The sequence below is a fragment of the Erpetoichthys calabaricus genome, chromosome 6 (assembly GCF_900747795.2).
Source record: "Erpetoichthys calabaricus chromosome 6, fErpCal1.3, whole genome shotgun sequence".
Taxonomy (NCBI): domain Eukaryota; kingdom Metazoa; phylum Chordata; class Cladistia; order Polypteriformes; family Polypteridae; genus Erpetoichthys; species Erpetoichthys calabaricus.
This window is the reverse complement of record NC_041399.2, coordinates 31,794,661-31,865,259: the sequence shown is the minus strand read 5'-3', so window position 1 is coordinate 31,865,259 and position 70,599 is coordinate 31,794,661. Positions and strand designations below refer to the sequence as shown.

Below are 70,599 nucleotides of genomic sequence, written 5' to 3'. Positions count from 1 at the left end.
AACTGTGGCTGACAAAAGCATTCACACGAATGAGAGGTAAGAGGACTGTGGGCGGGTTTTAAAATGGTTGAGAGAAAAAATCTCTTGGCAAAAGTCTCGTCTCAAGATTTTCTTTTATAATAGAGAGACTATATGAGGGGCAAAATTTAAAGTCAGGAAATCAAGATGAATCAAAACCAAGACATCAAATTACCGTAATATAATAAGTCACGTGTCAAACTCTTAGAAGTCATCTGAATATACAGACAATTTGGGAATGTGTGATGCTAACCTTTATCATGTTATGGCAATGACATCACATGACGCACAACTCCATTCTGGTTATTTTTGACCAGTCCCTGACACTTGATGAATATGTAAGGTCAGTCAGCCGTTCGTGTTTCTTTCATTTAAGAAATCTCTCAAAACTAAGAAATGTTGTTTCACAATCAGAATTGGAGATGCTTGTTCATTCTGTTATTTCTTCACGGCTTGATTACTGTAATGCTCTCTTTACAGGTTTGAGCAAGTCCTCTCTCTCATGCCTTCAGTTACTTCAAAATGTAGCTGCCAGATTCATAACTCGCGCCAGCCGGAGTGATCATATCTCCCCCATTTTGCACACACTGCACTGGCTCCCAGTGTTTTATAGAATTCATTTTAAAGTTTTGGTACATACTTTCAGAGCTTTGCATGGACAAGCTCCTGAGTACCTAACCAGCCTGCTCCAACGCCATACAGCTTGCCGGACTTTAAGATCTGGGCAACAGGGCCTTCTCGTTGTCTCACGCACTCGGCTAAAAAAGCGTGGGGAGCGTGACTTTCAGTCTATGGCACCAAGACTGTGGAATAGCCTGCCTTGTGGTCTGCGTGGAGTCAAGCCTCTTAATTCTTTTAAAAAACAACTAAAAACATTTCTTTTTAAACAAGCTTTTAATCAGTGCTGAATAGTCCCACTTTGTTTATTCATTGTTTTTAATGGTTTTGTTTATGTTTTGTTTTTAACTGTTGTATTTGTACTGTATTTGCTGTTCAGCGCTCTGTGACCTTTTGTCTGTGAAGGGCGCTATATAAATAAATAAACTAACTAACTAACATTCACTAAGACTAGAAACTTCACAACAAAAATGGCAGCTTTTATATAAAAAGAATATGGTGTCATAGGAGAAAGAATGAAAAAGGAAACCCTCATTAAAATACATCAAAAGGAAAACAGAAATGAAAGCCTCAAATTGCTTAAATGAAAAGTTTGGTATTTTTCAAGTCAAAGTTATTTATTCACAGACCTGCACATGCATTTGCCTCGGGAAATTGTGTTTTAAAGTTAAAAAATATGTAGCCAGCCCTGGCATTTTACTATGGGGCACAGGCTCCAATGGAAAAATAAAAACGTAACTAAATATGTCCTCGTTGAGTTTTAATAAAAGACAACATGCCTTCCGTGTTTCTAACACATTTGTGAAAACAAAAGGGATCGGGAAATAATCACTAGATCGCATATTCCTGGTAGTATTTTTCTTGTGGTAAGGATACATTTTCTATTTGCTTGCGTGAATTATTACATAACAGTGGAAGTAAATCAAAACAAAACTACACTAGATAGATAGATAGATAGATAGATAGATAGATAGATAGATACTTTATTAATCCCAAGGGGAAATTCACATACTCCAGCAGCAGCATACTGATACAAAAAACAATATTATAGATTGATAATAATGCAGGTAAAAACAGACAATAACTTTATATAATGTTAACGTTTACCCCCCCTGGTGGAATTGAAGAGTCGCATAGTTTGGGGCAGGAACGATCTCCTCAGTCTGTCAGTGGAGCAGGACAGTGACAGCAGTCTGTCGCTGAAGCTGCTCTTCTGTCTGGAGATGATCCTGTTCAGTGGATGCAGTGGATTCTCCATGATTGACAGGAGTCTGCTCAGCGCCCATCGCTCTGCCACAGATATCCAACTGTCCAGCTCCATGCTTACAATAGAGCCTGCCTTCCTCACCAGTTTGTCCAGGCGTGAGGCGTCCTTCTTCTTTATGCTGCCTCCCCAGCACACCACCACATAGAAGAGGGCGCTCGCCACAACTGTCTGATAGAACATCTGCAGCATCTTAATGCAGATGATGAATGACGCCAGCCTTCTAAGGATGTATAACCGGCTCTGTCCTCTCTTGCACAGAGCATCAGTATTGGCAGTCCAGTCTACTCTACGCTATCTTACTCACTGTACCTAAACACAGCTTAGTAACTATGGGTGGCAGAGCTTTCAGTGTGAATGGTCAGCCTTCGCAAGGACAAATCTATTATTCATTTCAAACTCCTGTTAAAAAGACATCTCTTCAATGAATATTCTTCATTTTCTTATATGTCATTTCTATTGTCTTGCTAATGTGTTTATTGAATTGCACAGTGTCCTTGAGTGTATGAAAGGCGCTACATAAATAAAACTTATTATTATTAAAACTAATCAAATGGTGGGGAAAGTTTAGTGTGATTGTGTCTTTCGACAGAAAACCAGTCCCCAGGGGGTGAAAGGTTATTGAGGAAGAGGACAACACTGATGATGTAGCGTGCGCTTTTAAAATGGCTGAATCTCATAATACCGGGGTTATGTTTTCTCAAAAATGACATGTACAAGCTATTTTATAATGTGCGTGCAATCACAAGACACAAATCAATACTTGACAACTGTCTTGGCTTGAAAAATGGACATGTTCGGTAAGTTATGCTTTATGCCCTGTGCCCCATAGGGTTCAATGTAAAATGCCAAGACTGGCTATGTATTTCTTAAAATGTATAGAAAATGCTTAACTTTAGAACACAATTTCATGAGGCAAATGCATGTATGCCCTGTTTGTGAAGAAATAACTTTTGAAAATACTGAATTTATCCTTTAACCCGGCTTAACAATTTTTTGAGGCCAAGAAATGACTGCAAAAAATTAAACTAGATTTAAATGATGACAATCAAAACTAAAGAAATAAACCATAGCACTTGGGCATACTTGATGTAGAACCTAACTGATGCCAAAGCAAAACGACAGCATTTTTATCCATTGAAGCATACTTGAGAATGAAATCATCGCCATGTTTAAAGGAAAACGTCGTGTTACGTCACTGACGTGATGACCACAGTCACATGATCAGCACTAAGCCTTTACATAAGTAAAGAAAATAAAGATGGCGATAAACAACAACATTAGGGTTTAAAATTGAAACACAAAACAAACTTCCAAATCTGATTCATGACATAAAAAATTTGCGTGAGCCGCCCTAATTTGTTGTGTTCATAAGAAACGTAATGATTTACTTCAGGAAGTACAAGTACATAATAAACAGGAATAGTTGCATCAGATATTTGAAATATTAAAATGTGTGCTTCAACGTAAATGTTTAAAGTCTAAATATTCTCAATTGTAACAGAAATTTGTCACTTTCACCCTCTGATAGACATCCATAAAGAGTGAGATCCCAAGGAAAGGATCAAAAATAACCTCACATTGTAATCACTGACCTCGAAATGCGTGAAACGTGTCATTCAGACCCTTGTTAGAGCTCCAGGACCACCGATACTGAATCAGATATCAAAAATGTTATCACAATCGTGATCAGCAACCGCAAAACAGCATAAAAGGACATTCCCCATGCTTATATTACCAATCCCCATTATTTCAAAGTTTGGTAAAAATAACAAACTTTGACCCTTCGTATTTCATTAGGGGGTTAACTTTGGGGTTCAGTGGATGTTACATACATAACTTCAAGTTCTTCTGATCATTTTTGATGAAGATAGATTTTGGTTTACTCTTTATTATAAGGATGTCATTTCCTGTACAAAATAATGGTCCAAAAATGGCCTTAAAATTAGGGTGTTACAGGTCTAGAGGGCCACAATTGGGGTGGGGCACCCAAAAACGCTTAACGTCTTGCATAACCAGGCATCAAAATGAGTCTAAACAGAATATCCTATGTGGGGGGTTCTCATACTGGTGAGTCAGGAGACGCCAGATCCAAAAAGCTGAAGTGATTTCAGAGCATTCGCAAGTCATTTTTATGAACAGAAATAAGCCGTACATGCTGTGGCGGCCGCCCCTGCTGCATATGTTCCGGGGGAGCAACCATGGGCAACTCAATACCTCCCCCGGGACACTTGGTGGCAGCCTCCCTGGCCGAAGGTGATGCCTCAACCTCCCACAGGGCGGAGATGGAGTCCTCCACAGCCTGGTTGGGAGCTGGGGTGGCTGCATGGATTCCACAGCCCAGCTGGACAACTCTTCACCCGGAAGTGCAATTGGGACCAGGTGGTCAAGCACCTGGAACACTTCCAGGTGGGCTATAAAAAGGGGCCAGCCACTACCACTCAGGGTCAGAATCAGGAGGAGAGGACGAAGCTTCAAGGGAGGAGTGGTGGTGCCGCCAGAGGGGTGTATTTGTGGTGATTTGATTGGTGCTTACTTGGACCGTGTTGTGGCCGGGTGGTTCATGGGGAAGACGTGCCCTCCAGCTGTTTTTTACACGTGCCTCAGTGTGAGTCTGTGTTAGGTCGGGCGCTATATATCGTCTTTATCACAACGCTTAAAAGATTGTTAACATTCAAAGATAAAAACTGATCACAACTGTTTGAGAGTTAACCTTCTCCCACATTCCACACCGGCCTATTTTTTGTTTGCAGTTCTTGTGGCTAAGTTATCCTCCATGGCTCCAGAATGCCCACCTCGCTTGCCTCCTTTATTTACAGCAGTGTACGTCTACTGCACTAGCAATACTAGTGGAGCCTGGCATCTCAAACTCCATTATGGCAGGGAGACTGGCATTTTCTAATCTGTTTCATAATGACCTTAAAAGGTCAATCCATGCTGCCATTACTGAGCACGGCTGGCTACGCGCCAGTTCTGCATCAGGGATCACAGTCTGAGCCGATTTTCTGTTTAAATGTGCGTTTCGGAGAAAAGTGTGCCATATAAAGGGATTCTGTGTGAGTGCCTTAATTTATAGCATTAACATTTGAACGTTGCTAGTTATTATTATAACTGTGATGGGTGGGCTGGGGGACAAAGTGATTGTTGGCAGGTTTGAGTGCCAAAAGAAAGAAAGAAAGAAAGAAAGAAGCACTGTCAGGCGCACTGCGGTCACCATGCCACTTAAAGTACCATAAAGGGGCAGTGTGCACTGTAACAGCACTTGGTACCCTGAAAGGCTTTACACAGGAAGCAGAGAGATAATGGGCACGTGGGAGGACATACAGTAGATGATGCCACCCTGGGTAATACAGTACGGGTTGCCCAACAGGTGCCTGATCGTATTTAAAATGAAAGACTGAGACCATGGAGGGCTGGGGAAATGTTAAAGTTCCTTCTGGCTGGTAGGTGGCAGGACATCATTCTCAGCTGGTGGTATTAGGACCTGGGGTTGGACAATCTGAGATCACATGTGCTCTGGAGGAGGTTTTCTTCAGGGACCCTCTGTATCTGGCTGTGTTCACCCTTTCATCAATTCAGACCAGTCTCCATGCCCCTGCTGCTAAGAACTCCTACATCATTATGAGGCCACCACTGTGCTTCGCCATAAGGATGGTCTTCACCAGACATAATGCTTGGAGTTGTGTCGAGAGAATTCCATTTTTGTCTCATCATCTCATACTAGACGCAGAGTCTAAGCGGGCTATCATACGCCTTTTAATCAACAGTGAGCCTCTCTGCCATAAACATCTGGCTGATGCTCCTGAGATAGTCATCCTTTTGACAGGTTTTCTCATCTTAGCCGATATCTTCTGAAGCTCTGTTAGAGTGACCGATTGGGTTCTTGATCACCTCCCTTGGCCAATAAATTAGTTTGGCCAGACAGACGAATCTAGGAAATGTCCTGGTGTTTCCAAATTTCTTCCACTTCACAATTATTGAAGGCACTTTGATCCTGGGAACATTCAATAGAAATAGTTTTATACCATTGGCCTGATCTATGCCCCAACCCCAACTTAATCATGGAGGTCTACAGAGAACCTTGGACTTCGTGGTTTAGTTTTTGTCCTGCCATGCTGTATGAATTGTGGGATCTCATACACACAGGTATACGTGTGGCTCTCTAAATGAAGTACAATTCATTCATTCAGTTTGCCACAGGTGGACTCCACTCAATCTGTTCCTGTGTAGTTCCTAGGTGGTGGAACGAGCCAACTACTGTACCTCCATCTGAAGTGCCGACTCCGTCAATGTATTTAAGAAGCAACTGAAATCAATCTGTTCTGTGAATATCTAATCTATTGAAAAAAATATTGTTGGTTAATTTGTTAGATTAAGTTTAATTGCTTTATCGATTATAATTTGATTGTAAATTATTATTTATGACATCTTTTCACTTGTGGTAATCGACTGTTACCTGTCCTATTACACTTGCTGAACAAACAGGCCCAGGCCTAATGTTACTTGGTTATGTTTACCTCTTTGGAAAAAAGAATCTGCCAAGCAAATAAATGTAAATATAAGTTATGGACATGTCATCTCAAGGAGAACTAAAGCAAACAAAATGCACCTGAACACAATTTAGAGTGCCACGGTGGAGTGTCTCAACACTTCTATGAATGAGAGATTTAAGTTTTTGATTTTTAATAAATAGGCAAACGTTTCTGAAAACGTTTTTTCCTTCGTCATTCTATAGATTGTTGGGCAAAAAGGTAAACTTATCCATTTAAAATGAAAACAGATTAGACAAACTTTATTAATCCCAAAGGATTAATCTTGCCTGAAGAAGGGGCCTGAGTTTCCTCGAAAGCTTGCATATTGTAATCTTTCTAGTTAGCCAATAAAAGGTGTCATTTTGCTTGGCTTTTCTCTTAATCCCAAAGGGAAATTCAGACACATACTGCAGCAGAAACAAAAATAAGTATAAAGACTTAGAGGACAAATAATAGACAACCAAATAATCAACATGTAAATAAAAATAAATTAAAAACTATATACAGTGCATCCGGAAAGTATTCCCAGCGCATCACTTTTTCCACATTTTGTTATATTACAGCCTTATTCCAAAATGGATTAAATTCATTTTTTTCCTCAGAATTCTACACACAACACCCCATAATGACAACGTGAAAAAAGTTTACTTGAGGTTTTTGCAAATTTATTAAAAAATAAAAAAACTGAGAAATCCCATGTACATAAGTATTCACAGCCTTTGCTCAATACTTTGTCGATGCACCTTTGGCAGCAATTACAGCCTCAAGTCTTTTTGAATATGATGCCACAAGCTTGGCACACCTATCCTTGGCCAGTTTCGCCCATTCCTCTTTGCAGCACCTCTCAAGCTCCATCAGGTTGGATGGGAAGCGTCGGTGCACAGCCATTTTAAGATCTCTCCAGAGATGTTCAATCGGATTCAAGTCTGGGCTCTGGCTGGGCCACTCAAGGACATTCACAGAGTTTTCCTGAAGCCACTCCTTTGATATCTCGGCTGTGTGCTTAGGGTCGTTGTCCTGCTGAAAGATGAACCGTCACCCCAGTCTGAGGTCAAGAGCGCTCTGGAGCAGGATTTCATCCAGGATGTCGCTGTACATTGCTGCAGTCATCTTTCCCTTTATCCTGACTAGTCTCCCAGTTCCTGCCGCTGAAAAACATCCCCACAGCATGTTGCTGCCACCACCACGCTTCACTGTAGGGATGGTATTGGCCTGGTGATGAGCGGTGCCTGGTTTCCCCCAAATGTGACGCCTGGCATTCACACCAAAGAGTTCAAACTTTGTCTCATCAAACCAGAGAATTTTCTTTCTCATGGTCTGAGAGTCCTTCAGGTGCCTTTTGGCAAACTCCAGGCAGGCTGCCATGTGCCTTTTACTAAGGAGTGGCTTCCGTCTGACCACTCTACTATACAGGCCTGATTGGTGGATTGCTGCAGAGATGGTTGTCCTTCTGGAAGGTTCTCCTCTCTCCACAGAGGACCTCTGGAGCTCTGACAGAGTGACCATCGGGTTCTTGGTCACCACCCTGACTAAGGCCCTTCTCCCCCAATCGCTCAGTTTAGATGGCCGGCCAGCTCTAGGAAGAGTCCTGGTGGTTTCAAACTTCTTCCACTTACGGATGATGGAGACCACTGTGCTCATTGGGACCTTCAAAGCAGCAGAAATTTTTCTGTAACCTTCCCCAGATTTGTGCCTTGAGACAATCCTGTCTCGGAGGTCTACAGACAATTCCTTTGACTTCATGCTTGCTTTGTGCTCTGACATGAACTGTCAACTGTGGGACCTTATATAGACAGGTGTGTGCCTTTCCAAATCATGTCCAATCAACTGAATTTACCAAAGGTGGACTCCAATTAAGCTGCAGAAACATCTCAAGGATGATCAGGGGAAACAGGATGCACCTGAGCTCAATTTTGAGCTTCATGGCAAAGGCTGTGAATACTTATGTACATGTGCTTTCTCAAGGTTTTTATTTTTAATAAATTTGCAAAAACCTCAAGTAAACTTTTTTCAAGTTGTCATTATGGGGTGTTGTGTGTAGAATTCTGAGGAAAAAAATGAATTTAATCCATTTTGGAATAAGGCTGTAACATAACAAAATGTGGAAAAAGTGATGCGCTGTGAATACTTTCCAGATGCACTGTACATTCATTCAGCTATGAGATGTGTGTCAGGCTGTAGACTGGATGTGTCAAAACCTTACCACTCAGTCTGTAAGAAACTAATATTGTAAAATTCTAAAAGCCTTTTTGAAATTCTGAGTAATATCACTGCAGCAGACTTCACATTTCCTGCACACCACACTCCAACCACAGCACAACAAAGTAAGGAGAATACACTTTTATAGTTCTCTCATTCCATTCCACACAATAAAAGACTGGCCTAAAATATCTTACTGCTAAAATCACTGTTTTACGTAGGAAAGCCACCTGCCAGACCCTTCATATTGTTTTCAAGACTTGCTTTAGCCTCCGCATTTTCAACTTGTTTACTGCATGGACGGCTCACTTGCACTGAGGTTTGAGTTAACAGTTAAGACCGAGTATCTGTAGTAAACTCAAATTACAAAATATCACAGAAGGAGACGTGACAAAGCCTTTGTTGCTTCTTCCCAGATCAGTAAATGAATTGGTGAGGTGCTGGCATAAAATCAGGCATTCACCTAGCAGACAAAATATGCTTGGATCACCGGCTATCTTTTCATATCTGGATGAAGAAGTCAGATGGGCAGTGGATTAATTGTAATCGGCCTTGTGCTAACCTACAGGAGGTTTACATTCACTTTTTGTGCATTAAAGGATTAGTTCAGCAGCTAAGATCAAAAATAACACACAGCAGCTAGAAAAAGTAAGCACCCTCACCTAACCCCCACCTTGGACCTTCTGTGTTATAACAAAAATGATTAATGTAATGGGTTGTTTTGCCATTGACTAAGACAAAAATCCATGCTATTGAAATTAAAATATAATGTGGATAGAACCTTTGAAATACAGTATAAATAGAACATAGTAAAGGATTGATTCTGCAGTAACCGTTAGCCTCCCTCACTGACACATCTAAAGGAGGCTCCAAGGCCCTACATCCAGCAGTGTGGTGTGGCTTCCCCACCCAGTGCGCTGGTGTAGCCAGTTATATCAGTAATCTGACGTGCAGCCAATGATTTTCTTTATCTATTGTGGCACACATTACAGGAATACCTGCAAGCTCTGAACAGGTAGGCACTACGTTATTAGAGGGGGCAGAAGCACAGTTGGAAAGCACTCTTCCCCCTCCGTCTCTCACATAGAAGAGGACCATTGCTGGGGAGGATGCCAGAAGCCACTTCTGTAACCAAACTGGAAGCCCCCACCTTCAGCTGTGAGGGATATTTATTTGACAGCAAACCCAGGAGTTGGTGTTCACTTTGGACCCAGTGACTGATGGTGATGGAACTCTAACTCCATAAGATCCTCAGAACAAGTCATAGTCAGACCATGCTGGTCATAACATCATTTGATTGAAATTTAAAACAACATTTTGAGATTCGAAGTTCATAATGCTAGAATGTAGTTTAGAAAACGATATTAGGGTGAATATTTTGTATCAAGGAAGACATTCCTCGAGTTACTGTGCATATCGTGATAAACTAAATAATAAATCATGCAAACACATCAGAAAACAAATTTTCAATGATAATTAGTTTTATACCAAAGAAAACCTGTTACCACTGTGGCCATCCAGGACTGGACACCATCGTCTCTATATTGCATGTTTATACATTAAAGTGCACTGCAAAGCTTGCAATCATGGAACATAAGGAGTAATGGAACTGTTGCGGTCAGCTTCTTTACATTTCAGAGATCCACTTTGGCCTGTAAATACTTCCTTCAAAAACACTGGTGATGATGCAGAAGTCATTCATGGTCCAAGCCACACAAAGTTGAACTGTGCCGTTCACATGAGTTGAAAGTCATTAAAAAAAGCTATCGGTATTAATCACATTAAATGGTTGCAATTTTGCACAAGTGAATCATCACCATACTATTTAAGTTATGAAAATGATGTTCAAAGACTATGGCTAAGTAGTAATCCCAGGCTTTTAGTAGTTTGAGAAAATGGATCACATGAAGAATGTTTGCAGGAGGAGAAAACAATCCTAAGAAAATTGTATTAAACTCTTCATTTCTACCAATTTTTAGGCAAGATGATACCAGCTACCTGTACAGCAAGTCTGTTGTCTTTGTTGATCACTTCATTTAAGTTCTTCCACTACCAAACCATGCTTCTATCTGTAGGACAGATGGACAATAGTAGCCCCTGAAGAATGTAGATATACATCACCTGTACAGAAAAACGCAAGGTTATGCCTCGTCCATGTGCAATCAGGTAGAGTAAACGTGAGATTACCAGTCAGAAACATCATATGAACATCCTTCGAAGTGGAAACTTCCAGTCGGAAAATTCAGAAAAAACAATACTACCCGAGTTTTCCGAGTTATGATGTAATGCTGACCTCAATTAATACTATTAAATTAAAAAAACAACCTAGTTAGCTAGAAACTATTAATGCATTTGGAGTGACACAACGCACCTGTAATGCATTTAGTTTACTCTTTATGAATGATTTCAGCTTATCTTTAGTTGCTTTTCATGAGGACTAAACAGCAAACTAGCATTCCTTCCAAAAATCCACCTAGAAACAAATGTGAATAAAATTCAGTGGAAAACTGAAATGCACTGAGTGGGAACTTTGAAATCTCCTACCTCGTGAACATATCACGTCTGCTGACAATTGCTGTTAATACAGCAATTTGTGCTCATCTGAGAAGTCCAGAAAATTGTTTCCAATCCAATGGGGAATTAGTTAACAATAACATAACACCACATTTCTGATCTTAAGCCTTTTTAGTTTAGAGATGTTACATGGCAAACTGTGTAGTATGCTGGCTAAGGGGTTACGCCACCAGTCTTCGTACATCAAAAGCATTTTAAGTTGGTACTCACCAATATAATTTTAAAAATGGCTTCAGCAATCACATAAGCCCATATTTTTGTGTTGTGTCATTCAAGGTAGCCACACTTATCTTGAATCCATTTCATGTCAAACTGCTGCAAAACAACTTTGCAATATAAACATACGAAACATTCACTGATCAACGGCTTCACATACACTAACTGTATTCTGTATAATAACATTCTATAGACAGGTCATTTATTTGATTTTTTTATTTATTGAGCGAGCATTTTATTTTCAATGATATTTAATCTTTTTACATATCTATAAAAAAACAAAACAAAAAAAAAAAAAAAAAACTTGGATTAAGCTGTACTTGCTTGTTTGCACAAAACATTTAAATTAAGGGAAAAGGGCTTCAAAAAACACAACAGAACACACACAGCCCAGTACAGCCAGACCACTTTATTATGAAAATGAAGCATTTTCTCTCGCCCAGTTACAATTAAATATTGCCTGTAAAAATGCATCACATCTGTGAAGAAAGTAAAAAGCAGCAGATGTAATCTAAAGAATGGAATTAAAAAAAAAAGAAAAAAAAAAAAAAAGTCTTTTTTATTCTTTTGGTTGACACTCACACAATCTACCATATCTCCTGCATTGTATTTTACCAAACTTTTAAATACTAAAAAAGAAAACTGATGTTTATATTTTTAATATAATTTATTCATTCAACAATCCAAGAAATTTGCAGCCATCAGCAGTTCCAGTGCTATTTCAGGAGCGATTGGGAATTCCGGGATCTCTGTGGAACTGTTGGTGTATCGGACCTTATAGGTGAAGTACATACACACTTTGGAAAGGACGTGAGAGGGGATCTCCCTGAAATTAACTTCATTGGTTTCATTTTCCGCAAACTGTCCTATTAAGGAAATGAAAGTACAACAGGTTTTTAGTAATACATGCCTGAGCAAGAAAAAAAGAAACCACTTTTCTGATATTTAATATTGTAAATTTTATGTTGTGATGCAAATTACCGTGTGGTTGTGCAAATCAAGAACAAGACACATTTAAATTATCTAATGACAGCTTCATATTAATATTGATTACTAGATAAAGTAGTTTCACTAGTGCTGAAGAACACTACAAAAATAATGAGATTGTCCCATATTCGGTCATGAAGTTCTAATGAAAATATGACAATTTATTTCTTGGTCAGAAATCAAGCGTGGTAAGCAGCTAAAAGAAAACATGCAGAAAGACTTGAGAAGTGTTATGAAGATGCTTGATGGAACAAGTGCTGAGATATATGAAATCAACATCGATTGGTATTACTAGATCTGGACTGGATCAAGTTACTACAGTTGTGCTTGGAAGTTTGTGAACCCTTTAGAATTTTCTATATTTCTGGATAAATATGACCCAAAACATCATCAGATTTTCCTAAAAGTCCTAAAAGTAGATAAAGAGAAACCAGTTAAACAAATGATACAAAAATATTATACTTGGTCATTTATTTATTAAGGAAAATGATCGAATATTACATATTTGTGAGTGGCAAAAGTATGTGAACCTTTGCTTTGAGTATCTGGTGTGACCCCCCACCCCTTGCAACAATAACTGCAACTAAACGTTTCCGGTAACTGTTGATCAGTCCTGCACACCGGCTTGGAGGAATTTTAGCCCATTCCTCCGTACAGAACAGCTTCAACTCTGGGATGTTGATGGGTTTCCTCACATTAACTGCTCGCTTCAGGTCCTTCCACAACATTTCGATTGGATTAAGGTCAGGACTTTGACTTGGCCATCCCAAAACATTAACTTTATTCTTCTTTAACCATTCTTTGGTAGAATGACTTGTCTGCTTAGGGTCGTTGTCTTGCTGCATGACCCACCTTCTCTTCAGATTCAGTTCATGGACAGATTTAGAGATCTCCTTTGTTCGTGCCATGATACACTTCCACAAACGTGTTGTGAAGAGCAGACTTTGATAGATCCCTGTTCTTTAAATAACGCAGGGCGCCCACTCACACCTGATTGTCATCCCATTGATTGAAAACACCTGACTCGAATTTCACCTTCAAACTAACTGCTAATCCTAGAGGTTCACATACTTTTGCCACTCACAAATATGTAATATTCGATCATTTTCCTCAATAAATAAATGACCAAGTATAATATTTTTGTCTCATTTGTTTAACTGGTTTCTCTTTATCTACTTTTAGGACTTGAGTGACAATCTGATGATGTTTTAGGTCATATTTATGCAGAAATATAGAAAATTCTAAAGGGTTCACAAACTTTCAAGCACAACTATATATAGCAGTGTTCCTTGGGTTCAGTTCTGGTCACCTCCTTTTGGTGCAGGTTTTCATCCCAGGCATATTCTTCTTTTACTTGCATTATTAATACAGTTTCTTCACAGTTTGTGTCTTTTGTATCAATCCAGAAATTAAAAATGTGTTATGCATATTTTCTTAATCAAGATTTTTTTTTTTTGTACTTTATTTTATTTCTTTTATAACTTTTCTAGTTATTTATGCCATTTTTTTTACTAATAAGCACATGAGGGTAACACTAAAACAGCTACCCTTTAGCAGTCAATGTCACTTGCCCTGGTGTCTGTTATGACCGTCATTAATTGTGAGCACTTGGATAGATTTAAGAATGCAAACACCACAAATAGTGGTGAACTATCTATCTAAAGATATTGAAAAAAATACATTTCTTATTTTGTTATAAATGGAAATCTAATGCTAACAATTATTGTGGTAAACTCCACAGAATAATTAATTTAAAGAGGAAAATGACAGTTAACTATATATAAAGATAAAAAAAAATGTTCTTTTGTTATAAATGGAAATATAAATCTAATGCATTTTTCTGAATTCAACATAAGTAGTAGAATTGACAGCTAGTTAAACAATGAGATCAATTAAACGTAAAGAGTGAATCACTGATTGTGCAGTCTCGCAGAAGCCAGACATAAAATATATACGTCTAGAGAACAACACTGGGTGAATTTTGGGTGGGAACAATTGGACAACTCACTGAGTGTCATATTTCCAAACCATTCCAGTTACACATGAAGGCGGCACACGAAGTGGGGCAGTGATTTCAGACTTCAAAGAGCAGCGTTGCTCTTGTTAACATGGTCCAACAGACCACAAGATTCTGTTTACAAATGAACAGAAGAAAAGTCTTCTTAAAAAAACGTATTAGACGTATAAATGTGTCACGTGTACAAAGAGCACATTGCACAGGTTAAAAATAAACAAAAACCTGTTGAAAATTTCTTTTACCCTGTTCCTGAACCACAAAGGTTTAAACTTCATGGACTGAAGAAATTAGGTGTGGGTGGTTTTAGGAAGATCTCATGTAGGCATAGACTTTACAGCGCTGGATTTTGACGCTATTCAATACAATTCTTTTTTAACAAGTTTTCCCCAGAAGCATATTCTCATTTGAGAATTATGTCTGGGCCAACAAGACTAACAACTGTGAAACTGGATGAAACAAAAACCTGCAGCCATAGTGGGGTGCCCAGGACTGAACTTGAGAACCACTGAATTACAATATTAAAGTCACTCAAATAAATCAATCAGTTCTAATACATGAGGACCATGGGACTTCCTTATATAATATATAAAATATCACTTTTTTCAATTGAATTGTTCACACAATTTAAACAAAAAATCAATAACTGCCAATTAAAATGGCTGTTAAGTCATGGAGAACATACCAGGGCCACTCAGCATAGCTTTAATAGTTCCAGATGTCAATGCATGCTCTCTCTTCACTATAAATTCATGCCCATCTGACGAGATCAGCTTTACATACATGGCATCAGGGCCTTCACAACCTCCATAGGTCTTCTCTTCTCCGTCTACATGATTATCATAACAAGAATAATAATATTATAATAAAATCTCCAGTAGAGAAAACCATTTTCAAAGATAATTTGATGTTATTAGTTCGGATTTTCTAACCTGCACAGAAACCCAGAACACCAACCTGATAACTTTCAGCTTAGTAATGGTTAACTCTGCTTTATGATCTACTGATACAAAGGCAAGTGACAGTATTGTTTTTACTAGTCACAGAAGAGAAACAAATGCCACTTCACAAAGAGCATAATGTAACAGATATAGAAGCAAAGATTGCGGGCACACAATACAAACTAGTATATACAGTATACATTACTAAAATAATATAGGGACACTTCAAAGAATGTGAACCCTTCATTTAGCAGTTCTTGTATAAATTGTAGTATTTAATGGCGATAACCCAACAACAGAAACACAAAAAAAGAACAGTTAAATATTTTTGTATTAATCATTATTAAATAATGTAACAAACGCATTGTTCTCCCAGAGCAAAGGAGAATCTTTTGAGTTCCCAGAGAACGGGAACATCCAAGCAATGAAGACACCAACAAAACATCTTTAGCATTGGTTACTCCCTCCTGCGTTGGAAGATTTATTCCCAGTTGCTCCTTGTCCAGCTGCTCCAAAAAAGTTGCACATTTTGCACTTCAAGTGATGTTACATTTCAATGCCTGGACTTCAGCATTCTGTCAAACACACTATTTTTCCCCACTTAGTGTCTTAATTGCTGCATCTACCGAATTATTTTGGATTAATTTAATGTTGTAAAATCTACTTCTGGTTTTAAATTCAGCCCAGTAACAGAAAGTCTGATGCCAGACTCCAGAATACTGTCGTTTGAACGTGAACGTATAGTTTCCTCAAAGACAGCTGAAGAGAAAAGCAGCCAAACATCATGTTATTATCAACATCACTGCATTAGACCAAGGTGATCTTGGTGGTAGGTGGTGCTTAGTTTTTTGTTATAAGCGTCTTTTGTGTTAAAGCCAAAAAACCCTACACATTTTCAAACAAATCTATAAGATTTTTTCACACCAAATCAAAATTTTTTTGTAGATTTAATATGAGGAGCTCCATTCTTTTTTCAGAGCAATGATTTGCTCGTGCCTGTTTCCTTGGAGGCTATTGATTTTTAATTTGCTACATATCACTGGAGTATGTAAATAGGCATCAGCTGCAGTAAGAAGAGGCTGGAACTTCATGTCCTTTGCTCCTTTTGAAGATCTAGAAAATATATGTTATGTTTGCTATATGGCATAATTTTGAGGGCCATCTTATATCCTTACCTTGGTTTTAAGTTTTTGCTAGTTCAACCCTGTCTCAATGGTGAGCAATGAACACCAAAAGTTTACAATCTCTCATGGCATGGTATATTACACTAATCCACATGGGTTAGAACAAGCAGACGAGGTTTCTCACCCATATCCAACAGTGTTTCCCATACCACTGAAATTAGTGGGTGGCACGGCCAGGAATCTTATTAACCTGCTCACTGGAAGGCGTTGCAGAATGTGGTTTATGGCATGCAATGCTGAAGTGAACTAATTTAAAACTAATTTACTAAATTTCTATGAAATTTAAAAGAGGGCACACTGCCACTGAGTTGTTTATGTTGCATGTTTCTTGACTTTTGAATGGTCCTACTGCTCTTATTTTGGTGTTTTTGCATTGACTGGTTAACAAAATTACCTTTTGCCTGCATTATACATGCAACCCAAAACACGATTAATGAATCTGTGTGAAAACTCAGAAGCATTTTTGTAGTTAACCATGTACTGCAATTCAGTTAAGGTGACAGTTTCAGCGACTGAGAAGACTTGAGATTTTAGCAGCTACAGTCCTTAAACGTGATGTTCATCCCATCTAAAGTTCTGTGAGCTGTTCGAGATGTAAATCAGATACTGCTTTTATGCAGTAATATCATCCCAAAAGGCAATCCCATTATTTTCATGCTCTTTAAATATTATAACTTGGAACATAAAGCAAACAATACTACTTTGAACCTCTACCTGTTAAGTTAGAACATGTATTTGATTTTAATGTTATATGCATTTTTTTGTCATATGACTTTGAAATGAATCTGTGAATGTTATATAATTTATCATTTCTAAATATGCTTGTTTGTGGATATGCTTTTACTGCGAATGAATTAAAAATATGTTTGAGGCAAAAAAACACACTCTTTACATTATTTTATTATTTATCCATACCACCTTCCTAAGAGGGGAACCTCTCCTATTACATGTATCTAAATTGTTCACTCAATGTTTGTAATCAAAACAGTTTACATTCCCAGACAAACATTTAAAGATTAAATATATAGGGTAATACAATAGGAATTGGGCGGCATGGTGGTGCAGTGGTAGCTGCTGCCTCACTGTAAGGAGACTCGGGTTTGCTTCCCGGGTCCTCCCTGCATGGAGTTTGCATGTTCTCCCCGTGTCTGCGTGGGTTTCCTCGCACAGTCCAAAGACATGCAGGTTAGGTGGACTGGCAATGCTAAATTGTCACTAGTGTGTGCTTGGTGTGTGCGCGTGCCTTGCGGTGGGCTGGCGCTCTGCCCGGGGTTTGTTCTTGCCTTGCGCCCTGTTGTGGCTGGGATTGGCTCCAGCGGACCCCCGTGACCCTGTAGTTAGGATATAGCAGGTTGGACGATGACTGAATGACTGACAATAGGAATTTATCAAACAAAAAAAATAAAGCCCACAAAATACAGAATTAAGAAATAAAAAATAGAAAGAAAGAACCTACTTAGTGAGTTCAAATGATGCTTGTCAGGTAAAGCTTAACACCACAATTGTAAATTAAACAATTAATTATATTTTATACGTCCCCAAGTGGAAATTAAATTCTATCTAATGTCTGAACTAGTCAAAATTAATTACTACTTTTACATTTATTAAACTTTAAAACTTATGACACAAAAAAATAATTTTTAAGGATTAGTTTTGCAAACATACCCATTTCTCCTGAAGTGTGCTGGGCACCTTTCTGGCACCTGAAAAAATAAAATATAACATTAAAAAAGAAAAAGTCAAGTCAAAGAGAAAGACTGACACTGTGCAGTCACCAAAGTAGATTTACGATGTCAGATATAGTTTGACTTCACGATTCGATTTTCCTTGACTTGAACTAATTAACATCCAGTCAAATCTGACACATCCATTATCCAGTCACTGATTACTACACAATGAACACATACATAAAAAACAAAATGCATACATTTAACTAATGACTCCAACAATAAATTAAATATTTCTCACTCTTAAAAAAAGTGAAATTCTGAAAGCAGAATAGACCACAATATATACTGTATCACCGGTTTTGAAAAACAACCAAGACACTAACTAACCAGTATGCCAAATGGTTCAACAAAAATTCAAACATTACATTTTAGTAGATGAAATATTTTGAAGGAATTGGAAAAGAGAAATATATTCATTTTAGACTTCCTTATTTAGTTTTTTTGAAGAAGATTTGATTTTAGAAACAGCCAATATCCCCAAACACTAGTCTATTCTAATGCAAACAAATGTCTCACACATTTACTTTTTAAATACAATCTCACCATGGTGCCCTTAGAGCCGAGCTCTTCAGCAGAGTATGCTTATGCTCAGGTTTTTAGGCCTGTAACATTAATGCTCATTTTGTGACTTTTATTCGTTTTTACTTTCAACAGACAACATGGAATTCTGAAATGCTTTCTGAGCTCAGACTGTGTGAATGGCACTCTTTTGAGCCAAACATGCATGAATGAGGGGCTACAAAAAAAACAAAAAAAAACAAAAAAAAACCAAAACAAAACAAACAAAAAAACAAGCATACAACATATACAAATTGTTACAGGTGCATCTGTAACATTTAAAGATGTATTGAATATACACTTTTTAAATCAAATATTCTACCTTTCCAACTCCTTATTTCATTTACTACACATGATTAACTATCCAACATTCTAATCAAGGTGACACTAGACAACTTGTTTCCCCAAAAAGTTTTGCTTCTGAAAATTTTTTGCCGATTATGATAGCTTCAAATTGAATACAAATATACATTTCAGATTGACTACACTACCAGTCAAGAGTTTCACAACACCTCAGCTTTTGCAGCTTTTCTTCAAATGTAATCAGTTGAATTGCAATAAATGGCCTAAAATTGTGCAAAGGTAAGCAGTAAACTGCCACAGGTTTGAATTTAAAGTTTAGGTTAGCAAATATTACAAATGGGCCTTCTAATAGGATACAACCTACAGATGTTCTGCAGCAATTAAAGTAAAATAAGCCTTGCAAGTTGAAGCAAACAATTTGCACAGGTGTCCCAACTTCTGTTACTTACTTAAAACCCCTCTGTGTGTCTTAAAGCGCAGTTGGAACAGACACAGCAAAAAAAAAAAAAAAAAAAGTAAAAATCTTTAAAAAAAGCCTCAAATGTTCAAAAGTTGTTTATCAAGAAAACAAGACTAACATGCTTAACAAATTTATAAGTAAAAGACAATTTGCTGCTGAGCTAACAAGCCTTTTGTTAACTGAGCAGCAATATCAAATTTGTCTTTATCTTTCTTTTTCCAATTGAAAAGCTGAGGTACATAAAACAAGCTCATGGTCCAAACTCAGATGGCATCCATTTTATTTAAAGGTTAAAATAAAAAGGCCTGAATTCATTAAAGTAGCTTTTCTTGCCGTTTAACTGCGACTTCTCCAATTATTTTTTTCAGTTTATTACTACAATTTCTTTACAATTTCTTTAACGTAAAGGCTAATATTCCAATTGTCTCTGCTCTCTTGTAAAGTGAGCCTCGACTTGATTTTGTTTAAATTACAGGAAGTTCACTGGCAAAAAAAAAAAAAAAAAGATGCCCGCTGGCTCAACTGCCATAATATCTAACGTAAACGAGTACTGCAACTAAATTACCACAAAGTCTAGAAAAGCAGGGACTGAAAAGATTGTTTTTTACAATTTACAGATGGAGTCTTTTTTAGTGAAAATTGACTGATTTAGATCAGAAGCCAATCGATCAATGCCAAAACAGCTTTGAGATTTTGAGGCATGCATTTCACAAGACCCATCAAGGTGTCCTGTGGTATGTGGCACCAAGACTTTAGTAGCAGATCCTTCAAGTGATGTAAGCTGTGAGGTGGTATCTCCATGGACTGGACTTGCTTTTCCAGCACATCCCCCAGATTGAGATCTGAGGTATTTGGAGGCCAAGTCAACACCCTAAACTCTTATTTATATTCTTCAAACCATTCTTCAATTTTTTCAGTTTGGCAGAGTAAATTATCCTGCTGAAAGAGGTCACTACCATCAGGAAATATCGTTGCCATGAAATGGTGTACATAATCTGCAGCAATCTTTAGGTAGGTGGTATGTGTCAAAGTAACATCCTCATTAGGCTTGCCTTCTTCCCATAATGCATCCTGCTGCCATCTCTTTCCCAAGTAAACAATGTACACACACACACAGCCATTCACATAATCTAAAAGGACATGTGATTAATCAGACCAGGTCACAGTCTTTCCTTACTTTGTGATCCAGTTCTGATGCTTGTGTGCCAATTGTAGGCACTTTCAGTGGTGGGCAGGAGACAGAATGGGCCCTCAGAATGGTCAGTAGCTATGCAACTAGATGCAATGCACTGTGTTTTGACACATTTCTCTCAATGGCAACATTAGGTTCTTCATATATTTGTGCTACAGTAACTTTACTACTCAAGTCAGTGAGTCTTGGGTGCTCATGGCCCTGTCCTTGGTTCACTTTTGGTAGGTACTAATTACTGCATACCAGGAACACCCCACGTGACCTGCTGTTTTGGAGATGCTGTCACCAAGTCGTCTAGCCATCATAATTTTGTTCTTGTTAAAGTTGCTCAGATCTTTACACTTGCTCACGTTCCTGCATCCAATACATCACCTTTAAGAACTGATTGATCACTTCACTATCCCACCCCGGTACAGGTACCATTGCAATGATGAAAAGAATAACATTGTTTACACCTGTCAGTGCTTTTAATGTTGCAGCTGATCAGTGTATAATACGAAAAGAAATCACAAAAATAGACAATTGCAATAAAAACATACACAATCGAAAATTTAAAGGTGATTTTTTGTAACCATCAGGTCAAAATCCATCAGGTACACCCAACAGTATTCAGGAAACAAAAACGTAACTATCCAGCGATTAACCATGAACCTACCAGCACTCTGCTACACCTTTAAAAATGACTTTAGTAATCTCCCCAATTGTACATCTACATGCTAAATTCACAACATATTCCAGTTTTAACATTTTAAAGTGGGTATTTTAGGTTGCAAAGCCTCATCTAGTTCACAATAACACACATTTAAAAGGTCTGCTACAAAATAGCCCTAAACTGTCACACAAGAATGCCAATACTGTACGATCCGAGGTCATTGAACAATAAAATTAGTCTCACTGTTTGCTGTATCAGTAAGACAAATTCAATACCTTTCTGAACTGCCAGGTGGTACTTACAAAAGAAATGTACTGCATATTTTAGAACTTTGTATCACTGATAAGTTATCAATTAATCACAAACGGGAGCCTTATTTTGATGTCCAAGTAGACTTGAGACCATCATCCTTTTAGTGAACATGATTCCAAGTAGGTATATCCAAAAATCCACATCATGTTATCATTAAAAATCTGATGCTGTCAGAATACACTGGAATAAAGTATTTGTATATAATTTTCTGACTGAAACATGTTTTTTTTAAGCAAACACATGCATTTATGATTAACTGTGCACTGAGGTGTGCCTCTTTGTCAAACTGTAACACTTGCTAACTCTCTGCTACTGACAGTGCCCTCCATGACGTTTGGGACAAACACACATTTTTTTCCTTGATTTATTCCTCAGCTCCATGGTTTAAAACTACAAATTGAACCATTTAGATGTGATTCAAGTATACATTGTGGATTTTCAAGGGTATCTGCACACATTTTGCATGAAGAAGTAACACGTTTTAAACATGGTCCTACCCCATCTTAGGGCACCATAATGTTTGGGACATAGCAATGGCAGGTCTATTAAAGCAGTCATATTTAGTACTTTGCTTACTATGCCTAGCATGCAATAACAGTTTGAAGTCTGTGATTCATTGACATCACCAGGTTCCGAGTAGTTTCTCTAATGATGCTCTGCCAAGCCATTTTCAGCTTCTGCTTCTTTTGAGGGCTTATCCCCTTAAGTGTTCTCTTCAGCACAGAATTTATTAAGCTCAGGAACTGCCTCCTACTAATGTGGATTAAAGCCTAAAAATTCAATTAACAACTATAAACTTTAGCACGACAATTCCTGGAGGACAGATCATTTTCTGAGATGCTGGAACTACCAGGTCTGATACCAACATAAATACAGTGGTCAAAGTCACATAACTTACAGGTCTTGTTCATTCTAACATTAGGTCAAGCAACAACTTAATATCTTGACCATATATTTGACTTCCAGCCACTTAACTGGCTGTATGGGGAAGCAGCTGGTCTACATTAACCAATCATTGTACCTACTAAAGTGGTGACTAAAATGTTTACAATAAACCATTCATGTTTTTCACTTTTAACCCTAAAGAAAACTTTTCTTTCAAATATTAACTGGCCAGTAAAACATCGTGACACAGAAGTTAGTGCTACTCCTTAACAGCTCTAATGTTCTTGGTTTACATTACAGCCTGGACAACTCAAATGTGTTTTTTGTCCAGGTATGGTTGGTTTCTCACCCTGGATGATAAAAACATGCAGGTTAACAACTGATCTGGCTGTAGTGAACACAGGTATGTGCACAAGCTACCCTGCAATGAACTGGCACACCATCTAGTCAGTCCCTGCTTTGTCACCAATGAACCCAGGGTTAACAAACAGTATTGGGGGCGGCAGAGTAAGAAAATAATAGATGCAGCAAACGTCATCTTGAAATGAGTCACATAATCTAAGATTTTAGATACCTTCTAGATTACCAGTCTTTAGTTATTATAAATTATTGTTACACTCTGTTACACAAATGAAACATTTGGGCTTATAAAATTATACCAGGAAATAGGGAAAAATGTTTAATTAATTCAATACTAAATAAAAAGCAATAAAGCAATGCGTAGCATTTTATGAGATTTTCAACAACTTCTGAAAGTTAAAAATGTGAAACGTCTTCACTACTCTATTTAATCATGTTTATGTCGACTCCACCTAAAATGAAATCTTGTACATTTCAGTAGCAGAGAGTGGGTAAGAAACAGCAGTTTGTCGCAACGCTATGTTGTGCATCAATGATCAAACGCAAGTATGCCTTGTAGATAAATGAAAATTATTTTAATGAAGATTCTGTTAGGTTTGTTTTGTAATTCTGTTTCAAGAACTGGTCGGTAACTTTTACAAAACTTTTAACTTGAGCTGTATTTTACTCATCATTTGGTGAGGTTTAACTGCTTTGTTTCATTAATAATTTTAGATCACACATCTACTCTCTCTCATATATATAAAAAATCCTAAGCCTAAAAGTGCAACGATGTCACTTTTTACATCAGGCTTATTTTAAAACCTACATACTGTATATATGTTTGGTATCACTCTTTTTAGAATTTATCAAACTTTAATGTGATGTTGTTAGATTTTCAGATTCCTACTCCGTTTTTAAATTATAAACTAAAAAATATCAACAACTCACGTCCCGCGAGACGAGACTTTGTGCCAAGAGATTTAACCACGTCCAGGGCCAGAAACAAAACAGCTTTAAGTTGTACTCTGCTGCTCATGCTCTCTCTCAGGGGTGGGGGTTAATTTGTTTGCAATCCTATTTTTGTAAAAATTGATCTATTTGTATGGAATGTTGTGTGATTACAATAAAATAAAAAAAATAAAAAGAAATAAAAGACAGTGGATGACAAAGTACAACGTTGTAAAGAATTCAAAAACGGTGCGATAACACATGCAGAGCAAGTTAGAGACAATGGAAGTATGAAAATTCGAAAGTCTCAAAAAAAAGGATGGTAAAGATCGCATTTGTGCAAACAAATGGAAATTATTACTCGGTGAAATAACAGAACAGTGAAAAGAGAACGAATATATTGTTCAGATTTAAACTTTAAGTCGGAGACTTGTAGATCATATAATTCGGCAGTGAGACAAAAACACAACTGCTGTACAGGCTTTTAAATGTTCGAAGCACCACGCGAGATGCAGATGGGGCTGCGAATGAAGTGAGCAGGGGGTGAACCCCATAGTACAAATAAATGTTATTACAATGACAAACTGGATTTATTCTTTATTTAGAAAACTGGCAACAAACTGGCATGTGTCCTATTCTGTGACTCTCTGCTCAGAGTCAGAAAAAAAGCATATATTTGCAAATAAATAATCTGGAATTATTACAAATGATGTAAATAAAAAAATGCACAATATATACCTGTACATGTATTGTGAGCTGTGTTTTTTGCACGGTAATAAATCAAGATCTTTGTCTTTCTTTATATGAAGCAGTCAAGAGAGAGAGATTGATGTTTACTGACTGGCACACATGGATGCCAGCATAGCAGGCAAGTTGTTGAATGTAATAAATACAAAGGCACCTCTAAAACAAACTAGAGGAGACCTAAAACAAAAATGTTTGAAAAAAACAACATGTTATTTGAGGTGTTCCTTTGAGGCATGGATATTCAAAAAATTGTTAACTTCAAGGAAAAAAAATAATTTCCTTTGGTAGTATTTCATATTATTATTGTCAGGCAGGTCTTTGTATAGAAGAGTGTATATACTATATATGCCTATATGGTGCTGATCTTCAATCTTTAAGGTATTTTACAACATAATGAGATATAGCAAATATATTTTAGTTCAAAATATTTGCCTAGCCCTATTAGGAACAGACAATATATGGATTTAACAGCTAGTCACAAGACCCAAAAGTGAAGACAAGGCTACATAACACTCAAAATGGCAGACTGAAATGAATTAATTACAAGTCTGGTAGTACTTTAAGTGCAATCGGGGACAAAATGAATGACAGCTGAGAATACTCAAAAAGCAAAACAGCAGTCATTTGATAAACTACTAGCCTTCAAATATGCCTCAAAGATTAGGCTGACATAATTAAAATATACCACGGCATATGTACATTACCAGTCCAAGGTCTTGACACGAAGAGAAACTCATGTTGCGATAAACACACTTTTTTTTTTCCTTTTCTTAAATCAAAATACCATTAAATTTATTTTAAAATACAGCCATGGCATTACTAGTGTTACTAAAAGCTTTTTTTTTTTTTTTTATTGAATCAATATTATGGTATCTTAATAAAAAAGTATCAATTTCTATCAGACACATAGTACTAGGGCGTTGTACCGTGTTAGCCATTATGAATGTAGTGAAAAGTCAAGCAAAATGACACCTTTTATTGGCTAACTAATCGTTAAATTTTGCCTGAAGATGGGGCCCGAGTTTCCTCGAAAGCTTGCATATTGTAATCTTTTCAGTTAGCCAGTAAAAGGTGTCATTTGTGCTTGACTTTTCACTATCAAACACATACAAATTTCTGAGTGTGACCAGACTTTTGGCGGAGTATAATTGTAACGTTTGATAATATATTTCATACCTGAGATCAAGAATTGTGTGTCAGTAATGCTAGACACCTATAAATGAAATTATTAGATTTTTTCTTAGAGACAGATTCCTGCAACTGTTTTGTATCACATCATGTAAAAAATTACTATCGGTAATATCAGATTGTCCTTAATGCTTTTTAAATCTTTATTTTCCGATTGCAAAATAGCACTTTATCGTAATGACAGTTAATGACTATACAAATAAAATGAAACTAATATGCTAAAAACAGCTTTTACCTAATAAAAAAAAAAAAAAAAATGTATTTAATTTTACAAAGCTGAATAGCAATGCTGGAATATTCCACTTCTGTTTCATGATATAAAACTGCATTTAAGTTTTCCCAATTTACATTTATGAATTGTAACTTCAGAAAAAATTGTGCATTGTCATCTTAGGAAAACAAGAACACAAGGGCAGAATTTGCTTAAATCTTTGAACGTGTTTCTTCACTCAAACACTAAGTATACGCCTTGACTCAATAGCTTGCAGAACCAATAACTTGAAGTAATCGTTTTCTGAATGACTTTATCAGTCTCTCAATCATTGTGGAGGAATTCTGGCCCAGCCTTCTTTATTACGCCATTGCTTCAGTTCATTGAGGTTTGCGGCCATTCATTTATGCACAGCTCTCTTAAGGACCTGCCACAGCATTTCAATCGTGAGGTCCGGACTTTGAATGTGTCATTTCAACACCTCGATTCTTTTCTTTTTCAGATGTTCTGTTGCAGACTTGTTGGTGTGTTTGTCCTGTTGCATGAAACCAATTTTGGCCACGCTTTATCTGTCAGACAGATGGCCTCACATCTGACTCTAGAATACTTTGGAATACAGAGGATTTACGGTTGATTCAATGACTGCAACATGCCCTGATCCTCTGGCTGTAAAATAAGCTCAGATCACAACCACGCTTGACTGTCGGCATGAGTAGTGTGTGCTGATATGCTGCCAAAACCAAACAGTGCTGGGCATTATGGCCAAAGATCTCTACTTTGGTCTTGTCTGGCCAAAGAACATTGTTCCAGAAGTCTAAGCTGTGCTGCCATGTCCTTTTTAGAGTGAAGAGGCTTTCTGCTGGCAACCCTTCCAAACAAGCCATACTTCCATCCATCCATTATCCAACCCGCTGAATCCGAACACATGGTCACGGGGGGTCTGCTGGAGCCAATCCCAGCCAACACAGGGCACAAGGCAGGGAACCAATCCTGGGCAGGGTGCCAACCCACTGCAGACAAGCCATACTTGTTCAGTCTTTTTTAAATTGTACCGTCATGAACTTTAACGTGCTAACTGAGGCCTGGAGCATCGGAGATGGTAGCTCTTGGTTTTTTTTTCAGTTGCTCTGAGCTTTGCACAGTCTGACCTTGGGATGAATTTGCTGGGATGTCTGACAACTGTCTTGAATGTTTTCCACTTGTGAATAAGCTTTCTCACTATACAACGATGGACTTCAAATTGTTTGGAACTGGCCTTATAACCGTTTCCACATTGATGGGCAACAACAATTTCTTCTCTTAAGATCATTGCTGTTGTCGTTCCTCCTTGGCACTGTGTTATCACACACCTGAATGCTCCAACAAACTGCCCGAACTTCTGCTTTTGTTGAGGTGATCACACTTAGGGAGGAGTGGTGGCTCTGGGGCTAAGGATCTGTGCCAGTATCCGGTTAAAATCCCAGTTACTGCCAAAAGGGGTCCCACTCTGCTGGACCCTTGAGCAAGGCCCTTAATGTGCGCTTGCTCCAGGGGCGCTGTACAATGGCTGACTTGGCACTCTGTACCCAAGGGGTATGCGAAAACTAACAAATATCCTAATACAAGAAATTGAAGATGCGAGTTCCAAAATCTGCTAATTACAACTTTTGGTAAAATTTAGTGAACACGTGATTGTGACTTTTCATGCAGTTGGTCATGCGCCGAAAATTATGTTTGAGCTTCAAAACCTGCTAATTGCAACAGTTTAGCGTTATAGTTTTAGGGATTTAGTTTCAAAATCTGTTTACGGACCCAGATTTTCCTATTTATCTCCAAAATTTATCTTCTATACTTAACTGATGTTGGAACTGAGCTCTTCAATTGTAGAAATAAGGAACACAACAAACTTTCTGATGATCAATTCAAGTGCAGCACCTGGCGGCTGCTTACCCTCTCAGTTCCTATGGAAGCAGTAAGTGTGTACTTCACTTTTCCACGCCCTGCTTCTGCATTTTGGCTTAGTTTTTGTTAAATAAATAATGACAGGGTGTAATATGTTACATGTTGTTGTTCATCACAAGCTGTATTTACCTAATTTTATGTCCTGCTAAAGACCAGTTGATTTTTTTTTTATTATGTCCTGATATATAAACACCTTAGAATTGAATGAGGGTGTACTGTACTCTCTTTTTCACATGACTGTATATGCAGCACATTCATTAAAATTTAACATCATTAAAGTATACATTCATCAAGATTTTTCACCAGCATGATTGCTTGTCAAGTCAGGTACTTTAACCAGAAGTGGATAACAAAAGGTGCCCATTATTTGTGAAGATGTTTCAAGTAGTGCAAAAAACATGCCACTCTTTAGCAGAGGGTATACCAGAATGCACGCTGAAAGGCATTTTTTTATCAGAATAATGTACATTTTTTTATAACTGTAGCCAGTGCTACTTGACTATCTACAAGTGACAAAACCTTTTATAATAAGGCAAGACTCCGTCTTTTGAAAACAGCATTTAATAAGTACTAAACAATACTTAAGAGATTTGGTGTTTCTGAATGGGTAAAAAAAAATCAAACAGGGGGTTGGCTGGTGGGAGTTCTTGCTAAAGGGGTATTTGGAATGAAGTACCGTACCTGGCAACCCTGCTTGGTGTCCGTCTGTTGCTAGTGCCGCAATACAAATAAAGCCGACACCACTGAGCGGCGCCTCTTCTCCGAACTTCTAACGTTACCATTTACACACAACAGGGCGAAGGAGCAAAACAGCAACTTAACGAAACGCAAAAAAAAAAACAGTTGCGGTAGTTTGTCTTTACGAAAATATACTTATTCTGTGTATTTGTTTACGGGGTGTCTGTCATTGTTTACCCGTATTATTTTGTCCAAGATGTTAAAAATTAAAAAAAAAAAAAACTTCACGACTACACTCTGATGCACTACTTCCAGCAACTATCGAGGTGAAATGGTCTTGAAAAAATAAGCCCGATTCAACCGAAATAAGCCGAGACTCCACAGAACGCGGCCGAAGGAGATCGGGCCCGTCTGCCCACCTCGGCTACCTCAGTGACGAGGCTCGGGTGTCCAAATAAAGAACTACAAGGGACATACAGGGAGGCTCAAAACAAAATATAGTGCCTTACCAGGACAGTCCGTGTAGTCCCTTCTTCTCTCCAATTAAACCAAAAGTGAAGGCTCAACCCCTCCGTTAGACTGCGACTACACCAGAAGTCATTGAAGTAGAGAAGGATTTGCTTCCGGAAGGTGCCGAAGCTACGGCGGGCTCGGTGTCACAGGTTTAAAGACGGAGCGGAAACATGGAGCATTTGGTGAGGGGGACTAGCGGAGATCGGAGTGAGACAGGGACCTAATTATTTGGTTATTACATACCTGGGGAGGGAGTGGATCAAAAAAAAAATTATACTGTGAAAATGGGTTTATAACTATGGGGCTGAAGTTATTGTTTATTTTGAACATGGATCTGGTAGAAAATATGATCTTATTGCGTCAGTTTACGCTAGAATTTCATATTTAACGATGTAGAGAAAAGCCAAGCAAAATGACACCTTTTATTGGCTAACTAGAAAGATTACAATATGCAAGCTTTCGAGGCAACTCAGGCCCCTTCTTCAGGCAAGATGTAGAGTTGCCTCGAAAGCTTGCATATTGTAATCTTTCTAGTTAGCCAATAAAAGGTGTCATTTTGCTTGGCTTTTCTCTACATTCATAATGGCTAACACGGTACAACACCCTAGTACTACAGATATTTAACGATGTAACAGATTTTTCAGTGTTGTCAAATGTGACATAGTTAATGTACAGAATAAGGAACACAGTGGATTATAATGAAGGGTATGAAATTCATACTTGAATCTGCCAATCAGCTGTCCTGGCTTTAGCGCAGATCTGTCTCAGCTGTCCGTCTGCGGGATTTTAGTTTTGTCGATTGTGTCAATTATTTTGTGAACTTTGTCGTTATAAATTTGTTTCTTATTGTGCCAAAAAATTGTCTGCAACTTAACATCAGCAAAACCAAGGAAATGGCTAGTGCCTATCTTTTGCTAGTTTCTTTAAAATGATACTATATTTTTCTTCACAAAAATGTCCTGGTTTATTTTCATGTTGTAATTGTTGAACTTTTGTATTTACTTTGTGTTTTCATAACTTTGTATGTTGAGCTCAAGGAGGCAGGGCCCCTGTGTGTTGCTTTGCCTATTCCAATTTAATGGCCCAGTTTGCCTCAGGCAGATTGCCAAGGCCTTCTTTTTTAATGGATTTTGTTGTTTAGTTCCCTTTGTGTTCCCTTTTGATTACTATTTGTAAGCTTGTTAGTAATTTGACCAATTGTGGTTCTTGTTTGAGAGTCTGTTTTAATTAGTTGACCATTTTTTTTTCTATTATATTTTCTTGTTTTCCTTTTTTGTTAGTTTTGCATTTTATTCTTTTGTATGGTTTTGGTAACTCTGAGGTACGACATTTTGAAAAATGTATTGACTTCTTGGGATTTTATTTAATGTAATAAAGACATTTCAAATTCAATGTTTTGTTTATTTGGACCAAGCTCCCTTCTGCTTTCTGAGTCGGTTAAGCCTGAATCACAAAACCCACACTCTTGTTGACTAAAAGGGAGTTTTTCAAGCACTCCAGGTTCTATTGTATAACTTTGTCTTTCCTGATTTATATTGTGTGTGTGTGTGTCCCTTTTTTCCTGGTCTGCTCAGGAGGTAAGTGTGTATGTATAGATAAATTACCATGCAAAAATCTTAAAGTCACCCAAGAAAATTATTTTTCAAACTAATTATCTGGGCATTAAGTGTTTTATTTGCTAGAGGGAAACACTGCCTAGGTTAACAGGGTTGTTAGGTTAGATTAGGTTAGTTAGACTTTATTATCCCAGAGGGAAATTTGTTTACAGCAGGAAAGTACAAAAACAGAAGACATTGTTACATAGATCTAATATACAAACAAAGACAACAACATTTGACAATTAGTGTTACACACACTCAAGATCAATACAAAGAAGAATAGTTATTTTCAACAGTTTACAAAATAATAAGGCAGAATTTAATATTTAGCAGAATCCCTACCAGTAACATAATTTAAAATGCTTATAGCTCTAGGGATAAAAGAGTTCTTAAACCTGTTGCTCTTTACCTTTGGAAACCTAAATCTGCAGCCTGATGGCAACAGCTGGAATTCAGAGAAAAGAGCATGGCTATCGTCTGAGAGACTTGAGTTGGCTTTCTTTCTAACCTGTTTGCAATACATTTCAGTGATAGACATCTGCTGTGAAACAATAATTTTACTGCTAATTTTTGTAGTACTAGGGTGTTGTACCGTGTTAGCCATTATGGATGTAGTGAGAAGTTAAGCTTAATGACACCTTTTATAGGCTAACTAGAAAGATTACAATGTGCAAGCTTTTGGGGCAACTCAGGCTTCTTCTTCAGGCAAAATGTTATGTTTATGAGTACGTTTTGCTCAACTTCATACCACTGCTAATGTTTTTAATGTTGTTAAGATGATTTATATTCTTATTGCTGAGAATGCCAAACCAACAGATACGTAACAATGGATTCAATTAAGGCAAAAGAAGTTAATTAGCAGTGAAAACTGGTCACTGATTAGAAAAAGGGTCTGAATGAAAACCTGCAGCCACTGCGGCCCACCAGGACCCAACCTGGACACCCTTGATGTAGACCTTAACAAAATGTTTCCAGATCTTTACTGTAGTCCTTATGTGTTACTTTACCTTTTATATCTATGATTCCAGGCAATCAGATCAAGTACCAGAACAGGCAGGATAAGAAGCTTACACGCTTATTTATGTATTATAGATAGTAAGTTTTAATCTTTAAATATTATAACTATGGGCGGCACGGAGGCGCTGCTGCCTCGCAGTTAGGAGACCCGGGTTTGCTTCCCGGGTCCTCCCTGCGTGGAGTTTGCATGTTCTCCCCGTGTCTGACTGGGTTTCCTCCGGGCGCTCCGGTTTCCTGCCACAGTCCAAAGACATGCAGGTTAGGTGGATTGGCGATTCTAAATTGGCCCTAGTGTGTGCTTGGTGTGTGGGTGTGTTTGTGTGTGTCCTGCGGTGGGTTGGCACCCTGCCCGGGATTGGTTCCTGCCTTGTGCCCTGTGTTGGCTGGGATTGGCTCCAGCAGACCCCCGTGACCCTGTGTTCGGATTCAGCGGGTTGGACAATGGATGGATGGATGGATATTATAACTAGTGCCATAAACAAAGGCAAATAGAATGTGACTTTATAAACCACACAACCTGGTAGTGCTGGATGTGTAGTTTCATAAACGTGTAGTTATATTTGATTCCCTTTCTAAGTCAGCACATTGTCTGCATAAGACCAGGAAGTCATAAGCCTGTCCAGAGAGACTTGGTCTTCTCCTCTATGGTTGGAAAAATGTCAGACAGAGAGAGAGAGAGAAGAAGCCAAACTTATGCCAATTCTTTATTATCCTGTCACACATCAGAGGCCAGTGGGCATCATGGTGCCAGGTGATTCAGCAACCAGTCCTATTCAGCTACAACTCAGTTCTCCAATAATCAATAGGATAAGTCGACTCCCTACTTCATACTAAGTCTTCTTTCAGGATGACCCCGTTCCATCTCCAGCTAGAATGGCTTTTCTTCTCAGCCCAGACTAGCTGACCAGTAAATTCCTGCTTTGGAATTTCATCTTGGGGCTACCTGCAAGCAAAGGTCTTATCAATAGGTGGGCTAAAATACATATACTGTACCCTGTATTGTTAGAAATCCATCCATCCATTGTCCAACCCGCTGAATCCGAACACAGGGTCACGGGAGTCTGCTGGAGCCAATCCCAGCCAACACAGGGCACAAGGCAGGAACCAATCCCGGGCAGGGTGCCAACCCACCGCAGTGTATTGTTAGAAATGAATAATAAAAAGCAATCTCTATGCAAAGCTTTTGTATCATCTATAGTCTACTGTATAACAACCGCACTCACGTTCATAGGATGGCAAGTCTTTGAGTGATATCTTGACTTTCAAGATGTGGTGTTCAAGCTGCCGTAAAGGAATTTTTTAAAAACTGGGCGATTAAAGAGAGGAAAGGCTATCTGTTTGCATGTGATTTACAATATTGAACGATCACTTACTTAAAGAACAGAAGAAAATCCAGTAAAGTGTTTGCCCAGCGTCCGGCACTAAACTACACCTTTCAGCCATGTAAAGAAGTCTTGAAGAAATAGTCCTGTAGGGTGTGTAGCAGCTAAGACAATATTCATATGGAAAGGTAGCAAGCAAAAGAAATGACAGGATGTGAAAAAACTATGAAATGTGGTGTAAGGGCCAATAGCACAGTCTTACTGAGTAATAAATCCAAATTTCACATTTTTGGTTAAAAAAGATGGAAGCATGACAGGAGATCAGTTGGTGAGAATTACTGTATATCGTGTCCTGCTTGGAGCTTTCGCTGTCATGATCTGGGTATACATTTGGCACACTACTGAATTAGGCTCCTCAGCAGGGTTACAAATTATTAATTTTATTGTTATTATTATTTAAAATTCACAGTCTTTACATAATCGTTAATGCTAAGTTAGATGAGTGGATCTCAACCAGAGACTTAGAACTCATCTCACAATGGAAACTTTCTCAGAATGTGTACTGCGCCATGGGGTGTGATCTTCTGAACCTCTTTGGCAGTTGATATTCCTGGGAGCTGTTCACAGTAGCTGGCAAAAAGGCAACCGAGCGCTCCAGGGATAACTTACCTTTGTGCTCCACATTCACTTGGTTTCTATGTCCAGCTAGAATGGACCATTTGGAGCTCCTCCTGGTTTGCAGAGTCACTCAAGGAAATATCTCTTTCAGCAGACTTTTCGACATCACACATCATCTCCAATAGTTTGTCTTCGGAGAAGGTTTTGGACTTGCTAATGCCTCACTGCAAGTATTAGAGAGTAATGACATTGAAATATGCTGCTTGTGCCATATGTCATTTGTTACCTTTCCCGTGTTTGCTCTCATACTCTTTGGAGCATAGTACTAACACCACATAACATCCTATTTTTCTTCCTTGGTCCACATATAATATTTTCATATGGTTATAGATGTTCAGACAAGGCAACATAAACCTCTAATTGGCATTTCCAGCTGATATCACAGGGGGGGGGGGGGGGGGGGGGGGCTATTGTGGCACAGTGTTAGTAGAACAGGGTTCTTATCCCAGGTCCTCCCTGCATGGAGCTTGCATGTTCTCCTCATGCCTGGTTTCCTCCCACAATCCAAAGACATACAGGTTAGATGAAATGGTGATCCTAAATTGGCCCTCATGTGTGGTTTGTGTGGGTGTTTGCCCTGAAATGGACTGGCATCCTGTCTAGGGTTTGTACCTGCCTTGTGCCCTATGCTGGCTGGGATAGGCTCCAGCACCCCACATGACCCTGTTCAGGATGAAACTAGTTAGAAAATGACTGACTGACAGACCACAAGGAGCAAGAGCTAGGACTTTACCAGCATCATCATCATCATCATTTTTATTATTATTATTATTGACAATTAAGTCTGGGGTGTTTCCTTCTTTATGCCCAGTATTACCTTAATAGACTCTGTCCCACTGTTAGCATGAACTAGATTAACATACCTTGCCCTGGATAGCAAGATGGATGGATCGGTTTGAGGGAATATTACGGTATTAGCTGAGCTACCTGTCCAAGATGGGTAGAAATATAAGTAATCAACATAGACCTCAGCCTTAACATTTGCAGTGTTCCATCTATTGTAATGTATTTTGTAATGCATGTAGATCATAAAATGACAAATGCATTTCACGTGTCTCTATTATATGCTGTTTGGTATAGGATTCATGAAAGCAGTGTTAATGTTTGTAATCCTCCATCTGTTGGAATGACAAATGCAATGCATACGTCTCTGTTATATGTCTTTTTCTATAGGGTTCGTAACAGCTGTGTTAATGTTTGTGATGCAACAACTATTTGAATGACGCTTGTCCTTTTATTATAACGGATGTGGTACTGATAGTGGAAGCAATCCTAGTAGTGATAAAAAAACAAAAAGAGGAACAGATGTTGTTGAGATGATGCAGCATACCGGATCACAAACGCGGTAACACTGCGAACAGGCGAGACTCAAGACGAGGTCGTTGTCTTGGGACTGGCGAGTTGCTTCTGTCCTTTAACCCGAAAGAGGGTAGCATGTTGCGACTCATACTGCGGAGCACAGACCGCCTGTTTGCACGGCGGCTCATTTGCTCTGGGAATCTGTTGAATAGAAGATCGGTGTTATCAGGAAGGCCGGTAGAGACGGCGGGATGGACGCTTCTGACCGGGAGATCAGGAGCACATGAGGTCAGTGCGACTGCTTAGTATCGACAGCGTATAAGTCGATGTGATAGAGACAACTTTTTTCCGTAGCTTGCCATATTAACATCATCTGTCAATTTACCCCTCAGGTCCTACTAACTCACTTTTATAACATAATGTTCTCAAACCTGCTTAAATAGTTCATGATCACAGGGAGAAGGAGCCTCTCCCAATAGCATGTGGCCCTAGGCAGTACCTCAGCATAAGGAATCAGTTATTATCCAACCCGCTATGTCCTAACTACAGGGCTTCGGGGGTCTGCTGGAGACAGTCCCAGCCAACACAAGGCGCAAGGCAGGAAACAAACCCCGGGCAGGGCGCCAGCCCACTGCATCTGTTATTATTATTATTATTGTTATATTTTATAATATTACTGTAATGCTAAGCATAGGGAATCATTATTATAGCTTTTTATGATATTAATACAATGCTGTCATTATACATCAGGGGTGCCCAACTCCAGTCCTGGAGGGCCACAGTGGCTGCAGGTTTTCATTCTAACTCTTTTCTTAATTAGTGACCTGTTTTTGCTGCTAATTAACTTCTTTAGAATTCATTTTAACTGACTTGCTCTTAAAGAGTCAGACCCCTTAATTGTTTCTTCTTCTTTAATTATCAGCCAAACAATAATGTGATAAAAAAATGAGCGGCAAACTGTGTCCATCATACAATATCTGAAAATAAAGAACAATTGAGGTCTCAGGAATGCTCAGGTTCCCAAAACATTTTAAGAGTGTGGTTAGAAAAGGGAAAATCAACAAATTATATGCTGTTTACAGGAAGTAAAGTACGGGTTTAATTAACGACAAGACTCGGCTCCTAATTAAGCAACTGGTTAGAGTAAAATTGGTTGGAGTTTGAGGCCCTGACTTAGTTGGCCTTCTGTTGGCTCACTCACTTCACATTTCATTTCTGTTTGGGTGCCATTTAAGGAAAGAAGTGAAACAATTCAGAGGAACAATAAAGAAATTCAGGGGGACAAATCTTAAAAAAAAAACAAGTCAATTAAAATGAAAGGAAAAGGAGTTAACAAGCAATAAAAACTGGTCACCAATTAATAAAAGGATTACAATGAAAACCTGCAGCTGCTGTGGCCCTCCAGAACCAGAGTTGGAGACCACTGTTAGACGTATTCGCATTTAGAGAGTTGAGTACTTGCTATTTACTGTCTCTTTACTGTCTTAGAGTTTAGCAGCTAAGCATTTCACTACATATTGTACTGTGTGTTTGTGACACATAAATTTAGACTTTTGTTTCATTTGTGTGAAACTTGCCAGCTTAATGTGTTAATTATATTGCGCCAGAGTCAGTAGCAGTCCTCCTTTGGCTCACTTTGGAGCAGCTTTCTATGACAGAGACATGTAGTCACCTCCTGTGATCTTCATACCCTTGATATTAATAAGCAGATCAAGTCTGTATACTGAGCAGCACTCGCAGTGATAACGGGAGGCTTTGTGATGGTACTCTAGAAGTGTTGGTTAGAGTGCCTTTTTATTTTATTATTATTATTATCATGTTTATTTTAACCTCACCTGTTTGTTGTCTGGTACAGATCTTGTAATCGATGTTTAACCCACTTCCTATTGTCCAAATGACTTGAAATTTTGCACACTTCCTCACTTCCGATGACAATACATGAGTCAATAATCAGTTTCACTAATTGATCAATTAATCCATGTTAATTAAGAAATGAAATTTTCATATGAAGAATAGTTCAAGATTTCACCAATAGATGGCGCTAGTAACAGCTAGAAATATTAAAGGAAGTGTTAAAATATTGATTACAAAATTATACTAAAACAAACCCAAGACTAAAAAGTTGAAATTAATATATATATATATATATATATATATATATATATATATATATAAATACTTTTTAAAAACCACGCTTATATTAAGTTAAAAAGTGTACTAAAAAGTAAAAAACATGTCTCTCATACATCACTCGTAAAATAAAAGGTGGGCGCTTTTCATCAATCAACATTCAAAAAACACTTCTTAAAATCTTAGCAAAAGCGCCCACCTGTTATTTTACGAGTGATGTATGAGAGATGTGTTTTTTACTTTTTAGTACACTTTTTAACTTAATATAAGCGTGGTTTTTAAAAAGTATTTATGTATATATATATATAATATATATATATATATATATATATATATATATAATGATATAGATGGTTGAATAGTTTACTGTCAAATAATACAAAGAGTACGCGACACATTTTTCGCCCTAATTCTGCGCTCATCAGGCGTACACACTCACTGCACTCTCTCTCGGGAATCGAACCTCGGACGTCAGCGCCAGAGGCAAAGCCTCTAATGTTGTGCCATGGCGTGTGGTTCATTCATTTGACAGCATGTAGATCAGGGTAATTACATTCATGGCATTCGTAGTCTGAATCACAATCTATTTGACAGTAAACTATTTCAACCATTCTATGATCTGCTTCTCGCAACTGAAAGAGGGCACCATGGCGGATGTTAGCCGACTTGCTGACCAACCACAAGCGTTACCTGGTAGGTAACCACCCATGCAATCAGATTGTGATTCAGACTACGAATGCCATGAATATATATAATATAATTATTTTTAGTTTGTTTTTGAAAACCAAGATTAACAAGGTGTAATAAAACATACAGGGGCATTCTACTCCATCAAGCATATAACAAAAACATAACAAATACAACCATTTCATTCAAAATAAAGCAAAAACAGCTAAACAAAGCAAAGCACGATTCCGTCCCAACCAAAAAAAAAGAGAAAAAGGACAGAGACATGGTCAGAAAGAAAAAATAAAATCTCTTCTCTTTTTAAAAATGATAAGACAATGAATAACTTACAGAGTTAATCCTTCCCCGAGCATGCTTACTTTAAAATAGTATTAATGAATTCTTACAGTATTTTTTAAAAACGTTTTGGCCATATCCTCTCAGAGACAATTAGTTTTGTTCCAAATTTAAGATCACCTCGTATATCGAAGGTGAGCTGGGCTTCTCCCAGTTGAGTACGGTACGTCTGCGTGCCAGCCGCGTGCTATAGGACATCACAATCGGTTTATCCTTCTGCGCTTTACCAAATGTTGCTGTTCATGGATCAGCTGTGATTGTGGCGCCGAGACTGTCTGAGATGTTTGCAAAGATGTTTTGTGCAAAATGAGGTTGATTTTGTGCATTATGAAAAAAAAAAATATGGCCTAGTGAAGCTGGAGCTAGCTGGCAGTGCTGTAGGTTTGATCTTGCCCTTGGGTGCATTTTGGACAATTTTAAGTGAGCTAAATGTGATGGATGAAAGACCTTTAGTTGAAGTATGGAGTGCTTGCTGCATATACTGTAGAACAAGAGTGGATTTTCTGTGTGGTGGAGCTCCACTCCTTTTCTGAGTTGCCAATTGAAAAGTCAGCGTTCCAACCCATCTCCCCCAAGACCTGCGTGATAAGCTAGTAGGTAACTCTAAACTGGCCCTGTTGTGAGTGAGTGGGCCGTCGTGGGTGTGCGCTTTCAGGTAAGCCCTGCAGTTCACGTTTGGTTCCTACGTTGCACCCGCTGCTCCTATAATAGGCTCAGATTCCATTGAGCCTGCAGTGGAGGGATGAACGATTAGCCTCAGACTCTTAGTTTTGGATTTGGAAGAAGGTGGAAAGATGTGAAGAAGTCACCTGGTGCTGCTGGACATTCTCTGACTCGCAGTGGCAAATGTGTGAGGTGTTGGATTTAGTGAAAGGCTGCGTCAGTGTGCATCCACAAGGAAAAACAGTCAATCTGACACGAGGTTTAAAACAAAAGAAGGAAGACGTACAGTATGGAGGCACTGATACCAAGTACTTTTATTAGAAGGACACTACATTTACAACATAATATTATAACAATAGTTTTATTTGGTAAATCGTAGTAAATAAAGCAAGATTTGTGTTTAATAAAGGAGAAATAGGGATTATTTTAATTGTATTTATTAAAATGAACATTAGTTCTGCCACATGTCTTAATGTTTAGCCAGCAATAGGTACAAAAATGCATAGATATTATGCTTCCATGAACAAAGTAGGGCAGTTAGCAGTGTTAATAACTGTGACAATTTGTTTAATAATTTGAAAATTGAGATGGGCAAATTAGGTGAACTTCATTGCATGTTCATAATACTAAAATATATTCCTTTTACTTTAAAATTACAATGTAACTCCGGGCTGTTTTTATGTTTCACGTTCTCAGTATTTTAGCTTTAATGCCATTGATCTTTTGGTTTGTGTCTATAGCCTTTTTATGAAACGAATAATTCAACCTAAAAATCTTTTACCTTTGTGTCCTTCATGCAGGGGCAAGTCACTGTTTCAACATCGTCACGCTGCTTCAGTGTTTCTTCAAGAAGAAATGAAGAGAATAAGCTGATTTATAAAGGGAATCTGGCAAAAGCGATAATTCGTAAGTTTCAAGCCACAGTATTATTTTTTTGGGTAATGCAAAAAACTACACAGAAAATCATAATGTTGCTATATAAAAATATTTAACATCACACCCATAACAAAAACTATCATTGCAGCTAACCGTGCTGCCACACATTAACATTCTGTGTCCATTTCTCTAATATCCATATAAATTGCAGAAGAATATCTGAACCTGTGCTGCACTGACCGGGCCTGCGTGAACAAATGTTTCACTGTATGCTTGATAACAATGTTATTTGGTGGTGACTTTGCACTTTTTAGCTGAGTGTCGTTAATTCATTTAATAAATGAAGAATTTATTGAGACATTTTTAGTGCATCAAGACCATCACAATCCATACCTTTAATATTTATCCATCCATCCATCTATTTTCCAACCTGCTATATCCTAACACAGGGTCATGGGGGTCTGCTGGAGCCAATCCCAGACAGTACAGGGCGCAAGGCAAGAGACAAACGGACATTGGCCGGTCAATTTACAGCGACATTGGACATTTCCCGATTTGGGTGATTTCGGGTTTTGGCCGTAACATATATCCATCCATCCATCCATTATCCATCCCGCTATATCCTAACTACAGGGTCACAGGGGTCTGCTGGAGCTAATCAAAGCCAACACAGGGCGCAAGGCAGGAAACAAACCTGGGCAGGGCGCCAGCCCACCGCTGGGCACACACACACACACCAAGCACACACGAAGGACAATTTAGGATCACCAATGCACCTAACCTGCATGTCTTTGGACTGTGGGAGGAAATCTGAGCACCTGGAGGAGAACATGCAAACTCCACGCAGGGAGGTCCCGAGAAGTGAACCCAGTTCTCCTTACTGTGAGGCCCTTTAATATTTATTTTAAAGAAAAATAAGTGCAGTAGTTTTCTTCATTAGCTGTTAATGAAACAATTCTGTAACATTTTGTATTATTTTTCTTGAGCTTATGTAAAGTTTTAATTCCTCCTTGGGGATCTGTCTGTCTGTCTGTCTGTCTGTCTGTCTGTCTGTCTGTCTGTCTGTCTATCTATCTATCTATCTATCTATCTATCTATCTATCTATCTATCTATCTCGGTCGTATGGTCGTATTTGTTGTGAGTACTAGGAGGGCCTTGATAATTTAGATAGGAGGTTATCGGGAATACATTTTATCTTCAAGTTGTGCAGGGTGTCATTATTTTAGCACTTTTATCCAACAAATAAATGGTCATTTAGATGTCGATTTTCCTGGTGTGCTTGTGGTCATTGTTCTGTTGTATGATCCAATTACATCCCAGCTTAAGCAATTGGACAGATGGCATCTCAAGGCTATCGTGGTATAAAGTGGAGTCCAGGGTTGTTTCAGTGACTACAAGTTTCTCAGGTCCTGTGGCTGCAAAGTAAGCCCAAGTCGTTGTCCTCCACCCCCATGCTTGACAGTGTGCATGAAGTGATTGTGGTGATACACTTAAGTTTCATTTTTGCCAACCATAGCACCGTGCATGATATCCAAGCATCTTCAGCTTGGTTTCACCAGTCCAAAAGTTATTGTTCCAAAATGTTTGTGGGTTGTTCAGTAATTTGGTACACCTAAGCCATGGTGCTATACTTCTTATGGAGAGGAGGGGATTTTGCTTTTCCACCCTTCCATGAGAGCCATACTTGTTCTGTTTTTATGAACATTGCCAACATACCAAAGTCCGTAGGTCACGTGAAGTAGTTTTTGGAGTTTTTCTTGATTTCTTTGAGCATTAAATGGTCTGACGTTTGGGCTAAATTTGCTGGGCCATTGGGAGGATTGGCAACTGTCTTGAAAGCTCACCATTTGGAAACAGTCAGTCTCACTGCAGAATGTTGAATTTCAAATTTTTTGGTAACGGCCTTGTAACCCTTTCTGGACTGATGAGCCACAACAATTGCATCTCTGAGGTCATGGCTGATGTCCTTTCTCCTTGGCATGATGGGACCGTAATCTTGAGTGCTCCAGAACATCAAACTAGCCAGTGTTTCGGTGTTCTAGACATAGTCACACTTCCAGGTAATTATCTCATCTTGTGCATGTATTTAGTAATACCTGGCTGCTAAGCACCCAGTTATTTACTGTGGCAGATTTAAAGGTGCACCACTTGTTTTTTCTCCACATGGTTTCTGAATATTTGTTTGAAATCTGTTGTGCTTTATTTGTCATCGGAGGTTAGATGTCTCTGTTTATAGAAGTTGGTGATGATAGCACAATTGTGTTGTAGACCCTGATTAATAAAATCACAGAATTCAAGGAGGTTGTGCTTTCTTTTTTCCATCACTGTTCATGGGTGGAGTGGTGGCTCTGAGGTAGGGATTTGCACTGGCACTCAGGAGGTATCGGGTTAGAATCCCATAAACGCCAAAAGTGACTCTACTCTGTTGGGCCCTTGAGCAAGACCCTTAACCTGCAATGGCTCAGTTCTGGGTATGACGTTAATCTGCATCCAGCCCTGCATGTAGGCCCTCCAACCTGCAGGGAAAAACCTGGGGGTTGGTGGCAGAATTGGCACTCCAGCCACCATAGAAAACCTCGCACTGCTCCATCTGAACTGAGGTGTCACCCGTTGTATGACTGCACTCGGGTCCTAATCTGGGATCCTGAACTGGTTTGTCATGTGGTGAGTGTGGCAATGTGCTGTATTAGCGTGTGCTCCTAACCTCGCGTTCATGAGTAGAAATGAGACTCTGTAACCCCGAACATTTTAAAGTGCATGGACAGGAGGAAATTGGGGCAGGTTTTTAGGAAGAAACCCCACGGCCGGAGCCTTTTCAGTGTGCATTTTGACGCCATTCACTACAGACTTTTGAATGAGTTGTGTGATATGTGTATAGCCCAATATTGCTAGTGCAAACCTAAAATTGGAATACCCATAGCATATATGAAATAGTTATGTACTGTAAGTGAGGTAGCATATATTGATGGCAATTACACATAACATGATCAGTTTTTATACCCAAAGATGTATTTGAGACAAATCTGATTGCAAAGGAGGCAGGGATGGGATTCTTCTTTGCTTTGAACACAAGTCCTTCGTAGAGCGCAAACAGAACAGATGTAACCAGTTACACATCGGGACACACCAACAGCATGAAAGGGGAGTAAAGGAAGGGAGCAAGCAACGGTAACAGAGCATCAGTGCCACTTGACACACTGACAGCTGCTTCTTCTTCTTTTGGCTGCTCCCATTTGCGGTTGCCACAGCAGATCATCTTCTTCCATATCTTTCTGTCCTCTGCATCTTGTTCTGTTACACTCATCACCTGCATGTCCTCTCTCACTACATCCATAAACCTTCGCTTAGTTCTTCCTCTTTTCCTCTTCCCTGGCAGCTCTATCCTTAGCATCCTTCTCCCAATATAGCCATCATCTCTCCTCTGCACATGTCCAACCCAACGCAATCTCACCTCTCTGACTTTGTCTCTCAACCGTCCAACTTGAGCTGACCTTCTAATGTCCTCATTTCTAATCCTGTCCATCCTCATCACACCCAATGCAAATCTTAGCATCTTTAACCCTGCTACCTCCAGCTCTGTCTCCTGCTTTCTGGTCAGTGCCACCGTCTGCAACTCATATAACATAGCTGGTCTCACTACCGTCCTGTAGACCTTCCCTTTCACATTTTGCTGATATCCGTCTGTCACAATTCACTCCTGACACTCTTCTCCATCCATTCCACCCTGCCTGCACTCTCTTCTTCATTTCTCTTCCACAATCCCCATTACTCTGTACTGTTGATCCCAAGTATTTAAACTCATCCACCTTCGCCAACTCTACTCCCTGCATCCTCACCATTCCACTGACCTCCCTCTCATTCACACACATGTATTCTGTCTTGTTCCTATTGACCTTCATTCCTCTCCTCTCTAGAGCATATCTCCACCTCTCCAGGGTCTCCTCAACTTGCTCCCTACTATCGCTACATATCACAATGTCATCAGCAAACATCATAATCTACGGGGACTCCTGTCTGTCAACCTGTCCATAACCATTGCGAATAAGAAAGGGCTCAGAGCCGATCCCTGATGTAGTCCCATCTCCGTCACTCCTTCCGCAGACCTCACCACTGTCACACTTCCCTCGTACATATCCTGTACAACTCTCACATCCTTCTCTCCCATCCCGACTTCCTCATACAATACCACAACTCCTCTCGAGTCACCCTGTCATATGCTTTCTCCAGGTCCACAAAGACACAATGCAACTCCTTCTGGCCTTCTCTAAACTTCTCCATCAACATCCTCAGAGCAAACATCGTATCTGTGGTGCTCTTTCTTGGCATGAAACCATACTGCTGCTCACTAATCATCATCTCACTTCTTAACCTAGCTTCCACTACTCTTTCCCATAACTTCATGCTGTGGCTCATCAATTTTATCCCCCTGTAGTTACTGCAGCCCTGCACATGCCCCTTATTCTTAAATATCGGCACCAGTACACTTCTTCTTCACTCCTCAAGGATCCTCTCATTTTCCAAGATTCCATTAAACAATCTGGTCAAAAACTCCACTGCCATCTCACCTAAACACCTCCATGTGGACCAACGGCCTTTCCATTCTTCATCCTCTTCATAGCTGTCCTTACTACCTCCTTGCTAATCCGTTGCACTTCCTGATTCACTATCTCCACATCCATAGTCACACTGGCTCAAGCCTTGTATACTAACTGATTACTTTTTGAATTTTCTTCTTTGCTCTTTACGTTAGCTGTACAGATGTATTTCCAACATTCGTGAGAACTGTTATAATATCTCACTCTGATATTTAAATACGTATCACTCATCTTCAAGGACAGAAGAGTTGCACTTTGCTTCACTCTGTTCAGAATAAGAGGCAACACATTTAATCGCTATAAAAAATGTCAAACAAATTTTGAAATAAATAAAAGATAAATTCTCTTTGTCTTTCAGGTGTGAAGTTCTTCTCCTATTCCTCCAGTATGTTTAGCATCTGTGTTGCACCTTATCTTTTTCTGAAGACTGGGATTGGAGTCGATAGTCTTGCATTACAAGTGGTGTTTTGTGGAATCATTGGATTCTTTACCTTTATGACCCCAGTGCTCCTTCATATGATTACGAAGGGCTATGTGGTCCGCCTGTATCACAATCCTCGGACGGATATCTACACAGCAGTCACCTACAGCGCGTTACTGTCCGAGAAAAAAACTGCATTTCATCAAAAGGATGTCCAAGTGCCCGATGTCAGTAAGATGTTCACAAGTTTTTATGCTAAGAAGAAGTCCATGTTGGTAAATCCAATGCTTTTTGAAGTACCGAGTGACTACAATCATCTAATGGGCTTTGATAAACCGTTTCTGTTTGACTTGGAAGAACTGCAGTTTCAGGATAAAAGAAAAGAGGAATAAGATGCATTGTAAAGATGGACTTCTTTTAACATGGGAAATGCAAATAAAACACTTCTAAAATATGACCGTGGTATCCGACTTCTCTTAAAGAAAGCAAAGTATGCCTTAAACTTGAATATTCACAAACAGAATGAAAGAGAAAAGCTTCCACCGCACCGAGTCATGGAAAAAATGCTGAGCTTCACTTTGGTTAGCTGAATTGGCCCGGGTGTGTGGACTGACGCCCTGCCCAGTGCTAGCTGGGATAGGCTCCAGCAGGCCCCCGACAGCCTGTGCACGGCTAAGCAGCTTATGTAATGACTTTGGTTATTTTTAAACAAATTAAAATGTCATTGCTCTTCAAAAAGTAGCAAAGCTCGGTCTGCATCTCAGTGAATAAATCTGTTCTGTGGTACTGGGCATAGGACAATCAGCTTTTTGCAGGTGAAACAGTCATTGCTGTCTGATAACGGTCAATTTTATGTTTTTTGGGGTACACAGTTTTTGCTGAACTGGTGCCATTTTGTAAACAGATCAGGAATAAAGTGGGAATTGATAGAGCTACTAATTCTTATTATTGAGTTCAAGCAACATTTGTCATGCTCAAGAACGGAGAGAATAAAAACTTGGAGATTATTTCAATTAAAAATGTATTGTATGGTGAATACTGAAATCCCAAAGATCATGTAAGTCAGTCAACTGCTATGGAAGGATTTCCAAACCTGGAGGATCTTTCATAACAGCAGCTTCACAAATTCTAGGTTGCAGATACAGAACTTTGAGCACTTGAGACGCGTCTCCTGGACGGTGCAGTCCTTCTACCTGGGTGTGTGGTCGCCAGCGAGTCTCACAGGACCAGTGGATTGTGGGTATACAAGATGCCTCTCTGGCAGACAGGGACAAAGCTACCAAAATGCTCCCTTAGTGCCGTGTCTGTGAATGCTGATCTCGCAGCTGCTTCTCCGGTAGTCTCGACCCTTTGGCCAGTTGAGCACTAACTAATAAGAGATGTAATGTGTTTGGGGTTAGTAGGACAGTGGTGTGCCTTGGGATGTTTCTGGTTACAAAAAAGTGTGTTACCATGGGAAAACAGTACTTTACAATGTGTGAAGTCTTCAGTAACCCAATGCACCCCACATTCCCAAAAGGAGGGAGGAGAGTCGGAGCATCCGAGTAAAGACCAGCAGAGCAATTAACTGCTTTGTTTCTGATCTCCACTTCCAAGGAAGAAGAATCCTCTGATGGAAACCCAAAAACAGAGGCATCTTTGAGGGTCCGCTTTAGGGGAGCAGCACGTCATGCAGGAGGTCAGTCCAAGTCCATTCAAGCAGCAGACGACGGGTCAGGAGTATTAATAGGAAAACATGCAGGAATGCAGGCAGTCTGTTACAAGAGTGGTATTGATTCCCTAAACACTCTTTTTATTTAACAGTTTCTTCGTCTAGAAAGCTTTTTTTCCTAAATGACATCCTCGGCTCACATTCTGTCTGTCTTAAATTCTTCTGTGAGAACAGACTTTAGTAATTCTTCACCACCATCTCAGATCCATGAGACTGCCTTTAACGCTTCACTTTTGTTTCTCAAGTTCTGTACAGTTGGGTGGCACATTGGTTAGCAAGGCTGAATGGATCAGGACTCTCCCCGTGTCCGCGGGCGTTTCATCGACACGTATTACACATTTATCAGTAAACATTACTGTCGTATGGATGCGTCTGCCAATTTGTCCCGCAAAGAACTGAACTTTCTGTGCAGCGAGAGGCTCGGTGACTCGGTAAGTTGGTTCCAAAAATTGGTGGAATTTCTTTTAATGAAATTACGGCTAATTCTTTTTGACTTGTTCCATTTTAAAATAAGAACTAGAAGCATATTATTAATCCACTTTCTATAATCAATACATTAGTTACGTAGATTGCAGCAGGACTCCAGTCAAGTTCTCGACACGTCCCAAGAAGAACCAACAGTCTGGTGTGCCACAACAACAGCTCTGGTATTTATATGAATGAGAAGGATCAGTTTTTTGATTGTTTTCATACATTTTGCAAACCTTTCTGTGAACATGTTTTCATTTACGGGTTATTGAGTGTAGACTGATGGCCACAATTAGCAAATGCGTTCATTTCAAATACTTTCTGAGCGCCTCTGTATTCCATGACTGAATGTCGTCAGCATGCGCTCAGTAATTCTGAACACAAACAGAGCAGCGTAGAAATGTGTGAGACAACAACTTCACTGGCAGCAACTGACTTGGAATGCGCTGGACGTAAATCTGCATTATTCTCCATGCTGCTGTCCCAGTGCCCAGACCTCCTGTTCTCAGCTGTTCCGTCTCATCCTGAAGGGTCCTGGGGGTCAAAAGGAACTACAGCACCAGGAAACACACCAGACTGACGAGGGAGTCTTTTTGCCAGGCAATGGAGCTGCTTTGTTATTGCAGCTGTAATTAACAATAAGGCACATAGAAAGGATGGCATAATACAGAAAAAATGACCACAACATCACATAACACAACCATAAATAACGAGGGGAGTGTGAACTGAAAAGATGTGTCGAGTCAGAGCCGCCAGACTTTGGTTACAAAGAGTGGCCTTTAGTCTGCCCAGTCTAGTGACGGGTCACACCAGCCAGTGGTGCACTGAATGGCCGCGGCTCATTTGTGAATTGTCAGGTCACTGTGAATCGACCTTCTGTCTACTGGAGTCCGAGACCAGCCACATGCCCGAGTATGGACTGCACTGGCACATTGGGTGTCCTTTCTTCTTTTCTTCATCTACATTTACATTTAAGTTTAGTAATGTGAGATTTACATGCATAAGACATTTGGAAAGGTTTGTATTTTTGCCATAGTTGTACCTTCTTAACTATTTTTAAACACTTTTCTATTAATTCACATTTTCTGGGGAGTTGGCTCCCTCAACGGTATTCTGACAATGAATAACAAAGAGAGTAGACACGTGGGCAAATGCCACCATTTGTCTTCAAAACTAGTCCGTTCAGCTGAGGACAATTACCAGTCCAGCAAGTGGGCCGTGGTGTGCTTCTGCCATCCTTAAAGGGCTCATCAAACAATCGCAGTGGATCATTCGAAAGAAGTTTAAATAATAAAGTTGTGTTACAACAAAACATTCTGAAACACGCTGGGTCTTTTAGGGTTGTTGAGGTTGGAGTATATCTCGGTGGTACAGGACACACGACAGGAGACAGGCTTGGGCATGGCACCCGTCCATGGCAGTGCCCACCCACACTGGGCCACTTTGGAAATGCCACTTAAACTACCTGGCATGTCTCTTGAGACCCACACAGGCACTGTTAGAACATGCAGTCTCCACATCGATATCAATCAAGTGCAGAATTTGAGTTCAGCACTGTCTACTGCACAGATGTGTCACCAGATACGATATTCTGTTCTATCATCTTATAGGTGGCTCAATGGCAGATCCAGCCACCTGGGTTCAGATTTATAAAACTTGCGTATGCACAATACGAGGTCTGGAACTTTCACACACCTTTCCATGCAACAATGTTTCTAAAACTTGGAGTCCCTCTGTGGCAAACTAAACTGAAAGAGACGCACACCTGTGTAGAGAAGGTCCAACCATTCACACTGCACGTCAGAACATAAGCCAAGCTATGACGTCCAAGGAAGTCATTGTAAAGCGCTGTGATCAAATTAGAGATGGGACAAAGATCAGGACAAGGAGATAAAACCATTTTTACGGCTTTGGATGCTCTCAGGAACAAACTGGTCTCAATAATTTTGAAATGGAAGAAGTTTGGAACCACCAGGACTCTTTCTAGCTTTGGGTGTCTGGCCAAAATGAGTAAATGGGCAAGAAGGGCCTTCTTCAGGGAAGTGACCAAGAACCCAAAGGTCACTCTGATGGTGCTTAAGTCCTCTGCTGAGATGAGAGTGCTGTCAGAAGGCATTTATGGCAAAGGGGTTGGGAGTTTGTCAAACAGCATTTAAAGCACAATGAGAATACGAGGAAAAAGGTTACCTGGTCAGAGGAGACACAATTTGAACTCTTGGGGCAGAACTCCAAGCACTATGCCTGGTAAAGAGCAGGCATTGCCTCCTCACCAATCTAATACCATCCCTACTGTGAAGCATGGTGGTGGCAGCATCATCCTAGGGGGGAGACTGGTCAGAACAGAGGGAAGGAAGAATGCAGCCAAATTCAGAGAGGTCCTTGAAGGTAACCTGCGTCACAGTGCATGTGACTTCAGACTGGGGTGACTTTTCTGCATGACAATGACCTGACATTTACAGCTAAGACCACACCGGAGTGGCTTTGGGACAAGTTGTTGATTGTCCTTGCGTTTCCCAGTTAAAGCCCAGACTTGCAGCAAACCCAAGAGAACATCTGTCTACAGACCTGAAGATGGCAGTTTACAGACGCTTACCATCCAATCTAACGAAGCCTGAGAGGATCTGCCAGGAAGAATGAGATAAACTGCCCAAATCCAGGTGTGCAAAGCTTATAGAGACTTACTCAAGACATTCAAAGCTGTGATAGCTGCCAAATGGGCTTCTACAAAGTACTGAATTAAGGGCCTGAATACTTAGAAGAAGAGATTTCAGATTTTGATTTTTAATAAATTTTCATTTTCATTTGTCATTATGGGTTATTGAGTGTAGATTGATTGGCAAAAACAGCAAATTTTATCCATTTGAAATGAAATCAACAAATCAGTGAAATCAATCAAAGTGAGGGCTATGAATACTTTCTGAATCCAGTTCAGTGCTTCTAATTCACAGATTCTGCATCCCGGGTTCAGATCCTGCATCCAATTCTTTTCTGTGTGGGGTCTGCACTTTTCCATGAACTCTTTATGGTGTTTTTTTTTTCGTCTACAGGTTTTCATTCCCAGAGATGCGAGTACTGAGTTGGTTAGCGATTTTAAACTGGCCACTGTAGCCAGTGCTGTTGAAGTAGACTAATGAGCCTGGATTGGATTAAGTGGGCTTCAGAATGTTAAATATGACATTTTATCATTGTAGCTTTGAAAGTACTAGATCACTGATAAAAGCAGAACAAATGAACTTCCTTCACAGGGTGTCTGGGCTCAGCCTTAAGAGTTAGATAGATAGATAGATAGATAGATAGATAGATAGATAGATAGATAGATAGATAGATAGATAGATACTTTATTAATCCCGATGGGAAATTCACAGTTAGGATGAGGAACTCAAAGTACAGCTGCTGCTTCGCCTACTCATCGAAATGAACTAGTTTGGGTGATTTAGGATGCCTCCTGGAACCCCCAAACCCCCAACTTTAGAGACCTTAGGCACTCAGCTGGCTTGGGAACACCTCAGAAATCTCTCTGGAGCAGGTGGTGGGGGAAAAGGGATGTCTGGGCATCTTTGCTCAGACTGCTGCCCCACTGAACTGAACCTATTATATACACTGATATTAATTAATTTATTGGCTGAGGCTGTGTGAAATGTATCCATCCATCCATCTTCTGTTCTGCTTGAAAAAGATTCAGGGACGAAAGATGCAATGGACGACGCTGGTGGATTTGTGTACAAGACATGAACAGATCCTGGACACGTCACAGGGCAACCTTGTGCCTATGCTAAATATTAACTTACATTTTAATTAATCTAACACACATCTTTGGAATGTAGGAGAAAAACTAATGGGAATGATCGCAAACCAAGTATCTGCCATACAAAAGTACTTCTAGCTGTAACTTCCGAACCGTTTGTTTTAGGTTGATAAGAAAGAATAAAAAAGGGATTAGCCAATAAAAGTGTTTTAAGAACTGGAACAGGGTACGTGGTGCTCCTTCTGACCACTAGAACGCTGCTGCTGTTGCCCCACCTTGTACTTTGTATTGGAGACGGGTTTCTTTGGTCTCTCAAGAGGTCTTTTAAAATAAGTCTGCGTGTTTTGCTGCAGATGTCCTCCAGGTGGCAGTGTTGGTGCGCCGGTCACTTGCGCTCCGCTGATGTACACGTCGGTCCACCGCGATTGAAGGCAGCGAATGCGATACGTCCATAGAGTGACGGTCTCACTTTAGGTTGACTCGAACGCAAAAACTCGTTCTTTGTTTTTCCTACACGAAACAGAACTTTGAATGCTGTCAGCGGTTAACGCATTCAGTGCAGATTACGGCCGCCGTGATTTCTTGTACTGTCGCGGGGAGCGGTGTGCACGCGATGCTCGCACTTGTTCGCTTCATTTGCATTCACGTCGTCCAATTCCGACGGAAAGTCCTTCGGAGGGCGTGTCCAGCGGTCACATGATCTGAGGATGCGACGCTTTATCGCCCGCGTCATTTCGGCTCGAAAAGGCCTCCTTTGCGCATTGGCTGCTAGCTCCTGCTCGGGGAGCGGTCGACGTTCTTGATGGGGGGCGGCAGGTGGCGGCCAGTGCCTGACCCCTGTGATGCTCAGCCCCCTGCCCTCCCCCCAAAGGCATCTACTCATCTAGCTCTAATGGCCCGGGTTAATTAAGGAACTTCCAAGGGACTAGCGAGGCAGGGTAATGCAGGTAAGAGGGTGCTGCCGAGAATCTGCTGACGGGGCTCTGCGGGAGCAGCTGCCATTTATGCTTTAAAGTGAAGGGACAGAAGAGAGTGGCAAAGCAAACGCAGGCTATTTTGGGGGAGCCGAGAGCTTTCGTTTCCAGTGTTAAGTTTTAATGGAAGAATGTCTGCACTGGGGGTGTTTAAAAAATGTTTTCCACTTGTCTAATTTATGAAACTGATATTTCCAGTACAGTGTTACCCATCTTGGCAGCAACAGCAGGTGCAAAGAAAGGGGGCCATCCTCAGGTCGGGATGCCAGTTCATAACAAGTACCCACACTGGGTTTGCCCATCCTTGAGACAGGGAAAGAATTTAAGTATCTGGCAAAAGTCCATGCAATCATGGCAAGAATATGCCAAGACGTGTGCGAAGAAAGACAGGGCACGCCAATTTGACAAGAACAGGCCATTCATCCCAACAAAGATCACCAGTCCTGTCCACCTTATTACTCCAAAATAACATCAAGTCAGGTTTTAAGTCTCCCCAGGATCCTACTGTCAACAAAGTGGTTCTTCAGAGCAATACCAATTAAGAAAGAACCTTTATTTATTTATTTAGATTCTTAACAGACACCATATTGAACAGATGATCTTCTTTCAGCTGCTCCCCATTTATCTGGGCTTGGGACCGGCACAAAGAAACACACTGGTTTGTGCATCCCCTGTGGCTGGGTTACCATATTGAACAGAAGATGACATCTGTGAAATACCAATGGGTTGCCAATTTTGAAAAGACCTTTCCTATGCAATAACACGGTGTGGCCAGGTGCAGGAATGACAAGCTGCTGGAAACAAATCTGGGGTGCCAACTGGGTTATCCCATTTAATAACCAGCCAGAAAATACATAAAAGAAATGCTCCTTAGGCGTTGTTGCCCTTGTCTCTGGGCTGCAAAACACAGAAAATAAAGCTTGGCTTCTAGCTGTGGGTTTATGATCATTTTGCTCATAAGCTCCAGTTGCTCTGGCCAAAATGGCACCTCTTTCCAGTAAGCCAGGGTCCTTGTGGGCAGGGAATGTGGGGAGAGAAGGAGAAGACAATGTTGGCAATAGTGCTCCCTCTCGTCCTGATGGGTTATTACGTACCTCAGCAGAGCCCGTAAGGAGATCTTCTGACGCACATGCGTGACAACATGGTCAGTTCAGGTTTTCTTGATTTGTTGGTATCCTGCTGGGTAGCCTACTATACATCGAACGCTTCATTTTTGTACACATATTAGGAGCATTTTTAAAGCCCAAAGAACTAATTTAATATGCAAACAACCCTTCCTAAAATAAAATGGTTCCTTGTCAGGCAATGTGTCTAAGAGGAACCACACAGCCCAGTAAAATGCCAATAATGAACCATTATGTTTAAGAGACTACCACACTACTTGGAAACTTATTCTGTGGTTCTCTGTGTGAAGAAAAACTTTCTAATGTTTGTGCAAAGTTTACCCTGAACAAGTTTCCTACTGTGCCCTCGTGTTCTTGTTGAACTCATTTTAAAATAACTGTCTCGATCCGCTGTATTAATGCCGTTCTTTATTTTAAAAATCCAGTCATGTCTTTGCTTAAACTGAAAGGCTCATCTCCTTTAATCATTCCTCATAACTCATCCCCTGAAGTCCAGGGGTCAGCCTAGTCGCAGTTCTCTGGACTTTTTCCAGCACTGCAAAATCTTTTTTGGAGACCAGAACTGCACACGGTACTCCAGATGAGGCCTCACCAGTGTGTTATAAAGCCTGAGCAGAACCTCCTTGGACTTGTACTCCACACATCAGGGTGCTATATAACCTCACATTCTGTTAGCCTTCTTAACAGTTTCTGTACACTGGATGTTGATAGTGACAGATCCTCTACAACTCATAGGCCCTTCTTCTTAGGGGTACTTTCAAGTTTCAGACCTCCTATCGTTTTTGTTCAAATCTAAAATTTTTACTTCCTACATATAATACCCTTACATTTGCTTACAATAAATTTCATTTGCCCATCTGCCCAAACCTGTATGCTATCCAAGTCCCTCTGTAATGACTCAACAGTTTCTAGATTATCTGCCAATCCACCTAGCCTGGTATCATCTGCAAACTTAATTATCTTATTTCTATTCCTATCCAGATCATTTTATATATATTAAAAATAGCGGCGGCCCTAGCCGTGACCCCTTTGGAACACCACTCGTAACTTCACCTGATCATGATAAGGTTCCTTGCAATGTCCCCCTCTGTGTCTTGTTTCTGAGCTAATTCTGCACCCATCTATACACACAACACCATGAACTCCCAATTAGTTTAGTTTGATGTCCAACCTCTCATGTGGCACCTTATCAAATCCATCCATCCATCCATTGTCTCCCGCTTATCCGAGGTCGGGTCGCGGGGGCAGCAGCTTCCCAAGGCGTTCCCAGGCCAGTCGAGAGACATAGTCCCTCCAGCGTGTCCTGGGTCTTCCCCGGGGCCTCCTCCCGGTTGGACGTGCCTGGAACACCTCACCAGGGAGGCGTCCAGGAGGCATCCTGATCAGATGCCTGAGCCACCTCATCTGACTCCTCTCGATGCGGAGGAGCAGCGGCTCTACTCTGAGCCCCTCCCGGATGACTGAGCTTCTCACCCTATCTTTAAGGGAAAGCCCAGACACCCTGCGGAGGAAACTCATTTCAGCCGCTTGTATTCGCGATCTCGTTCTTTCGGTCACTACCCATAGCTCATGACCATAGGTGAGGGTAGGAACATAGATCGACTGGTAAATTGAGAACTTCGCCTTGCGGCTCAGCTCCTTTTTCACCACGACAGACCGATGCAACGCCCGCATTACTGCGGATGCCGCACCGATCCGCCTGTCGATCTCACGCTCCATTCTTCCCTCACTCGTGAACAAGACCCCGAGATACTTGAACTCCTCCACTTGGGGCAGGATCTCGCTACCAACCCTGAGAGGGCACTCCACCCTTTTCCGGTTGAGGACCATGGTCTCGGATTTGGAGGTGCTGATTCTCATCCCAGCCGCTTCACACTCGGCTGCGAACCGATCCAGAGAGAGCTGAAGATCACGGCCTGATGAAGCAAACAGGACAACATCATCTGCAAAAAGCAGTGACCCAATCCTGAGCCCACCAAACCGGACCCCCTCAACACCCTGGCTGCGCCTAGAAATTCTGTCCATAAAAGTTATGAACAGAATCGGTGACAAAGGGCAGCCCTGGCGGAGTCCAACTCTCACTGGAAACGGGTTCGACTTACTGCCGGCAATGCGGACCAAGCTCTGGCACTGATCGTACAGGGACTGAACAGCCCTTATCAGGGGGGCCGGTACCCCATACTCTCGGAGTACCCCCCACAGGATTCCCCGAGGGACACGGTCGAATGCCTTTTCTAAGTCCACAAAACACATGTAGACTGGTTGGGCAAACTCCCATGCACCCTCCAGGACTGTTCAGTATAACCCCTGTTCTTGTGTTGCTCAGTCTTTTCCTTAATAATTTCTTCCATTAATTTACCTGTGATACACGTTAAGCTTACTGGCCTATAGTTACTTGGATCTGCTCAATTACCTTCTTTCTATAATAGATAGATAGATAGATACTTTATTAATCCCAATGGGAAATTCACATTCTTCAGCAGCAGCATACTGATACAATAAAGAATGATAATAATGCAGGTGAAAAAAAGACAATAACTTTGTATAATGTTAAATGCTAACGTTTACCCCTCCCCGGGTGGAATTGAAGAGTCGGATAGTTTGGGGGAGGAACGATCTCCTCAATTTTGTCAGTGGAGCAGGACAGTGACAGCAGTCTGTCACTGAAGCTGCTCTTCTGTCTGGAGATGATACTGTTTAGTGGATGCAGTGGATTCTCCATGATTGACAGGAGCCTGCTGAGCGCCCTTCGCTCTGCCACAGATGTTAAACTGTCCAGCTCCATGCCTACAGTAGAGCCTGCCTTCCTCACCAGTTTGTCCAGGCGTGAGGCGTCTTTCCTCTTAATGCTGTAATGGGGTAATATTTGCTATTTTCTAGTTCTTAGGAATTTCCCCAGTGCACAGTGACATTAAAAAATATGTGTCAAGGGTTAGGAACTCAAGGATGAATATTATCTGGTCCTAGTGATTTGTTAGATTTTAGCCTATTTAATCTAAACCATACCATGTCCAGGTCACTCAGTAGCTCCTTAATAGTCCCTCTTACTGCTGGGAGGTTATCCCCTTGCTTACACGTGAAAACGTCAGAAAAATGCAAGTTTAGAACATTCGCTATTTCAGTGTCTGTGACTTCTAATACCCATTACTATTCCCAATACACTTTCCCTCCTCCTCCTTGACTGTTCTTTTTCTACTAAAATATTGAAAGCATATCTTTGGGTCATCAAAAGCGGTCCACCTACACTCTTGAAAAGAATGGTTCTTTAACAGCACTTTATAGGGTTGTGTGGTTTCTTGTAGACCCATTGCTTGACAATGAACCGTTTCACTCTTGGAAGGGTACTTCGAATATGAATTTGGTTCTTTAGGCTTTGATAAAGTCTCTAATATGTGGAGAAAGCAGAAAGCTTGAATGTAATAGTGGGCTATCTGCAGGGTACATTAGATCAAGAAAACCTGAAGTTAACCCGAGTTGTTGTATGCAGGAAGAGACTTTTTAAAATCACAAAACCCTTTGGTACTTTACACATTTGTTATCTTCTATTCATGGTAATTTTTGGAACTGTGTTATGGATTTAAATAAATAGAGGTTCTTTCTGGAACCTTCGTATGGATGGTTCTTTAGTCAAGCAAAACTGGTTCTTCAATGGTAGGGCATTTCAAAAAGCTATGAATGTTGGGAACTGGAGGCACAAACATGGCAAATAAGGGGTGTTAGACCTCCAAAAGGCTTCTCTAAAAAGCGTTATTGGTCAGGCCAGGCCTCCTTTGCCTGCCTAGAAAGGTGTCACCCCAACGGCAGCCCCAGCACCAACTGGCCCGCGTCAGGCTTAGTAGGCCCTACAGGGATTGAAGTCTTCCAAAAAAACTTAACAGATCTTATAAGTGTATCAAAAAGCTACATAAGTAGGAGGGTAACTGTAAACCTTGGCTTGTGAAGAAAATGATCTTTATGAAAAGAAGGAATTATTAACAAAGCATAAAAAAAGGGAAAGCAAGGCTCCACAGAGCAAAAGAGGCAAAAATAAATCACCTAAAAGGCAATCCATCCATCCATCCAACCAGTTTCCAACCCGCTGAATCCGAACACAGGGTCATGGGGGTCTGCTGGAGCCAATCCCAGCCAACACAGGGCACAAGGCAGGAACCAATCCCGGGCAGGGTGCCAACCCACCGCAGGACACACACAAACACACCCACACACCAAGCACACACTAGGGCCAATTTAGAATCGCCAATCCACCTAACCTGCATGTCTTTGGACTGTGGGAGGAAACCGGAGCGCCCGGAGGAAACCCACGCAGACACGGGGAGAACATGCAAACTCCATGCAGGGAGGACCCGGGAATCGAACCCGGGTCCCCAGGTCTCCCAACTGCGAGGCAGCAGCGCTACCCACTGCGCCACCGTGCCGCCCCTAAAAGGCAATCCTAAATGACAAAAGTCCCAATACGTTATTCAGAAAACAGAGCAAGAAAGTAAAAAAAAAACATAACTCCAGTAACAAATAACAATACTCACAACTCCACAGAACAAACAAAATGTTTGGCTGCTGAATCTTCCCCGTCTTTGTCTTCTGGTATATGGCAGATCTGATTCCACTGCATCTAATAGACTACTCGCTCTCTATGTTAATACACGGTGGTGTAACTCTGGACATGTCAACGTCAAAGTCTCCACTTGCTGCAGGGACATTGAACTGTTGGCCGTAAGTTTGCGTCCCCATTACTTGCCCAGAGAGTTTGGACACGTCATTGTTGTTATTGTTTACATCCCTCCTCGGGCGGACGTGGAGACAGCGAGTGACATCATCCATTCTGCTGTTGCTAAGTTACAAACGCAGCACCTCGAGGTGCTTGTGCTAATCGCTGGAAACTTTAACCATGTGACGCTGGATAAAACATTACCTGCCTTCTCCCAGTATGTGGACTGTAACACCTGGGGAAATAAGACTATTGATTTACTGTATGCAAACGTTAAAGACGTATACAGCGCCACCCCGCTGCCTGTGCTTGGGAAAGCAGATCATAACCTGGTTCTGCTTCAGCCTCACTACAAACCAAGAGTGAGGGTCCTACCTACAACCACACGATCATTCAGGAAGTGGACCCCTGAATCAAAGAAGGCTCTGAGAGAATGCTTTGGAACTACAGACTGGGATATCCTGCAGGGATCACAGTGAGAACATTGAGGAGGTTGTTGACTGCACTACTGACTACATCAACTTCTGTATGGACATTGTAGTTCCAGTAAGAACTGTACACTGCTATGCTAACAACAAGCCATGGATTACAAGTGACATCAAGGGTCTTTTGAACCAGAAGAAAAGGGCTTTTAAAGGCGGTGATCAGCATGAGCTCAAGCGCGTGCAGAAGGAACTCCGAGTTCTGCTCAGGGCGGTGAAGGAGCAGTACAGGAGAAAGCTGGAGCAGAAGTTGCAGAATAACAGCATGAAGGAAGTGTGGGATGGGATGAAGATCATCACTGGCTGCAGCTCGAAGCGGGGTGCCACCATCGAGAGAGAGACGTGAAGAGCGCAAACCAAATGAACAACTTCTTTAACAGGTTTGACCACCCTAACCCGCTCTCACTCTCACCTCGGAGTACTGCACCCTCCACACATCTTTCTGCTGATACCAGCATAGGAGAGACATCCCCACCCATAATTACAACAGCACAGGTGAGCAGAGAGCTGAGGAGACTTCGTGCCAGCAAAGCAGCGGGTCCAGATGGAGTATCGCCACGACTGCTGAAGGTCTGTGCATCGGAGCTGGGGGATCCTCTACAGCGCATCTTCAACCTGAGCCTGGAACAGGGGAGAGTCCCGAGGCTTTGGAAAACATCTTGCATCACCCCAGTCCCAAACGTATGAGCTGTGAGCTAGTGAGCTGAATGACTTCTGACCTGTTGCTCTGACATCACATGTGATGAAGACCATGGAGAGGCTGCTGCTTCACCACCTGAGGCCACAGGTTCAACATGCCCTCTACCCTCTGCAGTTTGCATATCAGGAGAAGGTGGGAGCAGAGGATGCCATCATCTATATGCTACACCAATCCCTCTCCCACTTGGACAGAGGCAGTGGTGCTGTAAGAATTATGTTTCTAGACTTCTCTAGCGCCTTCAACACAATCCAACCTCTGCTCCTTAGGGACAAGCTGGCAGAGATGGGATTAGATTCATACCTGGTGGCATGGATCGTGAACTATCTTAAAGACAGACCTTAGTATGTGCGTCTTGGGAACTGCACGTCTGACATTGTGGTCAGCAACATAGGAGCGCCACAGGTGACTGTACTTTCTCCGGTCCTGTTCAGCCTATATACATCGGACTTCCAATACAACTCAGAGTCCTGCACGTGCAAAAGTTCGCTGACGACACTGCTATCGTGGGCTGCAGCAGGAGTGGGCAGGAGGAGGAGTATAGGGACCTAATCAAGGGCTTTGTTAAATGGTGCGACTCAAACCACCTACACCTGAACACCAGCAAAACCAAGGAGCTGGTGGTGGATTTTAGGAGGCCCAGACCCCTCATGGACCCCGTGATCATCAGAGGTGATGTTCTATCAGACGGTTGTGGCGAGCGCCCTCTTCTACGCGGTGGTGTGCTGGGGAGGCAGCATTAAGAAGAAGGACGCCTCACGCCTGGACAAACTGGTGAGGAAGGCAGGCTCTATTGTTGGCATGGAGCTGGACAGTTTGACATCTGTGGCAGAGTGACGGACGCTCAGCAGACTCCTGTCAATCATGGAGAATCCACTGCATTCACTAAACAGTGTCATCTCCAGACAGAAGAGCAGCTTCAGCGATAGACTGCTGTCACTGTCCTGCTCCACTGACAGGCTGAGGAGATCGTTCCTCCCCCAAACTATGCGACTCTTCAATTCCACCCTGGGGGGTAAACATTAACATTATACAAAGTTATTGTCTGTTTTTTACCTGCATTTTTATTACTCTTTAATATTGTTTTTTGTATCAGTAAGGTGCTGCTGTAGTATTTGAATTTCCCCTTGGGATTAATAAAGTATCTATCTATCTATCTATCTATCTATCTATCTATCTATCTATCTATCTATCTATCTATCTATCTATCTATCTATCTATCTATCTATCTATCTATCTATCGCCAACTACTGCTCAGAGGATATATTACTAATATAGTTTTATCTGGTCTAATTTAAAGTCATTTTATTTTCCTGTATGTTTTAAATAGTCTATAAAAGACTTGAACAAATTACTGTGTCCTACTATCTTCTTGATCACTTAACAATAACAATAATAATACATTTTATTTATACAGTGCCTTTCCCATGCTCAAGGTGCTTAATTCAAAAAATATTATTAAACTGCAATCCTTCCAGTGTAAAGTTTTCTTGCAATTCCTTGTCTTCTGTGTCCTTCTCATGTCATTATAAAATGCTTTACATTTTCAGTTTCCACACACCTTTGACATTTCCCATTGATTTATTTATTTTTGTTAAAGCCACAGTGACCTAAATGGAGTCTACTGCTTATCACCACTTCTTACCTTGAAAAATTATACTGAGTGTCACCCCCATAATCTTCAGATGAAAGCTCTCATTCCCCAGTGAACACACAGGTTTTCTCTAACTAAACCGCATGTCTCTTTCTGTCCTCATCTTGAGGACGTTGTTTCTTTTTTGATGATTAGGTAAAACAGACTGTTAGCAGTAATTAGGCAGGACAAGTAAGAATAACCGACACATTTTGCAGGCCTGATGAGTGCCTACAAAAATTATAGTCCAAATTTATTTTTATAACTGGCAAGAACCAATCAACAGGCCAGAAAAAATCTACTTGGGGGCCACCAGTTGAATAGCACTGCCCTGTGGCATTGCTCTGAAGGACCTCTCTGTTGCCTTAATTTTTAAGAGTATGGCTCAGAGTCGAATGTGAGTTTCTAACCCAGTGGTTTCCAGATATATTTTATCGTTAAAAAAGACATGAACTTGTTTCAAGATATCTGAACATCATTTTCAAACAGCTACCATACAATTCGAGGTATCTCAAATACATTTCCAAATATCTCCAAACAGCTTTCTGTCTAGATACCTAAAAGTAACTTCCTACTCATTCTGAGATATCTCATATATACATGTCAAGATTCACAGCATGTTCTCAAGGTGTCTTCATGGGTTTCCTCACACTGCCCAAAGACTGTGCTATCAGCTTTGTCCAGGTGAGAATAAACCTTTAGGAGCTGATAGAAAGCTGCATTCTCCACTCCAGTCTTTGTTTGATAGGCAAACTGCAGTGGGTCCAGGTGGTCTACCACAAGAGGACTCATAAGTCCAGGCCCATAGGTGTTATGTATTTTCCTCTGTTGACCACCAATGCTAATACAGTAATCCCTCGCTACATCGCGCTTCGACTTTCGCGGCTTCACTCTATCGCGGATTTTATATGTAAGCATATCTAAATATATAACACGGATTTTTCGCTGCTTCGTGGGTTTCTGCGGACAATGGGTCTTTTTACTTCTGGTACATGCTTCCTCAGTTGGTCTGCCCAGTTGATTTCATACAAGGGACGCTATTGGCGGATGACTGAGAAGCTACCTAATCAGAGCACACAGTTAAAGTTCCTGTGTGCTGATTGGCTCAGCGACGGAGTGCTGCATTAACCAGGAAGTCTCATCTCACTCATTCAACATTAACGTGCTCCTGCTACTGCTTCAGGGGCCGTGTCCAAGCGCCAAGAGAAGATGCAAATGATTGCAGAAAAGGTAAAAGTTTTGGATATGTTGAAGGAAGGGAACAGCTACACCGCTGCAGGACACCATTACGGCATCAATGAGTCCACGATTCTTTTTATTTAAAAAGGAGGAAAAGCATATAAGATCTACTGCCGCAGTGTCCTTTAACCAGGGCGCAAAACGAGTTGCAAGTGGACGTGATAAGGCAGTAGTCTGGATGGAATCTGCTTTAGGGATTTGGATTGAAGACTGCCGGAAGAAGAACAACGGCGATGCTACACAATCGCCTGAAGAGGCTCCTTTAGAAGAGCTGTAACGCTCTCCTTTGTTGTGCAGTAAAATTAAACTCATCGTTATCGGACAAGTCGTCGTGTCATTGTTGGTGAGTAACATAATTAATTTTCTGTGTACAGTACTTATTACATGTACATAGTTTAGTGTCACTGTACACACATTTTACTGTATACAATTTTTCTTGCATTGTACGTATTTATTGCTGGTGGCCTGTCTGTCGTAATGGCTGTAACATATGTGATATCGGAGACGCTCGATATCTTTAAAATAATATTTAGGTTTTACTGTATATAAACTGTGTTTACATACATAATTTCAACGAATCTTACCTAATATCTAAGAGAATACAAAGGGTTTATGCTGTATAATTGTGCAGGAAATGTTTATAATAGTGTGGGAGAGTTTATAAGAGCTTAAAATATATAAAAAGAACCATATGAACATATGGTTTCTACTTCACAGATTTTCACCTTTCGCGGGGGGTTCTGGAACGCAACCCCCGTGATGGAGGAGGGATTACTGTACTCCAATTTACATAAACAAATGTTTTGTGCATTGCCTTGTGGGAAAAAGTGTTGTTATCTCAAGTCCGTAATTATTATTTGTTGGAGTTGAAAGGAACACTAGGCTCCAGCCCCACTGTAACCCTGGTCTGGATTAAGCGGGTTAGAAAAGTAGAAAATATTTCAAGATGTACTATAACAGTCAGGACGCCTCATTGAAAGATTAGGAAAATTAACAGGAGGTGATGTTGAGATATATCGCAACACATTTCAGTTATTTAAAAATGCATGTAAGATCAATTTGAGATATCCTAAAATGTATCTGAGATATCTTGGAATGCACAAGAAGATATTTTTAAAAGCATTTGAGATATCTCACAGTGTATATGTTATGGACAAAACCCGAAGTTCAGCCAGTTCCCGAATTCGCATTTTGGCTGCGAGGTGTGGCCAAAGTACGAATTACTAGAAATGACCAGCATATATGCTACTTTGGCTGGCCATTTTGTGAAGTGGCGAGAACTCCCTGGCCAAAATCTGATGCGCTGATGTAAGACTGTCCGTTCAAGGTGCGCAGATGCTTAAAAACTTTCAGATGCAGATACAGATGTGAGTTTTCCATTCTGCATGAGAAACTGCCCAAAACGGGTCTTGTTCAGAAGATTTTAGATGGTGTTCCCCTCGCCCAAATACTAAACCTTAAGGTCAATAAAATAGGTCCCTGATGTTAAGTCACTATTTTAGGGCTAAAATGATAACAGAAATGTGAAACCTACTAATCTTAATTATTGTGAAACAACCAAGTGGCATCCGCTTTCTGAACAAGAGCTGCCAAGGCTACACTCGATGCAATTGCACTACTAAGTGCGCAACAAATCGCTATTCATGCCTTTTTTCTTCTGACTTTTGCCGATTTGGCCTCCTGTGGGAGGAAACCCACGCAGACACATGCAAACTCCACGCAGGGAGGACCCGGGTAGCGAACCCACCGTGCCGCCATAACATATATAAATGAAGTTATTTTTTAGATATTCAGAAACAGGTAAATGCACTTTAAGATCTCTGAAATTCATTTTGAGATATCTCTAAATGTTAATTTGGCTTGCCATACAGGACATTTATAAATTTGTCAGCTCACAATGGTGAAAAGAAATGAAAATTAGCAAATTAAAGATAGTAGCTGTTTCTTTGAGCACATTTATCATGGCCATGTCACCTGAACTTCAAAACAGGTGATCCATCTGAAGCTAAGCATGTTCAGGCCTGGCCAGTACTTGGATGGGAGACCATCTAGGAAAAGCTTGGGTTGCTGCTGAAAGAGGTGTTGGTGAAGCCAGCAGGGGGTGCTTACCCTATGGTGTGAATGCGGGTCCCAATGCCCCAGTGCAGTGACGAGGACATTGTGCTATAAAACTTGGTGCTATCCTGTAGATGTGACCATGAACTGAGGTCCTGAATCTCTGTGGTCATAAAAGATCCCTGGCAATCTTTCAAAATGTATAGGATGTACCCCAATGTCCTGGCTAAATTGCCCATCATGACCTGGGTATTCTGGCCCCCTAATCATGCCCTGTATCTCTCACCCCTTCACTACCTAATAGCTAAAGTGTGATGAGCATCCTGGCACATAAACGGCTGCCATCGCATCATCCAGGTGAATGCTGCACATTGGTGCCCCCCCACTGTCCATGTAAAATCGGTGTGGCGTAGTGATTAAGGCGTTGGACTGCAAACCCTGAGGTTGTAGGTTCAAATCTCACTTGTGTGACCCTGAGTAAGTTACTTCACCTGCCTGTGCTCTAATTGGATAAAGAAAAGAAATGTAATCAATTGTATCCATGTCACTTTAGACTTAAGTAATAAATGTAAAGCACTTAGAGAAGGTTAGAAAAGTTATATAAATGTAATAAATTATTATTATTACTTACAGACATGTCAATAAGAGAAAGCATCCAGGACTGATTGGGGTGACATCTGCAGTGGTTTGATGCAAATTGACAGTTTGAGAACGTCGAGATGGACATTTGGTTCCTTAGGCCTGCAAGACTGTCCTAGAAAAATGTGAACATAAGGTGTGCCTTTTACATCAGGAAATATTTTGCACTTAGTTGGCTCTATTGGCTGCAACAAAGTAGTCAATATGACGGCTTTAATAGACCTGCTATTGCTAGGCCTCAAACGTTATGGTGCCTTGAAATGGGAGGACTGTGTAGAAGAAGTGTTGTCATGTCTACATGTTGAGACTGAAATGCACGTAAATATTCCTAAACAAAAGTCTGCAACGTGCACTTTAATCACATCTGAATTGTTTGGTTTGTAATTTTAAACTGTTGAGCAGAGGGGTAAATCAAGGAAAAATGTGTCTTAGTCTTAAAACATTATAGAGGGCACTGTATGATCATTTTAACAATAAAAGCAATTGAGCCACATTGTGAACACAACCTTAGAATTCCTAGCCTACTGAACGTTTCCTTCATAGGGACTGAGAAGAACCCGGACAATCGGGGTAAATGTCTCAATCCGGGGTCTGCAGAGTTAGTCCTGGGGGGCCGTAGTGGCTGCAGATTTTATGCTCTGGCCTGCCTGCTTAATTAGAAACCAATCGTTGTCAATAACAGATGTTATTTAATTTTATGGGGTGTTGGTGTTTTTATTTTGCTGGATCAGGCCATTTTTATATCGTAGATTTTTGATGATTTGTAGTCTGAAGCGGATGAGTAATTCTCAGTCCTTCACTTTTTTCTGCTCAGCTTCCTTCCAAATATTTTATTAAACCCACTAGTTTATGATGAATACACACGGGTGTAAATGGAGACCTGCTGGTCCCTTTGCCATTTGCATCTTAATGCTAATAAGGAGGAATTCTATAAGTGAATGCAGCTATTCAAGACTAAAATCAGCAATTAAGGCCGGGGGACTTGTCACACACGTGCGCATGGGAGGCAGCTAAAGGGCTTGAGTGAGGGCAGCTCCGAGTCATACCGGGATGTGGCAGAGTGCACGGACTCTTTTTCTTCCTTTCCTGCAGGCCATTCACGGGAGATCCCTACCTGGCCCTCTTGACGTCACTTCCGGGACTGAGCCTATGGAAGAAGACCTTGCCGGCTCTGGCCCCTGTGATGTCACATCTGGGTTCGAGCCTATGCTTGAAGACCCTTTGACCCCTTTGACCTCACTTCCTGTCTTCCCCTTTAAAAGCCTGCACCTTTTCCCTATTCCCTCAGTTCTGTTTTGGACTCGGTTTTGTGCACATCATTCATTTTTACGACATTGCAGCCAGGATACCAATTATACGGGTGGCTGCCCCAAACCTTACTATGACTCTGTGTGGAGTTTGTAACAACTCTTAATAAGCGAGAGCACCGAAATGAAGAATAAGCATGTTGCTTGAGTAACAGAGGCTTCAACAGCAATAACTGATTTCTCATTAAGAAATAAAAACCTGCATCTACTATGGCCCGCCAGGACTGACTTTGCAGACCCCTGGTGTACATGAACTCGAGAAGAGGCTTCCTGTCTGTGAGTTAAACCCGGGTGACCGCAGCTGTAAGGCCACTGCTGTATCCACTATGCCGCCCAGATCTTAATGGACCTTCCTTTTAATTTGAGATGCCCGCATACAGTAAGTTCAGGGTAGGAGGTTGACATCCAGCAACAGCGGCTCCATCCCTTGGGGTCACGCTGCCTTTGGGGGTTCATTTGAACTTCTCTTTCATTTCCTTACTGATGTAGTGATCTTCACGCCACACTTTTAGACGATCAGGTTGCTACTGTGTATCCCAAAGTGTGAGCTTTTCGACTGGCTGGAGTAGTCAGCTTCAAATCTAAAGCACTTGGTAATTCTGGATACTGTAAGTTAACAATGGTTTGTTCAATGTATTGATTCATTTACTGATATTTTTAATTATTTAGAAAATTAAGTGAAGTACCTGACTGGATTAGATAATTAGGTGAGAACTGACTTGTGAACACGTTAAGAAAATCATGTCGATGCTCTCCTGTCACGGCCAGCGTGTGTAAGGCTGTCAGGCGCAGGACTCGGCACGACTGCTTGTTGTCGATGTAAGTTAAGCATGCAGCCCCCCCTGCTTTGCTCTCTTGGACATGGCTTCTCCTTGGCATTTCATTTATTCACTCACTGGCTGTCTTCGGATCTGGCCAGCTGGCAAGATAAACCCCCCTCAGCATAACTTTTAATTTCCATCTCAATCGGTCTTTGGTTTCTTGGTAACAGCCATGCGATAAACAGCACAACACAACACAACACCCTACACAACGTGTCACTTCATTACTTTATTTATCCATCCTTCTATCTATTTTCTGATCCCACTTTTTCTTTTATTATTAGGACCACCATAACTCTTATATTTTATAGTACTGTATGTTTATAGCATATCATAAAGATTACAAAACTGCTTAATCACCAGTTAAGCACTACAGGGTGCAGGAGCCGGTGACAGCAGCATTAGGGGGTAAAGCAGGAACCAGGCCTGGATGGGACCCCAGTTCAGTGCAGGACCAACTCATACAAGTACCCAGTTTTATCATAATTCACATTAAAGGTGGCAAAGTGCTTAGCACTACTCCCTTACCGCTTGAGTCATGGGTTCAAATGCAGGCTTGATCACCAGCAATTGAATTTCAATTCAGATTATTTTTGTATAGCGCCATCCACCATGTGCAGGCTCAGACTGGTGTAACAAGTTCACGGCTAAATGCAATTACCGCGTTACAAATTGCAAATTACATAATGCACACAAAAACTGACTCACCTCGGAGTCCCATCCACAGGAATGCTGTCTTCTCATCCTGGATTTAAAATGAAGTTATGAGAAAGCCATGTTAAAGTCATGTGTTTTTAGCAGTTTTTTTAAAGTGCTCCACTGTATTAGCCTGGCAAATTCCTATTGGCAAGCTATTCCAGATTTGAGGTGCATAACAGCAGAAGGCCGCCTCACCACTTCTTTTAAGTTTAGCTCTTGGAATTCTAAGCAGACACTCATTTGAGGATCTAAGGTTACGATTTGGAGTGTAAGGTGTAAGACATTCCAAAGTATAAGATGGAGCGAGATTATTTAAGGCTTTGTAAACCATAAACAGTATTTTAAAGTCAATTCTAAATGACACAGGTAACCACTGTAGTGACATCAAAACTGGAGAGATGTGCTTGGATTTTCTTTTCCGAGTTAAGATTCTAGCAGCTGTATTCTGCACTCGTTGTAACTGATCGATGTCTTTTTTGGGGAGTCCTGAGAGGAGTGCGTTACAGTAGTCTAGCCGACTGAAAACAAAAGTGTGAACTAATTGCTCAGCATCTTGCAGTGTTATAAGAGGTCTAACTTTTGCTATATTTCTTAAGTGAAAAAAATGCTGTCCTAATAATCTGATTAATATGTGATTTAAAATTCAGGTCAGAGTCAATAATCACCCCTAAGTTCTTTACCTCCATCTTGACTTTTAATCCTAATGCACCAAGTTTATTTCTAATAACCTCATTATATCCATTTTTGCCAATCATTAAAATTTCAGTTTTCTCCTTATTTAGTTTGAGAAAATTACTACTCATCCATTTAGAAACACAGGTAAGACTTTGTGTCAGTGAATCAAGAGAGTCGGGGTCATCAGGTGCTATTGATAAATACAGTTGTGTGTCATCAGCATAGCTGTGGTAGCTCACGTTATGCCCTGAGATAATCTGACCTAACGGAAGCATGTAAATCGAAAAGAGCAGAGGACCCAGGATAGAGCCTTGTGGAACGCCATATAGAATATCGTGTCTTTGAGTTATAATTACCACAACTAACAAAGAATTTTCTACCTGCCAGGTAGGATTCAAACCAATTTAAGACCCAGCGAGAGAGGCCCACCCATTGACTAAGGCGATTTCTAAGAATATTGTGATCAATGGTATCAAATGCGGCACTCAGGTCTAAGAGGATGAGAACAGATAAATGGCCTCCATCTGCATTTACCTGCAAGTCATTTACTAAAATGGTCAAACAGTAGTTGTCCTTAACCCCAGAAATACTCCACCCAAAAGAAATATTTTATTTAAACTCCTTGGCGTTAACCCCAAGCATCTCTTGAGCTCAGAATTCTATGTAAATACGGTTAATCCTGAGTAGCCAATTTTAATGAAAAATGGAGTGTTAAGCCTGGATGACTCTCAGCACCGTATTCTGCTACTCTCTTTCCCAGTGTTTTTTAATCATTGTGCCGTAACACAGTGGTGCACTGAGAGAGCTACCCAAGTGTGCTGTGGAAATAATAGCGTAGTGCACTTGGGTCTGAGAGGGACAATCTCCACAGGTGTCTGAGGAGGACAGGACTACCTGGAAAAGCTGGCATAAAAGCAGCTCCATGTTAAAGCACTGTGAAGATGCAACTCCCTACAACACAATGTAGGTATATATATATATAAGGCCTTATCAGCTTCATGCAGGACAGTTTCTAGTTCCTCCCAGTGCTGTCCTAATGAATATAATTAACTGTGCCTCGTCCATCCGCTGTATTATAAATGAAACTTTGAAAAATTGCGCATACCTGCATCCTTTCCGGTGCTCATGAATGGGGTGTGGGATAGTGTCGGCGGTCGCTGAGTGATGCATCTTGGAAGGATTTTGGATGGTATTGGGTGGTGTCTCTCCTTGACGGGCTCTCAGGGAGTTGAATCGGCGGCCGCTTGTCCGTGTCCTCGGGAGGCGCTTGCTTGCAGCTGAGGGCTTCAAGGCAGCAAGATAGGGCACAGCAATGGGTCTTGGACGGCTGTATTTGCTTTTGGATGGTTTTTGTTTTGTTGCTGTTGTTGTTTGCTGAGGAGGCGCAGTTGAGGAGGACCAGTGCGGGTGTCGGGAGGTGTGCGTGGGCGAGAGCTAGCGCCATCTGGTGATCAGGTGTGTGTGCGCACGCGTGTATAGCTCCCAGGTTTAAAGGTGCACGAGACGCGTGACAGGGGATGGGTGTCCAGGTCCCTTGTCAGCTAATTGCTGGGAGAGCTTATAAGCAGGAGGATGTACGTTAATTACTAGAGAACAGGAGTCGGTTAATAATATGAATCTGTATGTTGGATGGGTACAATTTTTACAGTATATTTTTGTTTTTCTTTGCCTTTTTGCAATGCACAAATTTTGTGACTGTTTTTGCCATTTATTGCACAATAAATTGCACTTTTCTTTCAAATTACATTTCTGTGTCGGCATCTCTTGCTGTTCCACTGATCTCGGTCCCTCTATGAAGGACTTGCGGTCTGATAGTTTTATCTGTTAAGGACCCAAGTGCCTGACAAGCACTTTGGACGTGTCTCCATGGCTGCTAGAGTCCATCTGGGTGTGTGGTCGCCAGTGAGCCTCACAGCGCTGGTGGATAGCGTGCATACCAGTTGTCTCTAAGGCAGAGAGGGGCAGGCAAAGGGACAGAGCAGCTGGGAGATGTGAGAAGTTTTGTTTTCTTTTTGTAGATGTCTTTCATGTCATTGTTGACCATTAGCTTCCATTATATGATAAACTATTTTCTGTCGTTCGGCATGGAAACACAAGACTAAAAATCATTCTTGGCCATCTCCATAAAGCACATGGGCTAAGTAACATATAAAAACAAAATATCATTTTTGCATGGAGTATTTCTTTAGGTTCAATCTACTGAAGTCTGGAGTTGCAGAGCTCCCCACACTGGTTTCCAGTTAGCCGACACTTGTGACTTGGGTCCAGGACTGAATGGCTTTATGGCCTACAACAGGTGCACATGAGTCATCCAGTGCCTATAAAAACTGTGCACCCCCTTTGAGGCATTCAGATTTTATTGTTCTACATAACTGAGTGGATTTAATGTGGATTATTGCCACTGATCAGCAGAAAAAAACTCTTAAATGGTAAAATGAAAACAAAATGGTCGAACCGAATTACAAATGCAAAACACAAAATAGTTTATCACATACTGTAAGTGTTTGAGCCCAAAATCAACTGGTGCAGCCAACTGGTGTGAGGAGTCACAGAATTAGTCCAATGGAGTTCAGCTGTCTGGGGATTCAGTTGTTTGTAGTCTAAATAATCCTTATCTGGAGGGTCCAGCTTGTGGTGTGTCAGTTTGGTGGTCTCACCTACACAATAAAGACAAAAGAACACAACAAGCAACTCCATGAAAAGGGGATTGAAAAGTACAAACCAGGAGATGGAAACAAGAACATATCCAAGTCACTGAATATCCCTTGGAGTTCAGCTAAATCAGTCATTAGGGG

General features: G+C 40.6%; 2 protein-coding genes and 2 long non-coding RNA genes across 4 annotated transcripts; 3 read left to right on the top strand and 1 right to left on the bottom strand.

Annotated features, from left to right (window-relative positions):
- Nucleotides 1–11,699: 11,699 nt before the first annotated feature.
- On the bottom strand, nt 11,700–29,367 carry LOC114653252 (elongin-C). The gene is made up of 4 exons (XM_028803453.2): nt 29,204–29,367; nt 18,213–18,250; nt 15,108–15,251; nt 11,700–12,287 (listed from the first exon to the last, which is right to left on the bottom strand). The coding sequence occupies exons 2-4, from the start codon at nt 18,214–18,216 to the stop codon at nt 12,097–12,099; spliced, it is 339 nt and encodes a 112-aa protein (XP_028659286.1). The 5' UTR covers nt 18,217–18,250; nt 29,204–29,367; the 3' UTR covers nt 11,700–12,096.
- LOC127528417 (uncharacterized) lies at nt 12,296–13,854 on the top strand. The gene is made up of 2 exons (XR_007935315.1): nt 12,296–12,731; nt 13,689–13,854. It is a non-coding gene; the product is annotated as an uncharacterized LOC127528417 (long non-coding RNA).
- A 5,781-nt stretch (nt 29,368–35,148) lies between the features above and the next one.
- Nucleotides 35,149–45,284, top strand: tmem70 (transmembrane protein 70). Its single transcript, XM_028803452.2, has 3 exons — nt 35,149–35,409; nt 39,738–39,843; nt 44,768–45,284. The coding sequence occupies exons 1-3, from the start codon at nt 35,257–35,259 to the stop codon at nt 45,220–45,222; spliced, it is 714 nt and encodes a 237-aa protein (XP_028659285.2). The 5' UTR covers nt 35,149–35,256; the 3' UTR covers nt 45,223–45,284.
- A 6,167-nt stretch (nt 45,285–51,451) lies between these two features.
- LOC127528416 (uncharacterized) lies at nt 51,452–52,518 on the top strand. Its single transcript, XR_007935314.1, has 2 exons — nt 51,452–51,701; nt 52,339–52,518. It is a non-coding gene; the product is annotated as an uncharacterized LOC127528416 (long non-coding RNA).
- Nucleotides 52,519–70,599: the final 18,081 nt, after the last annotated feature.

Coding starts and splice junctions, on each gene's coding strand:
- LOC114653252 (XM_028803453.2), bottom strand. Junction 12,288..15,107: donor AGCTATGCTGAGTGGCCCTG/GTATGTTCTCCA, acceptor TTTCCTTAATAG/GACAGTTTGCGGAAAATGAA.
- tmem70 (XM_028803452.2), top strand. CDS start 35,257: ATGTTGCGACTCATACTGCGGAGCACAGACCGCCTGTTTGCACGGCGG. Junction 35,410..39,737: donor GGAGATCAGGAGCACATGAG/GTCAGTGCGACT, acceptor TCCTTCATGCAG/GGGCAAGTCACTGTTTCAAC. Junction 39,844..44,767: donor TCTGGCAAAAGCGATAATTC/GTAAGTTTCAAG, acceptor TTTGTCTTTCAG/GTGTGAAGTTCTTCTCCTAT.